The sequence below is a fragment of the Pseudophryne corroboree genome, chromosome 7 (genome assembly GCF_028390025.1).
Source record: "Pseudophryne corroboree isolate aPseCor3 chromosome 7, aPseCor3.hap2, whole genome shotgun sequence".
NCBI lineage: Eukaryota > Metazoa > Chordata > Amphibia > Anura > Myobatrachidae > Pseudophryne > Pseudophryne corroboree.
The window spans coordinates 370794091-370866179 of record NC_086450.1 but is presented as its reverse complement, the minus strand read 5'-3'; the positions used below and the strand labels follow the sequence as shown (position 1 = coordinate 370866179).

At 45.9% G+C, this 72089-nt stretch overlaps 1 protein-coding gene and 2 long non-coding RNA genes across 3 annotated transcripts; 1 reads left to right on the top strand and 2 right to left on the bottom strand.

The window, feature by feature from the left end:
* Positions 1 to 12933: 12933 nt before the first annotated feature.
* LOC134943724 (uncharacterized) lies at positions 12934 to 30517 on the bottom strand. The gene is made up of 3 exons (XR_010181708.1): positions 30348 to 30517; positions 23565 to 23612; positions 12934 to 13347 (listed from the first exon to the last, which is right to left on the bottom strand). It is a non-coding gene; the product is annotated as an uncharacterized LOC134943724 (long non-coding RNA).
* Positions 30518 to 44520: 14003 nt separating this feature from the next.
* Positions 44521 to 46939, bottom strand: LOC134943723 (uncharacterized). The gene is made up of 3 exons (XM_063932405.1): positions 46870 to 46939; positions 46584 to 46796; positions 44521 to 45982 (listed from the first exon to the last, which is right to left on the bottom strand). The coding sequence occupies exon 3, from the start codon at positions 45930 to 45932 to the stop codon at positions 45264 to 45266; it is 669 nt and encodes a 222-aa protein (XP_063788475.1). The 5' UTR covers positions 45933 to 45982; positions 46584 to 46796; positions 46870 to 46939; the 3' UTR covers positions 44521 to 45263.
* Positions 46940 to 57443: 10504 nt separating this feature from the next.
* LOC134943722 (uncharacterized) lies at positions 57444 to 71052 on the top strand. Its single transcript, XR_010181707.1, has 3 exons — positions 57444 to 57510; positions 68431 to 68514; positions 70863 to 71052. It is a non-coding gene; the product is annotated as an uncharacterized LOC134943722 (long non-coding RNA).
* The last annotated feature ends 1037 nt before the right edge of the window (positions 71053 to 72089 follow it).

Sequence of the window (72089 nt, the reverse complement as noted above, 5' to 3'; positions counted from 1 at the left end):
TTGCCTTTAATATTGCACTTTTTAATGTTTCCCACCTCTCCTGCACTGCTTCCAAGTTCCTCCACTCTGCCAAAGACTCGCTTACACATTGTCCCATTCCTACAAAATCGTCCTTCCTAAAATCCAACACCTTTTTTTTAATGGGATGAGACAGTCTCTGTCTTTATGCTGATCCATGCTGCTTTGATGATCAAGGTTTTCACCCACTTTTACGCCCAATATTCTGTCTCCATTTGTAAGTATTAAGTCAAATATTGCATCTTTCCGAGTGGGCTCCCTCACCAATTGGTGGAGGGATGCTCCCTGAAGGGAATTTAAAATGTCTTTACTGCTAGTGGAACTAGCAACAGACACCTCCCAGTTTACATCAGGAAGATTAAAGTCTCCCATGATTATTACCTCTCCTTTTAATGCCATTTTAGTTATGTCCTGCAATAGATTCTTGTCCAGTTCTTCTTTCTGTCCTGGTGGCCTATATATCACGCCAATACGAATAATAGACTTCTCCCAAGTTTCTATGGTCACCCAAAGGGCCTCAGTTTTTTCTTCAATACTTTGTATTACAGTAGTATTTATGCTTTTTATTACAAACATTGATACCCCTCCTCTGATTTTTCCCATTCTGTCCTTCCTAAATAAAGTATATCCCGGTATAGCTATTTCCCAGTCATGATTTTCATTGCACCATGACTCTATAATAGGAGCTGCTGCTGGAAAGTTTTAGCTGGCATATAGACAGTGTGCAGCAGCATCATACCCAGCAGCCCATACTGTACCTAGCACAGACACAGAGCATGGGGCACAGCACAACTTCTGTTTTCTACCTACTTCTCACTTTGCTCCCTGTACCTATGGCTACAGCAATACTGGCTGTGTGTACAGGGAGCTGTGTGTCAGTGTGTGTGTGGTGCTGGGTACATGGGGACTGTGTGTGAGGTGCTGTGTGTACATGGAGCTGTATGTCAGTGTGTGAGGGGCTGTGTGTACAGGGGACTGTGTGTCAGTGTGTGAGGTGCTGTGTGTACATGGAGCTGTATGTCAGTGTGTGAGGGGCTGGGTACAGGGGACTGTGTGTGTGTCTGTGTGTGTGTGTGTGTGTGTGTGTGTGTCAGTATGTATGGTGCTGAGTACAGGAGTCTATGTGTGTCAGTGTGAGGGACTGCGTACAGAGTACTGTGTGTCAGTGTGTGAGGAGCTGTGTGTACATGGAGCTGTAGGTCAGTGTGTGAGGTACTGTGTTTAAATGGAACTGTATGTCAGTGTGTGAGTGGCTGGGTACAGGGGACTGTGTGTGTGTCAGTATGGGTGATGCTGAGTACAGGGGTCTATGTGTGTCAGTGTGAGGGACTGCGTACAGAGGACTGTGTGTCAGTGTGTGAGGTGCTGTGTGTAAATGGAGCTTTATGTCAGTGTGTGTGGTGCTGGGTGCAGGGGTCTATGTGTGTCAGTGTGAGGGACTGCGTACAAAGGACTGTGTGTCAGTGTGTGAGGTGCTGTGTGTAAATGGAGCTGTATGTCAGTGTGTGTGGTGCTGGGTGCAGGGGTCTATGTGTGTCAGTGTGTGGGTGCTGTGTTTACAGGGCATTGTGTGTGAGTCAGTAGCGGATTTTGCCACAGGCAAGCAGGACTTTTGCCCGGGGCGCCGCCTTCCGGAGGGCGCCGGTGCCATCCGGATGGCGCCACACCATGGCAAGATCCGCTACTGCTGTGCTGCCCACTGCCGCTGCCCGCTGTGTCGGGAACTAGACACGTAGCGTCTAGTTTCCCTTCGTGGAGAGGACCTTTACTGTGCGGTGCGTGATGACGGCATCGCGACTGCACAGCAAAGGTCCTCTCCACGAAGGGAACTAGACGCTATGCATCTAGTTTCCCTTCGTGGAAAGGACCTTTGCTGTGCGGTGCGCAATGACATCATCGCGCACCGCACAGCATTTCAGCGGCGCTACTACTGTAAAGGGGGCGTAACTGACCACACCCCCTGTATGAAGCCACGCCCCTATTTCCCGCCCGGGGCGCAAAAAGCCCTAGAACCGGCCCTGGTGTGAGTGTAGGGTTGGAGAAAGCTCTTACATGTTGGCTGCAGCCAGGGAATAGAGCCAGTCACAGAGTATGCCTCCAAGCAACAAAGCTGGCCAGCCCCTCTCCCACTTACCTAGGCCTGCTGACTGTCGCTGCTGTCCAGGCTCAGCATCTGGGGAGCAGGTAGAGGAGCTGTTCCTTGGGCATCATGTCTGCACTCTGCAGCACCTCTACCAAACGCTGCACAGTGAGAGAGTGCCTATAAACTTACAGAAGCCAGGAAGCTAAGCTCGCACCTTGCAGAGCTGAACACAAGGAAGTGGAACTCCTCAGCCTCCAAGTATGCTGCTGTGGCTGCTATGAATCTCACTGCTAGTAGCAGGCTGCAGCAGCTGAAAGAGCTTCCCTGACAGCGGAGCAATTGCAATTAAAGTAAATAATGTCTGAAAATGACAAGACCCGAATCTGACAGTTAACAGACAAATCCAAGGCAGAGTGCAGCTCTCGTTCAGGTCCTGGTTTCAGTCTGACCTCCAGGGTAGATTGGGCTGGAGGGACCAGCCACTGTATGGCAATGTGTAAGAGACTGGCTCAGTAATACGTGATGCCCGGCCTGTCACTGTGCTGGATGCGGCTGGGTAATTTGCATAGAAGGCGGCTCAAGCCTGGGCTGCGGCAATATAGTTGAATCGGTTCGGTGTGGGGAGGGGGAGTACGACCACCATGGATAGGATGGAGCTGGCCCACCGGCTGTTGGAAGTAAACAGCACAGACTACTGAAGGCCAGTGGAACTTCATCTTAGTAACATGCTTATAACAGTCACTAGAATAACCAATCGAATTGACTTTGTAAAAGTTCCCTCCTCTGTCAGTTTTCTGAAGTGTCCCCATAGTAAAGTAGCTATTATTTTCTGCTGTAGGTCAGGTATGTGCTGAATACCACCAAGGAACTCACTGTGCATGTCCGGCTCAGAAACAGAGCATGCGCACTTACAGTAATTTAATTTTTTCGAAATGCGATAAAAAATGTGATATAACGACCAAAAAGTATAGCGATAATTATCACATTTTTGGGCTTTTATCGCAATCACATTTTCGATAAAAAAGAAATGAAGAAAAAAATCAAAAAAGTCACGAAAGACATACACAAGTACCACATTTCCCCCCCGAAATTTATCACATTTTTGATACATCAGCCCCATAGATAGTTAATGGTTGACACCAGATGGTTGGCAGTTAATAGGTCAACAAGGCCAAAATGTCAACAGTTAAATGGTCAATAGGGTTAAACCGTCGACATGCAAATGGTCAACACAGAAAAGGATGCCGCATTTATTGTTGTTGCTATTTTAACCCTAATCCTAATCCTCTCCCTAGTGACTAACCCTAACCGTCCCCTTCCACATCCTAACCTTAATCCCCCCCAGCAGTCTATCCCTAACCTCCCCAAGTGCTTAACCTAACTCCCCAAAAATCATGGAAAACCATGTGTCGAACTTTTGCATGCCAATATTTTGGCCCTGTTGACCTAAGTCTATGTTGACCAATTAACTATCAACTTTTTGACCAAGTTGATCTTTTGAACCTGTTGACTGTCTGGTATCGACCAATTGACTGTCTGTTAATCTATCTTCCATCCAAATACCTGTAATGAGCTGTGATTTGTTAAAATTGCAATTGTTGCAGTAATTATTTTTTCAAGACAAAATAGGCTGGTTTTACCTTTAATTAAAATGCCTCTTTAAATCCTGCTGCAAATATTGCAGAAAAGGAAATTTTGGCATATTACATTCTCTCATTGTTGGTTGTCCTGAAGGAGAATAGCATCTATTATTTTCCATACCTCCGAGATCCAGCCAAGTAGCTACTAAACTTAAAACACCAGCTGCAAGAACACATACTGTAGGAAAGAGCACCGCAGCCTGCCAACTGTCCCAAATTGGAGGACTTTCCTGTGCAGTCAGGAATCTATACTATTCATGCAGCACAATCCCCCAGTTTAACTCCAGAGTATCTTCATGGCTACAGTACACGGGCAGATGTATGAACCTGGAGAAGGCATAAGGAAGCGATAAACCAGTGATATGTGCAAGGTGATAAACCCTCCAGCCAATCCGCTCCAATATGCAAATTGACAGTTAGGAGCTGACTGGCTGGTGTGTTTATCACCTTGCACTTATCACTGGTTTATCACTTCCTTATGCCTTCTCCAGGCTTAATACATCTGCCCCAATGTATTGTTCTCAAAGTGCTGGAAACTATACTTGAATATTCTGTTGGTTTTGTGTAACTATATTATCCATTTACATAAAAGCAGTACCTGTAGCCAAGGCACCTTTTCATGGCTTGTAAAATGCTCGTGTTTTAGGGATTATTAAACCCTATGATTACAATATCTTATGGCTTAGTGCATAATAAATTCCAGAGCATATAAATTACTTCATAAAATGTTTCCAGCACATCAGATCTTAACACATGCTAAGTTGTTAACAGGCAATTGTGTTCTCACAGGCATCAATGATTGCGAAGACACCTGTATTTTTAATGCAGTTGAGAGGCGCTTCGGCAGTGCTTGAGGCACCTGTGGCCAGCTATTGAATGTACATATACAGGCTGAAACACAGGACGCTTTAGCTTGGGTATCATACTGCTTTATCACTATATAATATTTTTTTGTATTTTTAATATTTATTATTTTATTTGTGCTTCAAATAAACAGACAATGTGGCCAAACTACATAGTCATAAGCCATAGGTCTGCAGACTCGGTCCTCATTACCCCACACAGTGCATGTTTTACAGCTCTCCTCACAGAATCGCAAGTGAAATAATTAACTCCACCAGCGGACCTTTTAAAATGTGTCTGTGAGTAATTAATACACCTGTGCACCTGCTGGGTTACCTGCAAAACATGCACTGTGTGGGGTAATGAGGACCGAGTTTGCAGACCTATGTCATAAGCAGACTAACCATACTATCCCTTTAACCACTTGCCTGCATACTTGCCTACCTGACCCTCTCCATGAGGGAGAAAATGCTCTGTTCCTGGACTTTCCTGGTAATGTAAGATTGCCATCACCTGTGGTGAGCTAGTTAATTGATAAGAAAGGTGTTTCATTACAGGTGATGGCAATCATACATTACCAGGAAAGTCCAGGAGCAGAGCATTTTCTCCCTCATGGAGAGGGTCAGGTAGGCAAGTATGCTTGCCTGGCATGGTCGCATCAGATGCAACCATTCATGCAAGTGCTTTATCAGACCTGGTCGCACAGGATGCGACCAGTCAGATAAACTGTGTTAGCAGCAGCAGGCAAGCTTGGACTGGCCCACAGGGGTACATGGGAAACTACCGATGGGCCCCACTGCCTGGGGGGCCCACCTTCTGCTCTAAGGATTAGATTCCAGACTGTGCACTTGAATTATACACTCTACATATGTTACCTTATAATGGCTATGGTGTATTTTCTACAGTGCATTGCTAATATTAATCCATACCTCCCAACATGACCCTCTCCAGGAGGGACAGAATGCTCTGCTCCTGGACTTCCCTCCTAATGTATGATTGCCATCACCTGTGCTGAAACACCTTTCTTATCCAGTAACCTGTTCAACACAGGTGCCGACAATCATAGAGAAAGAGAAAAGTCCAGAAGCAGAGCATTTTGTCCCTCCTGGACAGGGTCATGTTGGGAGGTATGATTAATCTGTTATTAATCTGGTTCCTTATCATGCATGCAGCCTCTTAATTTTCTGTATATATTTATGAAAGGGCCCAGATGTTGCACTCTCTAATGGTTAGTCAAACCAATGAGGTGGCAGGCCACACCCCCTCCACGGACTTACCACACCCGTAAACATGGGCCCCTACCACTGCATTCCCTGTCGGGCCCTACATGCCCCAGTTCGACACTTGCTTCAGGGAAGGGAAACTTCCCTCCGCTGCTGCTGTCAGAGGGACCGTAAAGGTCCCTCTGCCTCCCTGCACTCTCCCCCACTGATTGCAGTGCTGCTGTTCACTGCTGATCTGTCAACACGGCACCCTCCCCCTCCAGCGGGCAGCGGCTGTAGACAATAGCAGCTGCTGGGGAGTGTAAATTAACCCCCCCAACCCCCCCCCCCCCCATGTACCTGGAGGCTATCCCGGCTTTCAAAATGAAAGTCGCGATGTTTCAGATGTTCCAATGGTCACAATGTTCTCGGTCAACGTTTCAATGTTTGAAAATATATATATATTTTTTAAATAAAATCAAATTTTTTTTAACTAAAATCATTTTGGATAGGGTTACATTCATGTTCTTCACCTAATTCACTCATAAAAAAACCCAACAATTTCGGAGCGTTTTTTGGGGGGGAAAATTGCCAGTTAGGTGGTTAAACTGAGACATTCATGAATTACACAGGTCCTGTGGCTGATTAAAACCAGGTGAAATGCAGGATTGAAGTTAGCCAGCCACAGAACCTGTGTAATCCATTAGTGTCCTGGTTTAAAGTTATAGTATGGTAAGCCTAGTCATATATAGTGTCTGCTATTGCCAATATCTCCAATATCAGCTGCGGTCCTGCATGCAAAACATACATGTGTTATGTATTATTTGAGGGGTGCCCCTAAATGCTCTTTTCAGATTTCTAGTAAGGGATAGATAGATAGATAGATAGATAGATAGATAGATAGAATATCTCCCAGCTTCTTGATTTCCCTAGGAGGGACATTCCCCCCCCCCCCCCTACCCAAAACATACTTGCCTACCTGACCCTCTCCATGAGGGAGAAAATGCTTTGTTCCTGGACTTTCCTGGTAATGTATGATTGCCATCACCTGTGGTAAAACACCTTTCTTATCAATTAACTAGCTCACCACAGGTGATGGCAATCATACATTACCAGGAAAGTCCAGGATCAGAGCATTTTCTCCCTCATGGAGAGGGTCAGATAGGCAAGTATGCCCCAAAATTAGGGGGCCTGGCCTCACGGCTAGAGGATTTCGAGACACTCCCTGTTTTCATCACTATGGATGCATGAACAGCAGAGGCATATCTAGGGTAGGGCGAGTGGGGCATGTGCCCTGGGTGCCTTGGCAGGCCCAGGAGAGGGGGGCGCCGACGGCGTCCAGGGCATCATACCCCACTCGCCCCCGTCAACCCTAAATGTGAGGGGAGGAGAGCGTAGCGTCTCTCCCTCCCCTCACCGCCGCTGCCAGCACTAGCAGTGCTGCCAGCAGCGCTGCTGTGTCCGGTCTCCGGCGCTAGCCAATCAGAGCTTGCGGACCGGCTCCTGATTGGCTGCCGGTCCGCGAGCTCTGATTGGCTAGCGAACCGGTGCCAGACTGCCGCCGGAGACCTGGAGTGTTGAGGAGAAGGAGAGGCGCTGCGCTGCGCTCTCCTCCCCTCACATAACAACAAGCCAGCGGCCGGTGAGTGACGGGGGGGTCCGGCGGCATGGTGGCGCAAGTATCTGGCACCAAGTAGGGCCTGGTACTGTGGGGCATGTATCTGGCTCTGTGGGGCAATGTAACTGGCACTGTGGGGCAATGTATCTGGCACTGTGGGGCAATGTAACTGGCACTGTGGGGCAATGTATCTGGCACTGTGGGGCAATGTAACTGGCACTGTGGGGCAATGTATCTGGCACTGTGGGGCAATGTAACTGGCACTGTGGGGCATTGTATCCGGCACTGTGGGGCAATGTAACTGGCACTGAGTGGGGCATGTATCTGGCACTGTGGGGCAATGTATCTGGCACTGTGGGGCATGTATCCGGCACTGTGGGGCATTGTTTCCGGCACTGTGGGGCAATGTAACTGGCACTGTGGGGCATGTATCTGACACTGTGGGGCATTGTATCCGGCACTGTGGGGCAATGTAACTGGCACTGAGTGGGGCATGTATCTGGCACTGTGGGGCAATGTATCTGGCACTGTGGGGCATGTATCCGGCACTGTGGGGCATTGTATCCGGCACTGTGGGGCAATGTAACTGGCACTGTGGGGCATGTATCTAGCACTGTGGGGCATTGTATCCAGCACTGTGGGGCAATGTAACTGGCACTGAGTGGGGCATGTATCTGGCACTGTGGGGCAATGTATCTGGCACTGTGGGGCATGTATCCGGCACTGTGGGGCTTTGTATCCGGCACTGTGGGGCAATGTAACTGGCACTGTGGGGCATGTATCTGGCACTGAGTGGGGCATGTATCTGGCACTGTGGGGCAATGTATCTGGCACTGTGGGGCATGTATCCGGCACTGTGGGGCAATGTATCTGGCACTGTGGGGCATGTATCCGGCACTGTGGGGCAATGTATCTGTCACTGTGGGGCATGTATCCGGCACTGTGGGGCAATGTAACTGGCACTGTGGGGCAATGTAACTGGCACTGTGGGGCAATGTAACTGGCACTGTGGGGCAATGTAACTGGCACTGAATGGGGCATGTATCTGGCACTGTAGGGCAATGTATCCGGCACTGTGGGGCAATGTATCCGGCACCGTGGGGCATGTATCCGGCACTGTGGGGCAATGTAACTGGCACTATGGGGCAATGTAACTGGCACTGTGGGCCATTTTCAGTGGCCACAACCCTTCTGGAGCGTAGCCACACCCCTTCTAGTGTGTGGTCACGCCCATTTTTTCGCCACGCGCGCCTTGCTTCTTTTTGTGTTTTTTTTTTTTTTTTTTGGGGGGGGGGGGTGCGCCATTTTCCATCTTGCCCTGGGCTCCGAACAGCACACAGTGTGTATTTACTGCTGCTTTGCTACGCAGAGCAACGTGAGATTGGGTGTCACAACTGCCCCCCACCACCACCACAGGACACTGCGACCCACCGGTGGGATAGTAGGACAGTCTGTGAAAAACGGGACTGTCCTGCGAAAATTCAAACAGTTGGGAGGTATGAAATAGATAGATAGATAGATAGATAGATAGATAGATAGATAGATAGATAGATAGATAGATAGATAATTACTCTAAATCCTAACATTAGCCTCAAACCTATATCTGAAACTATATAAAACTTTAATCATATCTCCCAACAGTCCTGATTGCAGTGGGACAGTACCGATTTTAGGGGGTCATTCCGAGTTGATCGCTCGCTAGCAGTTTTTAGCAGCCGTGCAAATGCTAAGCCGCCACCCACTGGGAGTGTATTTTAGCTTAGCAGAAGTGCGAACGGAAGGATCGCAGAGCGGCTACAAAAAAATATTGTGCAGTTTTGGTGTAGCTCCAGACCCACTCAGCGTTTGCGATCAGTTCAGACCATTCAGTTCTGGATTTGATGTCACAAACATGCCCTGTGTTCTCCCAGCCACGCCTGCATTTTTCCTGGACGCCTGCATTTTTTCCACCACTCCCTGAAAACGGTCAGTTGACACCCAGAAACGCCCCCTTCATGTCAATCACTCTGCGGCTGCCATTGCGACTGAAAAGCTTTGCTAGACCTTCTGTAAAAATACATCGGCAGTTGTGAAAGTACGTTGTGCGTGCGCACTGCGCTGAATACGCATGCGCAGAACTGCCGCTTTTCCACTTAATCGCAGCGCAGCAAACATTTTCAGCTAGCGATCAACTCGGAATGACCCCTTAGGGTAGAAAGGAAGGAAGAGGAGCAATCATGCCCTCCCGCCTGCTGCTCACCACCCACCACTTCTGACACCAGCACCCCCTCATGTAAGTTCTTATTTTACTATTTTTAGTACAGCAAGTTGGCCACACAGCCTCATTGTTTACGACCCTTCTAATTACCGGGGCCCAGCAAAGCAGTGTGGCAAGAAATGTGGGATTTAACAACGGCAATGACCCCAAATCGTCATACACTAGGTGGCATGACCTAGCTGACACCCCCCCCCCCCCCTTTTTGCTCAGTCCCTACCTTGTGTAACAGATTATTGAGAGTTATGCTTTAATCATAGACCAAACATTCCGAATCCAATTCTAAAGAATATACACTTGAAATAACCTGAAAAACTAGTTGTAGCTTGTAACAATACTTAACTCAATTGGCCCAGTTTACTTTCTTAAACTCAACAAAAGTTAGAAAATCTCACACAGCTTCATTATACCGTTGTTAAACAATAAAGAGAAAAGAAAGTCTGCCCTCTATTATTTGTCTTTTTCAATGGAGCAGTGAAGCCACTAATGTGATTCTTGCCTTATTCTCAACATGTCTAAAAGTGCTATATACTATTATAAAAATTAGCTATAGCTCACTGTTTCATATTAAACAATATACTAAACAACTAGTAACACACTTCCCCTTTTATAATAGAAACAGACAATCAGTTCAGTATTGGCGTTAATAATTTCATAACACTGATCCCTCTACGCTGAGCCTGACAAAACAAATGCTGGCATCCCTCATTCTGTGAGTGCAGATTGTCTTCTTTGCAACTGTTGTCATGTTCTGGGAGAAGTATAACTTGATCCCCCAGCTCTGCGTTTGATTTCAGAGAGCTCTCTGGAGGGCAGCCAGTTCCCTAAATCAGTATCATAGCAGCACTTCTGAATGAAGCTGTGAAGCACATCAGATGTACTGTGTCTGAGAGTGTTAGGAAAAAAGTTCATATTTGTAACAACACGCAAGGCTTCTGACTAAACAGAATGACTACATCCAACCTCAGACACTCAATGGCTGGTTCTGAATTGGCAGCAAGACAAAAAACGAACTTTGTACTTGGTCTGGACTGAACCATGCTGCAATGTAAAGTGTGTGCATACTTAGTGTTTGGCATGCAGGTAAATCAGTATGTCCACACTTAGTATTTTGCATGCAGGTACATAAGTATGTGTACAGTTATTATTTTGCATGCAGGTAAATACTGGATGCTTTTGCATGTAACTCACAAATACTGGACAGGTTTATTTTTAGCATGGAAAAATGCAAAAAAACTTACAGGTGGGACAAGCTTAAATACAATCAGTTAAAACTTAACACTTTATTGATAAATAATCTAACCGTGGATAAATATATATTTGGGATGCAGTCAATATACCGGCTGTTGGGATCTCAGTGTTCAGGAGACAGATGCCGGAATCCTGACGGCCGGTATTTTACCGACAGCCAAAATTCCTGCGCCCGCCGGGTATTCCCACTTGGTTGGGAATACCAGGAATAGAACCTGTGGCGATCGCAGTGAGTCACCGGGCCCAATGCGTGACGAGCACAGTGAACCCGCAAGGGGACTCGCTGCCTCAATTCCAGCAGATGGGATGCTGCTGTCGGTAGAGTGACAGCTGGTATCTCTTCTGCCAGGATAACATATGTTTCCCATACACAGAACAAAAATAAAAGCATAATGTATCTATGGATATACAGATGGAGCCGCACTCATCTAGTGAAGCTCCATCGATAGGCGATCCGGCGCATAACCCCGCTACAGGAGTGCAGAGAGATGATCCCATTAAAGTGAATGGGGCGTGTGCGCGTCTCGGATGCACACATGCCCCAGATGCGGCAAGGGGCCTAGGTGCGCCCAGGCACAGACGGAGCCACAATTAGCCTGGCTCCATTTGTATGAACTAAATAACCCTAAATCAACATATACAGTACATGTGGGTCAGGGAATCTTGTATCCCTTATGGATAAAGTAGAATATCACTAATATTGGATGATGCCCGATGGAGCAATTCAAGATGTCTGCCATCAGTGGCCTCCCATCAATAGTGAAAACCAATCATCATCAGACTATTGATGGTTTCCAGCCATTGGTGGCCTACCCTAATCAAGGCCAAATCATGCACAAGGTTGTGGGACAAATAGGTAAGTTTTACACCGCAACTGAGTCTGAATCTGTACCCAAAGTGATACTCATCAGCGCCCACAGCTTGTTTCCAACTAAAAAAATATTTTACCCGAAAATGCATTTGAGTCGCAGTGTGATGCAACTAGGGCACATCAAGAGACTGTGCTGAGTAATTTGATATGCAACACTTGTATATCTGTGTGCGACTGAGTCTGTATACAGTATGTAGCACAATGGAACTCGCCTCTGCACACAGCGCTCTATATGGAGACAAGATACCCACCCACACAGCTAACTGTATCCTAACATAACAGTGGGTCACCTAGCTGATAACTAAATAAAAAACACCAATCCCCAACTCACACCAGGTCTACAGTAAGGGCAGATGTAGCAAACATTGGAGAGTGGTACTGTAAAATGTAGAAGTTGCCTATAACAAATAATCACAATTATGTCAAAAATAGTAGCAAAGCACTGTCAATTACCTCTAACTTAGTTAAGTGGGTATTTCTGTATTTGTGTTCTTTTCCCCCTTGCCAGTGGATTGGACCCAAATATACAGCCTAAATGACAAGAAGAATGGTAGGCCTAATACCACCAGCGGAGGCTCCTACCTCGGTGGTCGGAGGGGCTGCCACTGGTCGTGCTCCTGGGGCCCTCCTCCCTTGTCCCCACCGCTGGGTCCCTTGTCCCTGCCACCGGCTGGGTCCCGGCATCTGTACAATGTAGTTTATAGATGCCGGGACTGTTGCATGTGCAGTAGCGGTGATGGTACATCGGCTGCAGTCCGTAGAAGCCAGCTAGGGCTGCCTAAAAGGCAGAAAGTGACTTCCTGCCTGGGTTCAGGTTTACCCTGTCATGCCTCCCCTTATTCCAGTGGACTCCTAATTTAAATAAGGCCTCGTTCTCTGGATGTCTGGGCAGGAACCTCCTTTATTATGAGGGCCATAATACCCTGAATTTAAGTGGGAAATCGGGCTTTTGGTGAGAAAATAGGCTTTTGTGGGAAGACATACAAGGCTGGGGCTTACACCTGTATTAGTTATAGGTACCAGTTTAGCATCTGAGGTTTAAACAGTGGGACTGGCCTAGTAATGGAAGTAAATATTAAGGCCACAACCCTACTGTCTGAAGTTGAACACTGAAGCCACATGCCAAATGTTTTATTTAAACTTACACACAGACCTAGCACCTGAAAATAAACATGACCATGAGCCTAGTTTATAACTTTGGCATACAACTTCAGGGTGGTCAAGTGGACCCACATACAAGAGCATGGGGTCCACTGCTGCTGTGGGCACATGCTGGATCCTCAACTTGCTCTCTTCTTCTTTGATCTGGGTGATTGGCTCCACAACTGATCTGCCATCTTCTATGCTGATTCTGGTGTTCTCCATCTCTACTTTCTTGACTGGAGATATGTTCTCTCTGCTGGTAATTCTTGACTGACTCACTTCCACTTACAGGAGCTGAAATACAGTAGGTTTTGCTGGGAGATTGCACCCACCCGGACCTGCAGCTCCATAATACCCTAAGGCTCTCACTTTGAATGGAACCTTTGGAAATATCTGTGGGTTTTCCAGTTTTGAGGAGGGAGATCTATTACAAAAACATACATATTTTGTTTGGTGTTTGTTTTTAAGGAGATAATTGAAGAATATGAAACTACTATTTGGCAATTTTTTTTTATTTAATCAAAACTACAGTGACATACAGTAGGCAGCTTATTGGCATGTATTGTGCTATATTAGAAAACTTCTGAAGAAACAGCCCTTCCCTGTGGATAAGAAACGCGTCAAGTATTGCCCGCTTCAGTGACGCCTGCATACATTGAATAGCCGCACATCACACTCCAGGCTCTGTTTGTCATATCCAGCAAGCGCCAAAGATCCCTTCCAGAGTCTGCGGCCGAGACCTGGGCAAATCAACGGGACCCATGGCGGCTGTGATAACAAGAAAGCTAAGCTCCAGGTATCCAGCTCCCTGCCTGGAAAAGACATTGATGTACTCCTGGTGACAGAGTTTGTTTAAGAGTTTCTATATTAATGGGATCTCCAGCGGTCCTCTGAATAATAAGCGGGTAAGCTACTTTTATACATTCCCCGCACACCGCACATGTGGAAAGATCCCACATTACACCGGATGACTGACAATAAGTTATATGGTACACTTATAACGCTCCCAACAGATTTAGGAGTGGAATCACTGTTCTGTGCCCAAAATATATTACCTGGAGTTAATTGTTTGAACAATATATGAGCTAGGATATCGTGAGAGGTGCTTTATGTGGAGAGAGCCTCTCTTTCCTCAGTTACATATAATTATCTTTACTTGCTGGTTGTGACTTTCTATTCATTTTCAAGAGACTTCTAAACTGTTACTAATTGTAACAACTGTGTCAATTGCTTACTTTGTAACAAGGATGGTTCCTGAAAAAGAAACAATATTGATTCTCTTGGAATCCAACAGTAACCAGTTAAGAGGAATTAGTTCTGTTAAAGTTGTGGCTGTATCAAACTTATTGTGGCTTAATTTGCAGATGTCATTATATGTCTATGTTTTAATGTAGTGATTTTCAACCTTTTTTTTACTCACGGCACACCAAACAATATTTTAAAATTGCCAAGGCACACCATCAATTCCCCGCAGAACCCCCCCCCCAAAAAAAAAAACACCACACATTGGCCCTCACAGTAAAAAAAACAACACACATACATTGGCCTACACAGAAAAAACAATCACATTGCTCCCTACATAAATCCTATTGCTCCCCACATGAATTATTCACATTATTCCCCCCATAAACCCTTATTCTCCCCACATAAATCCTATTGTTCACCACAGGAGAAATAAAATAACAAATATTAGCTCCTACCGGTCAACTGTCCTCCTCCCTGTCCCTCAGTGGCGGGGGTTGTCCATAGTGGAGTGCTGCGAATACTGAGCAGCAGGCAGTCGGGCAGGTGTGGATGTGGGTGGGCAAGGAAAGCTGTGTATGCAGGCAGAACTGGAAGATGTGTATGCAGGTGGGTGGGCTGTCTGGGTGGTGAGACGCAGCGTCCGTGACCTATGATATCACACCGCCACGTCTTCAAGGCATAGATCACAGTGGGTGCACGACTGATCCTCTAAGAAGAGTTCGGGCCAATGGTTCACTCTGAAGGTGCAGGAAGCTGCTCTGGCTCCGCGGCACACCTTGCAACTGGTCACGGCACACTAGTGTGCCACGGCACACTGGTTGAAAAAGCCTGTTTTAATGTATGTATGAAATGTCTGTTTTTATATTTTGTGTATTAAACTTTTTCTAAATTACCTAATATTGCGGACAGCACTCTTTCTGTTTTTAATTATAATATTTTTTGAGGTACAGCTCCTCAAAATTAGAGATGAGTGGGATCCGTTTTACTCAGAGTTACTCGGTTCTCAAAGCAGCATCTTATTGGCTCACAGATGTCACGTGTTTTGGATAGCCAATAGAAAAATCTGGATAAAACCGAACTGGCGTTAATTCTGGCGTTACATCCAAGCCTGTTCATCTCTACTCAAAATTAAGTAGCTGCAGCCTGTGATGATATTTTTGTAATTCACTTACCTGTCCAATACTATCCAGTCAGCACAGTAGTGCCCACACCCAACCCTTTTTGAATTTGTTCTATATTAGAAAAGCCTACACTGATTGAACTACAATTTCCATATGCAGATAAAAAATTTTATGTTTTATTTATTCGCTAGTTACCAGCCAATCAAAAGGACATAACAAAATAACAGTAATGTCAGCACCGGCGTCTGTGCGTACCCGAATGAAGCAACACTTGAATTGCTACATTAGGCGCCATCTAGTGTCTGCTGGTGTGTAAAACACTTGAATTCCCCCCATTGAGGTAGCAGCTTAGCCTTTTATTATTTAGGATAATAGTTTTTCCTAGCAATTTATAAGGAGAAAATCTGTATATTTAGTCAATTTGCAGCACAAATAGCATAATGAAAGACTACTGTCCCCTGGTTGTCTATCACTTGCTGGCTCCTGTCATAAACTTGATCAGAGGTTTATGGCTGTGATTGATGTCTGCCAAATCTCTCATGAACTCATGCATCCTGGCAGCTTCACAGACTTGGCATCACTGAAAGCTCGCTGTTAGGTTTAGATGTAACCCTGAGTGACTGCTGTGGTACAAAGCACATAGTAATTTAAACACATAAAATATAAACAGTAGCGTGTCAACACACACCAGGCATTCATAAGAGTGAGAACTGTGACTGCACCTAAAGTGTTCTCTTACTTAGAACTATTATTGCACCTCATTACTTGTCACTAGAGATGTGCACTGGGTTTTGTTTGGGTTTGGGTTTTGGTTTTGGATCTGGTTCTCCTTTGTGTTTTGGATCTGCATTGGTTTTGCCAAAACCATCCTTGCGAGTTTTGATTTTGGATCTGTATTTTTCTTTAAAAAAATCATAAAAATAGCTAAAAATCACAGAATTCTGGCCTGTTTTTTTTCCCCCTACAGTATTATTAACCTCAATAACATTAATTTCCACTCATGTCCAGTCAATTCTGACCACCTCACAGCTCATAATATTGTTTTAAAACAGTTTAGGCCAAAGGGTTGCACAGAGGCATGCTTTTTGCCGGCCCTGCTGGAAGTTGTTTGCTAACAACGGGTGGAGCGCCTGAAGTTGCCTCAGTCAGCTTTACACACAGTATGTATCATGTTGTAAATATGTATGTTTTTGACCAATATACAAAACTAATTTTTGTATTAATTAATTAACTAGATCAGGGGGCCAAGGAAGGTAGAGTATGTATGTAGTGGAAGTAAAGGATGATTAGTAAATTAATTTCATTTGTTTGGTTTTAAAAATTAAAATAAATCACCGGGGGCATTGGTGACAGTCTTTATTGCATAGACAACAATTTTTATTGGTTATTGCACTAATATGACTTTTACTAATGCGATTTTTACTTTTTCTTTTACATGCCCTGATTTAAGTCGTCTGTGCCCTTGGGCATCAGCCTTAGTAGATGACATTGACGGACTTGAATCATCATGACTGGTAGCAGCACTTGCACCTCCTCTCAATTGTTCATTCTCCATATCTATCAGCAAACACGAACCAAGTGGGGTACAGCACACAACACAATTTGTACAGAAAATGTACCACCTACAGTGTCAAAATATGTCTATGAGTCAGAGATAATAATGTAACGCTATGGTTTACTTTCACCAACAGTGTCACGCAATAAGTGTATGAGTCAGAAAAAGTAATTGAACACTGCGGTTTAATTTCACCAACAGTGTTGCACAATACGTGTATGAGTCAGAAATAGTGATCGAACACTGCAGATTAATTTTACCAACAGTGTCACACAATACGTGTATGAGTATGAAATAAAATACATTACTGTGGTACCACCTTCACCCACAGTGTTGCACAATCCGTGTATGAGTATGTAAATAAAATAAAAATTGTATAGTACACTGGGGTACAACTAGCACAAACAAACTATATATATATATATATATATATATTTTAATAATAATATTTTAGGCTATTTAGCTTTAATTATTTTAAAATTACACTAGGGCGGAGCCCCTGAATGTACAGACAGATCACCCCTTTCAGATACAGCAGTCAGAGCACCCCTTTCAGATACAGCAGAAAGAGCACCCCTTTCAGATACAGCAGATAGAGCACCCCTGGACTGATACAGCAGACAGAGCACCCCTTTCAGATACAGCAGACAGAGCACCCCTTTCAGATACAGCAGACAGAGAACCCCTTTCAGATACAGCAGACAGAGCACCCCTTTCAGATACAGCAGACAGAGCACCCCTTTCAGATACAGCAGATAGAGCACCCCTTTCAGATACAGCAGACAGCACTCCTGGACTGAAACTGATAATAGGACACACCAGCCCCTGTATGTATACTGGGTTAATTTAATTAAGACTGAGGCAGAGTCCCCTGGATGTATGGACAGAGCACCCCTTTCAGATACAGCAAACAGAGCACCTCTGGACTGATCCTGATAGGACACACCAGCCCCTGGATGTTACTGCGTTAGTTTAATTTTCACTGCGGAAGAGCCCCCTGGATGTATGGACAGAGCACCCCTCTCAGATACAGCAGACAAAGCACCCCTTTCAGGTACAGCAGACAGAGCACCCCTTTCAGGTACAGCAGACAGAGCACCCCTTCCAGATACAGCAGACAGAGCACCCCTTTCAGGTACAGCAGACAGAGAATCCCTTTCAGATACAGCAGACAGAGCACCCCTTTCAGGTACAGCAGACAGAGCACCCCTTTCAGGTACAGCAGACAGAGAACCCCTTTCAGATACAGCAGACAGAGAACCCCTTTCAGATACAGCAGACAGAGCACCCCTTTCAGGTACAGCAGACAGAGAACCCCTTTCAGGTACAGCAGACAAGAACCCCTTTCAGATACAGCAGACAGAGCACCCCTTTCAGGTACAGCAGACAGAGCACCCCTTTCAGGTACAGCAGACAGAGCACCCTTTTCAGGTACAGCAGACAGAGAACCCCTTTCAGGTACAGCAGATAGAGCACCCCTTTCAGGTACAGCAGACAGAGAACCCCTTTCAGATACAGCAGACCGAGCACCCCTTTCAGATACAGCAGACAGAGAACCCCTTCAGATACAGCAGACAGCACTCCTGGACTGAAACTGATAATAGGACACACCAGCCCCTGTATGTATACTGGGTTAATTTAATTAAGACTGAGGCAGAGTCCCCTGGATGTATAGACAGAGCACCCCTTTCAGATACAGCAAACAGAGCACCTCTGGACTGATCCTGATAGGACACACCAGCCCCTGGATGTTACTGCGTTAGTTTAATTTACACTGCAGAAGAGCCCCCTGGATGTATGGACAGAGCACCCCTCTCAGATACAGCAGACAAAGCACCCCTTTCAGGTACAGCAGACAGAGCACCCCTTTCAGGTACAGCAGACAGAGCACCCCTTTCAGGTACAGCAGACAAAGCACCCCTTTCAGGTACAGCAGACAGAGCACCCCTTTCAGGTACAGCAGACAAAGCACCCCTTTCAGGTACAGCAGACAGAGCACCCCTTTCAGGTACAGCAGACAGAGCACCCCTTTCAGGTACAGCAGACAGAGCACCCCTTTCAGATACAGCAGACAGAGCACCCCTTTCAGGTACAGCAGACAGAGAACCCCTTTCAGATACAGCAGACAGAGCACCCCTTTCAGGCACAGCAGACAGAGCACCCCTTTCAGGTACAGCAGACAGAGAACCCCTTTCAGATACAGCAGACAGAGAACCCCTTTCAGATACAGCAGACAGAGCACCCCTTTCAGGTACAGCAGACAGAGAACCCCTTTCAGGTACAGCAGACAGAGAACCCCTTTCAGGTACAGCAGACAGAGAACCCCTTTCAGATACAGCAGACAGAGCACCCCTTTCAGGTACAGCAGACAGAGCACCCCTTTCAGGTACAGCAGACAGAGCACCCCTTTCAGGTACAGCAGATAGAGCACCCCTTTCAGGTACAGCAGACAGAGAATCCCTTTCAGATACAGCAGACCGAGCACCCCTATCAGATACAGCAGACAGAGAACCCCTTCAGATACAGCAGATAGAGCACCCCTTTCAGATACAGCAGACAGAGCACCCCTTTCAGATACAGCAGACAGAGAACCCCTTCAGATACAGCAGACAGAGCACTCCTTTCAGATACAGCAGACAGAGCACCCCTTTCAGATACAGCAGACAGAGAACCCCTTCCGATACAGCAGACTGAGCACCCCTTTCAGATACAGCAGACAGAGAACCCCTTCAGATACAGCAGACTGAGCACCCCTTTCAGATACAGCAGACAGAGAACCCCTTCAGATACAGCAGACAGAGCACCCCTTTCAGATACAGCAGACAGAGAACCCATTCAGATACAGCAGACAGAGCACCCCTTTCAGATACAGCAGACAGAGAACCCCTTCAGATACAGCAGACAGAGCACCCCTTTCAGATACAGCAGACAGAGAACCCCTTCAGATACAGCAGACTGAGCACCCCTTTCAGATGCAGCAGACAGAGAACCCCTTCATATACAGCAGACAGAGCACCCCTTTCAGATACAGCAGACAGAGAACCCCTTCAGATACAGCAGACAGAGCACCCCTTTCAGATACAGCAGACAGAGAACCCCTTCAGACACAGCAGACAGAGCACCCCTTTCAGATACAGCAGACAGAGCACCCCTTTCAGATACAGCAGACAGAGCACCCCTTTCAGATACACCAGCCCCATGCCAGTCAGACAACACAGTACTGAGATGGACACGTCCGTACTGTACACTCTCCACAGCCGGAGTGAAAATGGTGCCATTTGGGACCTTTGTAGAATCCAAAACCTGCAAAAATCTGACAGCAGGATGACGACGTTCTGCCTCGATTTGGGATCCAAGTAAGGCGGGAAACCCCGAGCTGGACTAGGATCCCAAAGTTCGGGTGGGACATGCTGATTTCTACTTGTCACATATTGCTCCATTCTCCAGATTACTGAATGACTTAGGTGCATATCTATGATTGCTGTCCGGGAAGCATATTACTGATGAATATGGCTCTTCTGAAAATTAACAGGCCCTCAGGTTATTTCAAGGAGCAGAAACATGGAGTGTAGGCAATGGCGTATCTATGCACGCAGGCTCCTGGGTCCAGGAGGACTAACACTGCACACTCTGCAGCCATATAATTATACGTACCACTCTGGAGCTCCACGCTGGCCAGTACTGCAGACAGAAATCATTGTGGTAATAGCGCAGTGGCCATTTTCACAGTGATTTGTGCATGCGCAGCAGAGAAGTCCCCGGGAACAAGGAGGTGTGCTGCCACAGAGGAGGGTCCCACATAGAACCTGCACATGGGCTCTCTCCTCTCTTAAACCACCCCTGAATGCAGAACAATGGGGTGAGGGGGTATACTAGTGGTGTGGGCATTATCCACTCTGGTTTCCTCCTCCCACAATCCAAAAATATGCTTGCAGGTTCATTGGCTTCCCTTGCCCCCCCCCCCTCACCCCCCAAAAAATAAATAAAGAAAATAAAAAAATAGCCCTACTGTGTACTGGTGTGAATGGCCAAATATTCCCCTTAAAGTTCTGCAGAATATGTGTACGCTACATAAATAACTGGTAATAAATAAACAAAACATTTTTTTTAACATGACAGCAATTAAACTCTATGCCCCCCACAAAAAGTTATTAAAAAATAAAATGAAAAGGCTTTCTGAATCTACACAATTAAAGGCAATTCTCAGACTATTGAAATATTTTCAATTTTCAAAAATTCAAGCAAGTTCAAACAGGATCAGTGCTTGAGACAAATTGCTTACAGTGACATTTTATATTCCCATCCAATAGACTGTCTGAGTGATAGAGGATAGTGTAGCTGCATAAAGTGTATACTAACAGTGTAATGTAAGCTGGGTGGAGATTGCGAGGCGCAGCAGCCAGGCAGTCTCTCCAGGTTATTAATTACATTGGCCCATACTGCCCTGGCCCACAGGGGTACAGGGGAAACCACCGGTGGGTTGACATTATTTTCATTGAGGCATAAAGGGATTATCAGGTCTGAAATGGCAGTTCTAGGGAATTTTTTTCATTGAGGCATTGGCAGAATATCAAGTTGGGGGGGAGCAGTTTTGGTGCATTATATTCATTGAGAGTTTGGAGGGAGGGTTCAGGTCTGTGAGGAGGTCATTTGGGGCATTGTTTTCACTTAGGCATTAGAAGATTATCAGATCTGGAGGGGGGGGCAGTTTTGGGGCATTATTTTGAGTGAGAGATTGGGGGGTTTCAGATCTGTGGGAGGTCACATTTGGGGCATTGGCCCTCATTCCGAGTTGATCGCTCGCAAGGCGATTTTAGCAGAGTTACACACGCTAAGCCGCCGCCTACTGGGAGTGAATCTTAGCTTCTTAAAATTACGACCGATGTATTCGCAATATTGCGATTACAAACTACTTAGCAGTTTCAGAGTAGCTTCAGACTTACTCGGCATCTGCGATCAGTTCAGTGCTTGTCGTTCCTGGTTTGACGTCACAAACACACCCAGCGTTCGCTCAGACACTCCCCCGTTTCTCCGGCCACTCCTGCGTTTTTTCCGGAAACGGTAGCGTTTTTATCCACACGCCCATAAAACGCCGTGTTTCCGCCCAGTAACACCCATTTCCTGTCAATCACACTACGATCGCCGGAGCGAAGAAAAAGCCGTGAGTAAAAATACTATCTTCATTGTTAAATTACTTGGCGCAGTCGCAGTGCGATATTGCGCATGCGTACTAAGCGGAATTTCACTGCGATGCGATGAAAATTACCGAGCGAACGACTCGGAATGAGGGCCATTATTTTCATTAAGGGATTGGGGGGTTGTGAGGTCAGGCCAGTCGGGACATACATAGTGTTTTTAATTTATTTGAACTAAACAAGTAAACCATTAACTACAGCTACTTCCATAGCAGCTCTAGTGTGGTGTAACATGTATAAGGGGCTCTACAACGGTGTAACATGTATAAGAGGCTCTACTCTGGAGTAATGTGTTTAATCGGCTCCACTGTACTGTAATGTGTATAAGCGGCTCTACTGTGGTATAATATGAATAAGTTCAGCTACTATGGCGTTACGTGTATAAGCAGCTCTACTGTATGGTGTAATGTGAACATATATAAGAGGTATTACTGTGTGGGGTAATGTGAATAACGGACACTACTGTGCAGTGTAATGTGAATAGGTACACGCCCCTTCCCCATTAAGCCATACCCCTATATTTTAGTTGTGCAACCACGCCGTGCACTGTCCCTATTTTTCAACATGGGGGCACCAAAAGGAAACTTTCATCCTAACTCTACAAGGTCTAGAACTGGCACTGTCACCAATTTAGGATTTTTTATATTTTTCTTTTCAAAAGCAACATGCCACCACATGTTGGCCAAGCCCCTAATTCAGTACTGTGGGGGAAAGGGGGGGGGGGGGGGAGGGGGAATGCAAAAACATGCCCTTGCTCCAGGCACCATGGCACCTAGCTACACCTCTGGCCTTAGGGTCAGAGGGTTGTGTGAGTGTATAAAGAACATATATGTGGACTGTGTAATGGACAGGTAATTGGATAGAATAGGCGGTTATGTGTGTGATTCTGGAATTTGATGAGCTTGGATGAAGAGGTGAGTTTTCGGGGAACAATTTCAGGTTTGGACACTGGAAAAAAGTCTTGTTGCGTGTGAGTGGGAAATCCAAACAGTGGGTGCACTGCAAACCAACAGAAATCCTGTAACTGTGAATGGGAGGAAATGAGTGTGGATGAGAAATGCAGATCTTGCGCAGAGCCCAGGGGGCAAGCTAAGCGGTATTTGGAAATAACAGAAGAGATATGTGTTGGTATATGTTGGTATGGGGCCTGATTCAAAGCTGTAGGCTAATGGTGCCAGAGCTCGAATATGTAGACAGATACTGTGCAAAAATATTCAAATACTGCAGCTGCCTCGATTGATATTGAGACGCCTAACGGTGGCTTTGTGAGTCCCAGCGGCTGCATACATATCACATTCAGTAACAAGAGCCAACACATATGGTGAGCGATCTGGAGAGGATAGGTACGTTTGGGTATTATTCATATACAGATAATACTGAAATCCCAAAGAGCTGATTAGTTTCTGTAGATAGAGAAAAGCAGAGAACCTAGAACTAAGCCTTGTGGTACTTATAGAAGAACCAGAGAGGAGGTGAATCCAGAGAAGCAACAGTGAAACAGGGAAAAGATTAGTAGGAAGTGTACCTGGATTGGACTGCTTCCTCAGATTTGAATTGTATAGGATTGTAGTTCCTGTATAAGAAGAGAGGGGTCAACAGTGTCAAATGCAGCAGAGATATGCAAGACATTTAGAAGAGAGAAATGGACTTTACACTTGTCAATGATGAAATCATTCACTACCTTAGTCAGTGCTGTCTCTGTGAATTGTTGGGAACGAAAACTGGACTAAGGTGTGTCTAATAAATTGTGCAAAGCAAGAAAGTGTGTTAGCACCAAATCCAGCAGTCCTCTGCCACCTGATACTTACTCCAGTGTCATCTGCTGATGTAGCTATGTTTATTTACCCTGTACTTGTCCTATATTGTCATCAACTGTAAGTTGCTGTTTTCCTGTTTGATTATTTGTTTATGTACTCTGTAATTGGGCGCTGCGGAACCCTTGTGGTGCCATATAAATAAAGGATAATAAAAATAATGTGGTTGTAGGCACGTCTCTCAGGCGACATGGAGGGGCAAGGGAACTGAGAAATGGGAAAGTAATTTGAAAGAGTTTGGGTCAGAATTATATTTTTGCATACTTGAATAATGAATAGACAGATACCAGTAGACAGCGAAAGATTACAAATTTGGTTGGAATGAGCACAGTAGACAGATCTTAACTGGAAGTATATAGGATCAAGAGGAGAGGAGGATGATGAGGATAAATACTTAATCTTCATTTATGGGAGTGAATAAAAAGAAGACGCAGTGGGTTCAGGGAAAGAACTGAGCAGGTTGCTGACCAAGGAAGAGCATACGATTTCAGGTTGCAGCTTTGATAGAAGGTGGCAGTATCTGCTTCAGACTTACAATATCACTGCCGGGGATAGTGTTACCTCTTTCAACAACATAACATGATATTGATGTGGAGACTAATCATTGAGTGAATAACTGAGAAAAGGAGCTCCAATTTAACTCTTTGGCATGGGATATAATGATTAAGTGTTTTTAACATTAAGCACTGGGTGATACTGTCTGTCCTTCATGTCCACTTGGATAGACTTTGCAGTAGAAGGCTTTAATGAATTTTGAAGGAGCCTGGTGATCAGTGGCAGCGCAGTGCTGACTACCTAGTAAAGGGGAGGGGGGGACGCTAAGCATCAGAGCAGGATTATCCTAGGGGCGACAAGGGCAGCCGTCCCGGGGCCCCCACACATTAGGGGCCCCCACACATTACATTATAAATCGGAGCAGATTCCCTCAGCAGCCGCCGAGGAGCTCCGTGTACAGAGTGTACACGGAGCTCTGTACACTGAGCTCCTCGGCGGCTGCTGACAGAGATTGCTCCAATTTAAAACGCTGCCTGTGGGGCCCCTAATGTGTGACTCCGTAACTCAGTCAGTGTCTCGCGGGATTTCACTTCACTACCCTGCGAGACACTGACAGAGCCGCCGGCGTGCGCTGCTGTGAAACTGCTGCTCTGTATGTGGTTGAGGTGTGAGTCATTGTGTGTGTGAGTGAGTGTGTGTGTATGTGTGTGAGTGTGCGAGTGCCCACCGGCCTGCCCGTGCACGGAGGAGGGGGTTCTTTGGCCGCAATTCCCCCACACGTTCGTTGCCCGGGGCCCCCACCAGCCTTAATCCGGCCCTGCTAAGCACATGTAAACACACATGTGAAAATACAATATAAAAATACCTTTATCTTGCACCTATTTGAACAAGCTGCACATCTATTCGACTGTCCCTTGTTAGCAAAACCAAAAAATAACGAATAGAGAGAGTGTAGTGTCTGAGGGTGCTAATGGATAAATGAAGTCCCTAAAATGGACATATAACTCACACTAGAGATTTTAACATTAATATGAAAGATGTTCAGAATTACATTTGTTACAGGGATAATACCCTTTAAATGTAAAGCAATTTCCTCACCCAACAACAGATACTCCAATACACATATACAGATTTTTTTCTTTTATTTTTCATAAACGCATTACATATATGCTGTTATTTATCAATGAGTGATACATTTCACTGTGAGTGATAAATTGCACCAATCAGCTCCTACTTGCCATGTTACAGATTGTGTTTAAAAAATGACAGTTAGGAGCGGATCGGCTGGTACAATTTCAGAATCAGAATCACTTTTATTGCCAAGTATATCAGTACCGAATGCAAAGTACACAAGGAATTTGTTTCCGATAACCACAGCTCTCTCTCTCTTTATCACTCACAGTGAAATGTATCACTCATTGATAAATAAGGGCATTAGTCTTACAGTACAATTAACAGCAAAGTTCCAAAAAAACAGAGAAATGGATGTTATGATCACACCTGTACCCTCAGGGTATGAGCTTACTAGGTGGATGACACTCTGCTGGTTTTATGGATGTGGCGTATCACAACCCTGCACGTTTCATCCAAACGGACTTCCTCAGGGTTAGTGTATACTGGCAAAAATAAGTATGTAATATCACAGCACTTAAGAAATTTACGTGATTTGAAGCAGACAAATTCAGCTGTGTGAAAAGATACAGTCAAAATAGATGAAACAACATGGTGAAGACTTAACTGATATTTCCTCTGAGTGTATAATCAGACTCCACAAAAGTCTATAGAACTATGCTTAGGACCAAAGCGTAGTACTTTCTTTCTAGATGAATGATGTAAAATATAGTTATCACCAACTTCTGCGTAAGAATTGCTAAAAAAACAAAGATAAAATTATCTCCCAGCACAGGAAGAGGATCTATTCCAGTTCTAGCAATGTACAGATATAGCCACGCTCATCTAGCATGGCTACATCACAAACATGCACTGCTGGTGTGTCTAGGCGATCTGGCACCTAGCCGCACTGAGGCAGCGCACAAAGACACTCCCATTCATGCAAATGGGGCGCGTGCGCATCTATGACACACGTGCACCCGGGACGTACCAGCGCCCTGCGATTGCAAGGGCGTGGACAGGTGCAGATGTACATCCCACCCCCAGACTCCTGTGAAACTAGCCAATGAGAGTCTGGGGACGGGTTTAGGAGAGTGAGGCCTGATGCAGGGTCAGGTTCTGCATGACAGCTGTGGTATACAGCACTACTGCCGATCCCAGATACACTACCAACACATATATTACATACATTTTCACATGTATGTTTGTATCCCACCCGCTGGCCCTGCCCCCTAAACCCATGCAATAAAGATGTCAAGCCTTGGAAGTGGGACCACCGACTCTGGGAAGTAGAGCTCCGCAGATTGCAGGGTGGCTAACCAGATCGTTCCTTGGATGCTCTGCAGTAGCACAACTGGCTGCAGGGTGCTGGTCCAGGAACACTGCAAGACACATGCAGGTCAGGTGCAATTGGGTAGTGATGGTGCTGTCCCCAGGGTCCTGTGCACTTTGCAGAGCCCTACCTAAGGCATTGATTGGCACTCAGAGAGCAAGGTAGAGGATGGCACCATTGATGCCCCAATGCCACATGCATATTTTTTTTGCAGGGTGCCTGAAAACAAAATCTGCACTGCTGCCTGCGTTCTGACGATCTGATCAGACAGCACCCTCAAGTTACAAATATTTGTACTCAACAGTACTGATGACCAGAACTCTGGGGCTAATTCAGGTGACGTTGGAGTAGCTATCACTTACTTGGAAGCAGCAGTGATAGCGCTGTATGGCAATACAGCAGGAGGCATCTATTACAAGCAGATGCCTCCGGCTACAGTAGTGATCCGACCTGCATTCTAGGACGGGGTATCGTATCTCTCACTTAACATCGGGCTTGTGGTACCCACGAGGACGTGCAAGCCGCCTGTCACAGAGGCCAGGAAATCTCTGTGCAACCACAGAGATCCTTGGTCTCTTCCCTCCAATAAATCGGCAGTGGCACATCTCCGTTTTGAGAAACAGAGGTTTCGCTGCCCCCTACCTGCCCCCAAACATCCTACATCACAGAAAGGGTCCTGCGCATGTGCAAGGTACAGAACATCTGTACTTTGCGCATTATGTTGCAGATCCTTTGGGATCTGATTGACCCTCTCTCTGGGTTTCAGTATGATTTCCTGATGTACGGGACGCCGGCGGTCAGAATACCGACAGCAGCATCCCGTCCATCAGAATCCTGACAGCCCCCTCTAAAGTACCCAATCCCTCCCCTGCCCCCTACCCTAACCCTCCCTTGTGGGTGCCTAAACCTAACCCTCCCCAGTGGTGCCTAACGCTAATCCTCCCCGTTCCCTAAGAATAACCTTCCCGACCCTGCACCCTAACCTTAACCCTCTTCTCCTGCCTAAACCTGACCCCCCCCCCCCACCCCCGCAGCAGGACGCTGGATGGACGTTCGGCATTTCGGCTGTTGGTATTGTGATGCCAGTATCCCGAGCGTATTTAGACGCCAGGCTTGGGGCATCCTTCGCGATCTCTGAGTCAGTATATTGACCGCCTGCATCCCATCCATCGGAAACCTAACAGCTTCCATTATCTGTGTTCCCTAAAAGATATGTGTAAAATGTTCAATATAAGAAAGGGAGAGCTGAAGCCTTTATAACGGGGATAGTCCGTGATATATAGGGTATCAGTACAGGCGAGGAAACTGTAATTCTGGCGATTTGCCCTAGGTAACTTAAAATGAATACAACATCTTCACATCTTCCTACAATGTGTCAAACACCCACGCACCAAAGCTAGCTTTTAAACAAAAACTGTACACAGTTCAACAACACCAGACCTTTCTGTACAGATACATCACATGATCACACATTACCGTAGAAATGCGATTTTAGCAACACAAACTGGCATATCTTTCAAAATTCATGCCCCTTAAACTAAATGCTAATTTAATTGTCATTCGCTTGCAGTTTTGTCCTCACTAATGTTAAATATTAAAATGAGTGATTGGGAGGGAACCCGATGTACGTGCTCATTCAACCATTTCATTAAATTCATCTTTTCCAAAGAGAATTGTATAACAGTTATGCTTCTGGCATTGAATGATGGAAATATTTTCTTTTAGTTCGTTTTTTTTTAGGACCTGTGCAATCTAACTTCATGCAGAAAAGCCTAAGCCAATTAAAAAAAATCTATATATTTATATACCCATAAATATTGGCATGGCTTTAAACAATGCTGATGACACCTCGTATTAAATAGTTTCCCATTACTCACTGTCTGTGGACAAGGGTTGCATAAAGTTCTAGATGTGATGGTGAAGAATGTGAGTGGGTGAGTTTTAGCATCACAGCATTAAACTTCCTGAGAAAAGGATTAAACTAAAATGAGTTCATGTAAGTACTGTACCTGATAGCCACTTTGTCAGGTTTTAAAAACATTTTAACAAAAAACAAAAATCATGCTATTGTAAAATCTATACTATAATAATAAACAGATATGTATTCTCTATTAACAAAACCGTGAAAGTATTGAACAAAGGGAATGAAATTCTGTGCAAAGTATGTTTTACAATGAAGTATCTCTAAAAGGAGTTGGGACTGCTTTTATAGCTGGTTGAGTAAAACATAAGCAATGCAATGTGATAATAATAGTCAAGTAGATGCTTGGTTGTTCTCAATAGCAGATTGGGTACTACAAATTTCTTCTCAAAAGATTCTTAGGGGGTATTTCAATTGTTTGTGATGTTACATCACCTCCACTTCACCTTGTATTCACCCTGACTTCACCTTGACTTCACATATTTTCCTGCGCAACTCTATGGGGCTGCAAGTTGATGTTGAGGTGAAGATGAGGTGAAGTTGGGCTGAAGTCGAGGTAAAGAAGTAGTGATGTGAAATCAAGGTAACATTGCGGTCTATTCATGAAAAGCAGTGAAAAATGCAGAGAAGTGAGCCAGTGGATAAGTTGTCCATGGCAACCAATGTGTTGAGGTAACATTTATAAAATGCATTCTATCAAATTATACGTAGCAGCTGATTGGTTGCCATGGGCAACTTCTCCACTAGCTTACTTGTCCACACTTTTCACTACTTCATGAATAGACCCCATTGTCACCTGGTACTGAATTGCTCCATAAGTTAATATAGTGAGTGGAACTGGTGGAGATAGCAGAAGAGCAGGCAAGTTGGTACACAGTTACTCCTATCTACATGGGTGGTAGGCATGACTAATGTTATATACTGTACAATAGCTGGTCGAGTCACAACAACGCAATGAGGAACACTGGGGCAGATGTATTAACCTGGAGAAGGCATAAGGAAGTGATAAACCAGTGATATGTGCAAGGTGATAAAGGCACCAGCCAATCAGCTCCAATATGTAAATTAATAGTTAGGATCTGATTGGCTGGTGCCTTTATCACCTTGCACTTAACAATGCTTTATTTCTTCCTTATGCCTTCACCAGGTTAATACATCTGCCCCACTGTCACAGTAGAAAGAGCTAAGGCACAAACTGACAAAGCAATACACTGGTAGGCGGGGCAAACACCTGCATGCAGACGCAGCGCTGTACAATCTAAAAGTGTCAGTGAAAAAATAACAGTAACACCATAGACTTGCTGTTCTCTCTTTTTCTTGCAGCTTTGTTACCACTTACCTGGCTCCTGGAAATATGGGTTCTGTTTTACAAATTAACAAAAATTATTTTACAGTACATGGCTTTGATCATGAATACCCTACATATAATATTCATGTAATTGTGTTTTTATAACAGTATGGTGATGCGGGCACCTTGTGATTCCCTATAAATAATAATAATACAAAATGTTAAAAACTGTTGAAAAATTAGTCTCTTTAGGTGAAATGCAGCAATGTGGACAGCTGAAACTACAGTACCTTCTAGCATAGACATGTAGCACATGTGACTCGTGGGGTGAGAGACAGATTACTCACCTGCTTTGCGCTTCAGTAATCTATAGAAATTGGAGTTCTGGTCTCCCCTTCCTGCATAGGGTGACATAATAGGAGAAACAAATCTCTACTTGCCACCCCAGCCAGCCTCTACTTGTCAGCCCATGCGGGTGGCCTCTACTTGTCAGCCCATGTGGCCTCTATTTGGCAACCCATGTGACCTCTACTGGTCAGCCCATGCGGCCTCTACTTGTCAGCCCATGCGGCCTCTACTTGTCAGCTCATTCGGCCTGTACTTGTCAGTCCAGACGGCCTCTACTTGTCAGCCCATGCGACTGCATACAAAGGCCAAGAGCAGTGTCCATTCTCTGCACACCCTATTCCTTCTCCAATCACAGCAAATGTTGGAAGGGGGTAAAGGTACAGCAGCTATGGAATCATCAGCACGATACCCCACAACTTTAGAACTGAGAAGCCGCACAACCTTGCCTATTCTAAGGTTAGACTGGAAAAACTTTTGTCCTATTGTGGTCCTAAATGAACAAATGATTCCCCTGCTCACAGCACCAACCATGAAGAGAGCAGGGGAATGAACACGTTCCACACCTAAGCAGCTGAACAGGGTCACCTACCACAATGACATTTTGTCTCTGACTGGCCCTTTAGCAGCTGCTTATGCGGTGCAGTTCTGAATCGGTGCAGTGGAGGGCTGTGGTGGCGGTGAAGTTCTTGCAGGACTTGTTGAGTGTAGACAGGCTGCAGCGGAGGGACCGCTGGACCATGGACTGGTGGAGTGATTCGAGTGTGCTTGTGAGTGACATGACAACCTGAGCTGGTGGAGGCTCCAGAAAGAGTAGACTATGATTGTGAACCAAGGAGGGGGAACCTAAGGACGTTAATGCAGTGCTGATGGTGAGGTCACCCAATACTTTACAAAAAATGTCTCACGGCGCTAGTGTTAAATTCCTTATTTGTTAATATATGTAGAAAACCTTAATAAGGAATAAATATATTCAGCTGCTGAGTGTCAATTAAGCTTGTGTGAGCATAAACTGAAAGGGTCTCCTATTCCAATAGGAGAACCAACTAAAACATTACTAGAAAGCACTCTGCGCTAATTAAATCTATCAGGCTTTAGAATAAAGTGAAATCACATTCTATAAAATTTTTATATTCTGGTGAATGCATTTATAATATATATTATTTGAAGATCATTGTGATCACTCTGTTGAATAAAACATTATATATACATGTGATTTCACTTTACTCTAAAGCCTGGTAGATTTAATTAGCGCAGAGTGCTTTCTAGTAATGTTCTGATGATGAGGTCAACCAGGAAGTGCATGGTGGTGCAACTGTCATCTGGCGTGGAGTGTGATGATTTATAGTCAATTAAATCCTCTCCCATCATACAGATACAGCATTCCCTTTAACGCCACTATCCTTGTTACAAGAACCCACACTTTTAGTGAAACCACAATCACCTTTACTAGAGCACACATGCAAATAATACCCCACCACAGACACATATTCTTGCACAGCCAAGGGAGAGAAGATAAGATGGGAGAACTGGGGGCATGTAGCGAGGTGCTGGGGGCACATAGCGCACATCAGTATTGTAATGGAGACATCATACCACATGCTGGCTCTGGGCAGCATGTTACTCATTGGGGAAGATGGAGGAGGTAAGGGGCCCTGCCCATACTTACCTTCTCTTCTCCTGAAAGTTGCTGGAAATTGACGGTTTTTCAGGTAGTGCGCCACACCCAAGCAAGAGTAGGCAGATCTCCCGCATCCCACCAACTTCCTTGTGAAGCAGACCCGATGGGGAGAAAATCACCAGAATTGTGGTTCGGTATGGAAGAGGTCGGCCCTGGGGAACCAGAGGTATCCGACATCAAAGCAGTGGTCCCCATCTTAGCCTGTTAATTGCTATTCCCAAATTTTGTGGAGAGGGGTTCCTGGACTGCACATCCTAGCTTCTTATAATGGGATGTGCTACCTTGCTGGGACTTGGTACTACAAAATAGGAAAGAGGGTGCAGGTGCACCATACACCATTAAAATTATAATTATAAACCCTCATATCCGAGGTTCTTGGCATATATTGACAATATATGAGCCTTCCCCCCTGCTTCACGGTGACCTCGTCTGACAGGTCCCTAACATTATAGGGGTTCACCTACCATACCACCCCAGGGCATCACACAAATGAGAGATAGAAGTAAAAAATCAGTGTTAAGCAAGTGAGGGAAGCTGCTGAGTGTTAGAAAGAGGACAGCAGTAAGGTGTCAGAGTGTTAAAAAGTGAGGTTAGCTGATCAGTGTTACACCTGTAAAAGATATGAGAAAAATGCTACATAAATAAAAACAAACACAGATTGATATACAGTCGTGTTAGAAATAAGTATAAGGTGGTGATGCCCCAAAGTGGCCCAGCCAGAGCAATCCAATGAGCTCCACGCCCCAAAAGTCCACCCCCAAAAGGCAAACCCCTATAAAGTTAGGGACCTGTCCGACGAGGTCACCATGAAGCAGGTGGGCAGGCTCATAACCTTGGATATGTTGGTTTATAATTATAATTTTAATGGTGTATGGTGCACCTGCACCCTTGTACCTAAATTGATATTCCCAGCAAGATATCTTGGGTTCTGTCTAACTTAGAATTCTTCTGAGGGTATGGACCAAAAGCTGGGACTCTTCCCTTTCGTTAGTCACTGTCCGTTTGTCTCTACTATGCCCAGAACCAGAGATATCAGCCTTCAAGCAGCTGGTCCCTGCTCCAGCTCCACACGCCTCGTATGCAGTTTTATTTTTTTGTTGGTGGATTGCTCTGGTTCCTGAACTCTGATCCCCAAGTCCCCAGATTTCCCTGAAAGGTGGGACTCTCTAGTTTTTTTTTTTTATTCCATTGAAAGCAAAGAAATCTATTTCCAGGAACTGGAGATATATGCAGTCAAGCAAGCTGCCCTCTCACCAGAAAATGATTAATATTAAGCCCACTCCACTACCCACCCTTCCTTTGCATATTAAACACCCCCTAGCACCCTGGAATTCATGTACCGGGACCCCTCATTCAGCCCAATGCCTCTTTCTACAATTTAGTGTTCTCCTTCCCGCCCTATCTCCCACCATCTGTGCAGTAAAAAGGAGTAATTAGCAGAAATTACTGCTCCAGTTCCCACATGCTGAGTGGAAGATAGAACACCCCCTACCACCCATGGGACATTAAAGCTGCCACTGATAGCACCGCACCCCCACCCCTGCCACTGGAGGATGGGAAGGGCCCACAGTACATTGCTTTGCCCACGGGCCTACACTGCTGTTAAGACAGCCATGTGCAGAGCCTAATGTCATGACAGCCTGTCTCCACTCCCGAAGTAGCCAGCAGTGTCCCCTCCTCAAGCTTCTAGGTAATTATGGCCCTGTCTGTATAATATGTACTGTGCCCGACCAGTTCTTATAGCAGCCCTGTATACAAAATAATGCTGCTTTCTATCTCATGGCAAGACTATGGCATGACATTGCTAGACTGATTCTAATGACCAATTTAGGCTGTGATTGAGTAGTTTATGGTACTGTACCTCCAACTCACCTTAAGGAATTAGGTATATTCTACAACACAATCAGCTGTTTTGCTTTGTAATGAAACTGCAGAATCCACTATTGGAATATGCTAGCAGACCTTGGCTGTGTGTCCTTGTAGCCAAGGCAAAGTGTTATCCTTTTTCTGTTCAACCTTCAAACACTTTCTAGACAAGATGTCCTTTTATCTGTCCAGCTTATCCCCCCCCCCCCCCCCCCCCATTCCCCGCAGCATACAGTATTTATCACCTGATATCCATGTCCGGAAGCCTGCTAATAATTCCTATTTCAATAAAACAAAATCTTCTCAATCTACGGCTGCCCACAGTTTCCCATTGGTATGCAACAATCTACAAGAGTCTTTTCAATTTTTCTCCAGACCAAGATGTTATTAACATCTGTTATTTCAAATTATAAATATGCATGCAATTGTAATGTATAATTGTTTTTTTCAATACAGTATATAGCAAAAGTAGGGATGTGCACTGTTTTGGTCTTGGTTCTAAATCATTGTCATGTTTTGGTTTTGGTTTTGTAAAAACAACCTCATTTTGGGTTTGTATCTGGGTTCCTTTAACAATTGATAAAAATCAAGAAAAAAAGCAGATAATCATGCAACTTAGACTCTTTTTGTTCCTATAGTATTATTCATGTCAATACCATTAATTTCCAGTCATTTTCAGTCAATTATGCCCACCTCACCATGCACTCTCCTGAGTGAAATCGCACATGAAATCATGAGCAATCCAAAGAGATTCATTTTTTAAACCCTCTGGGACTCGAGTGGTGCGGTGCCATTGCATAGATGCATACAGCTCTGAATGTGCGTACAGTTGGAATAGCATTCCATCCTCAGTCCGCTCACATTCAGTTTGCTGCCAGCGTCTGGAATTGCGTTTGCATTAGGAGTGGACCAGGGGCGGAACTGTGGGAGGCAGTGGAGTCGGCTGCCGCCGGGCTCCTGACCTCAAGGGGGCACTTCTCCTCCACTGTCTCCCGATGACGATTGCTCGATGCTACTTTTTTTTTTTTAGTGATTCTTACAGACGGAGGAGCTGTGTCCGTGACACGGAAGCTGCCTCCTGTATATACAGAGAGCTGGCACTGGCTGCAGCTAGGGGGAGCTCCAGAGCGCAGCTCCTCCCGGGCCCTTCCAGTTAAGCAAGCCAGCCGAGGGAAGCTCTCTGCTCCTCCGTCAGGCTGATGATAACCAAAGGTAGGCAATGGCCTCAAGCTGCACCGTGGTGGGAAAGGTGTAGTTGGGTGTGCTGGGGGGCTTTGATAAATGTTGGAAGCACTGTGTTTTGTGTGTGTATGTTTTAAGCGAGGTGTGTGTGTGTGTGTGTGTGTGTTTAAGGCAAGTTGTGTGTTCAAGTAAAAGAGGCATGTGTGTGTGTGTGTGTGTGTGTGTGTGTGTGTGTGTGTGTAAGTGAGAGGCATGTGTGAGAGGCGTGTGTGTGTGTGTGTGTGTGTGTGTAAGTGAGAGGCATGTGTGAGAGGCATGTGTTTGTGTGAGAGGCATGTGTGTGAGAGGCATGTTTGTGTGTGTAAGTGAGAGGCATGTGTATGTAAGTGAGAGGCATGTGTGTGTGTGTGTAAGTGAAAGGCATGTGTGTATGTGTGTGTAAGTGAAAGGCATGTGTGTATGTGTGTGTAAGTGAGAGGCATGTGTGTATGTGTGTGTAAGTGAGAGGCGTGTGTGTGTAAGTGAGAGGCATGTGTGTATGTGTGTGTAAGTGAGAGGCGTGTGTGTGTAAGTGAGGTGCGTGTATAAGTGAGAGGCATGTGTGTGAGAGGCATGCGTGTGTGTAAGTGAGAGACATGTGTGTGTAAGCGAGAGGCATGTGTGTGTAAGTGAGAGGCATGTGTGTGTGTAAGTGAGAGGCACGTGTGTGAGAGGCAAGGATTAAAAGGAGGCATTTGAGCATTTCTACAGGACTATGGGGGTCATTCCGACCCGTTCGCACGCAGTGGTTTCTCGCTGTGGTGCAAACGGATGCGGAATGCGCGGCGGACGGTGTGCACGTGAGCGACGTTGCCCAGCGACAGAGGTCACCGGGTTACGTTGCGCCTACCGACGGAAGCTGTTGCAGAGGCGATTGTTAAGAAGATTAACAGGAAGGAGGCGTGGCAGGGCGGATCCGGACCATTGGAGACCGTTTTCGGGGAGTGGTGAGTAAAACGCAGGCATGTCCAGGACAACGGAGGGCGGAGGTGTGACGTCAAAGCCGGGCTCATCATCGCTGGATCCATCGCACAGGGTAAGTATGTCCAGGGCTGGTCTATTTATGCTTGAATTTTTTTTTAGCTTAGCAGGGCTGCACAAGCGATCGCAGCCCTGCTAAGCTAAAATACACTCCCCCATAGGCGTGGACTATTGATCGCAGCAGCAGCAAAAAGTTGCTGGCTGCGATCAACTCGGAATGACCACCTATGTACAGAGCACACACCTGGGCCAGTATTTACTAAAAAGCCGAGTTTGGCCGATTTGTGTTTTTTTTTCTAAGTCCCAAATTCGGGAATTCACTAAGCACCAATCTCGGCAGTGTCTGGTCTATTCGTAATGGTTTGAATGACAACGTTCTGAAATACGAATGAATAGACCATCGGTCAAACGCGGCTGTTATTTCATAGAATACGGGAATTCACTATTCATTCGTATTTGGGTGTTAGTCTCTGAGTGCTCAAATGCGGTCGTTTTTTTTTGCGATTCGTTAAAAAAAGCGGCAAAAAAATAGACCTGCTTTTTTCAGTCGTGTTTACATGTGTTGCAAATAAAAAATCACTCACACCTGAAGTAGGATACCTATAAAAGGATGTTAGGCCCATTTCAATACACCTACACTCAGAAATGGCAGCAGGACTGTGGGCCAGTGATCTTTTGTGTGCTGTGGGATTCCTCAGACTCAGACATCAGCCTGTAAGTACCCAGGGTCAAGAAACTGAACATGGTCAGCAGGTTGTACAGGTTCCGCGGAGGCTGCGCAGGCCTTGTTTTTTTAGGGGGCGTTTACACTTGAACGCATTGTCCGATGATAAGGTCATACAGATGTTCCGTCTAAATCGTAACAACATTTTCCGTCTGTATGACCTTGTCAAACTGGGCCTAGACCCTGAGACAGTACGCTCTCGCCCTGTCTCAGGCCTGCACAAACTCCTGGCTGTGTTGCACTTTCTGGCCACTGGCAGCTTTCAGGCTGTGTCTGGGGATGTCATAGGAATCTCACAGCCCTCATTTTCAAGAATCTTAACACAGGTGATGTATACCTAACGACCTCTTCTGTTTTGTGTTTGTTTTAATTTCTCGGTGGCCAGTTCTGTCCTAAAATCTCATGTTTATTGTTCTTTAAAATGTTCACACAGGTGTTGGCTGTTTTGCAGCCCCACATCGAGGCCTCAATCTGCTTCCCTACCCAGGAGTCTCAGTGGCATGCCGTCAGGGTAGATTTCTATGAGCTGGCTGGCATGCCCAATGTGCTTGGAGCCATAGATTGCACACACATTCAGTTGAGACCACCTAGGGGCAGGCAGCACATACATACAAACCGCCATTTCGAACACTCCACAAATGTGCAGGTGGTTTATGATGCAAATCTCAAAATAATGAGTGTTGTTGCTGGTTACCCTGGGGGCTGCCATGACTCCTTCATCCTCAGTCAGTCATCCCTCTTTGATAAGTTTGAGGATGGACAAATTGCAGATGGATGGCTGCTGGGTATGTAATTTGATATGTGTAGGCCTGCGTATACTTTGTCCAAATACAGGTGCAGATGTATTAACCTGTAGAAGGCATAAGGAAGTGAGAAACCAGTGATCTGTGCAAGGTGATAAAGGCACCAGCCAATCTGCTCCAATATGTAAATTAACATTTAGGAACAGATTGTCTGCTGCTTTTATTACCTTGCACATATCACTGGTTTTTCACTTCCTTATGCCTTCTACAGGTTAATACATCTGCCCCACAGTGTGTTACTTATGTGTTGCTGTATCTTAACATGAATCACGTTACTATATCTGTCTTTTAGGTGATGGAGGATATGGCTGTTTCTCTGGGCTTCTAACTCCATTGTCCCGACCTGATACCCCTGCTGAACACAATTACAATAATGCACATAAGTCCAAGCGGAATGTGATAGAAAGATGTTTTGGTGTGCTGAAATCTAGGTTTCGGTGTTTGGATAAGTCTGGTGGCCTTTTGTTGTATAGTCCCTCCAAGGTAACTCAAATTGTGTTCTGCTGCTGCTTTCTTCATAACATGTGTTTGCAACAACATCTGCCACATGTTGAGGAGGAGGAGGAAGAAAGCAGCCAGCAAGCAGAGGAATTAGAGACATCTGGTGATACTTGGAGTACTGATGTAGGGAGGCAGGTTAGGCAACAGATCATCAATCGCTATTTCTAAGGTAAGCTTGGTTTGCTTATTTCATTTGTTGTGTATTCATAAATAGATGTTTTGCCTTTTTTTTACCAAAATCCATTACTCAGAATGTGTCTGTCTCCTTGACACATACAAACATACCCTCGCTATATGAAAAAATAAGAATTTACTTACCGATAATTCTATTTCTCGGAGTCCGTAGTGGATGCTGGGGTTCCTGAAAGGACCATGGGGAATAGCGGCTCCGCAGGAGACAGGGCACAAAAAAGTAAAGCTTTTACCAGATCAGGTGGTGTGCACTGGCTCCTCCCCCTATGACCCTCCTCCAGACTCCAGTTAGGTACTGTGCCCGGACGAGCGTACACAATAAGGGAGGCAATTTGAATCCCGGGTAAGACTCATACCAGCCACACCAATCACACCGTACAACTTGTGATCTAAACCCAGTTAACAGTATGATAACAGAAAGAGCCTCTTAAAGATGGCTCCTTAACAATATAACCCGAATTTGTTAACAATAACTATGTACAGTATTGCAGATAATCCGCACTTGGGATGGGCGCCCAGCATCCACTACGGACTCCGAGAAATAGAATTATCGGTAAGTAAATTCTTATTTTCTCTATCGTCCTAAGTGGATGCTGGGGTTCCTGAAAGGACCATGGGGATTATACCAAAGCTCCCAAACGGGCGGGAGAGTGCGGATGACTCTGCAGCACCGAATGAGAGAATTCCAAGTCCTCTTTTGCCAGGGTATCAAATTTGTAGAATTTTACAAACGTGTTTTCCCCCGACCACGTAGCTGCTCGACAGAATTGTAATGCCGAGACCCCTCGGGCAGCCGCCCAAGATGAGCCCACCTTCCTTGTGGAATGGGCCTTAACAGATTTAGGCTGTGGCAGGCCTGCCACAGAATGAGCAAGTTGAATTGTGTTACAAATCCAACGAGCAATCGTCTGCTTAGAAGCAGGGGCACCCAACTTGTTGGGTGCATATAGTATCAACAGCGAGTCAGATTTTCTGACTTCAGCCGTCCTTGAAATGTATATTTTTAAGGCTCTGACAACGTCCAACAACTTGGAGTCCTCCAAGTCGCCAGTGGCCGCAGGCACCACAATAGGTTGGTTCAGGTGAAACGCTGATACCACCTTAGGGAGAAAATGCGGACGAGTCCTCAGTTCTGCCCTATCCGAATGGAAGATTAGATAAGGGCTTTTATAAGATAAAGCCGCCAATTTAGATACTCTCCTGGCGGAAGCCAGGGCCAGTAACATAGTCACTTTCCATGTGAGATATTTAAAATCCACCTTTTTCAATGGTTCAAACCAATGGGATTTGAGGAAATCTAAAACTACATTTAGATCCCACGGTGCCACCGGAGGCACCACAGGAGGCTGTATATGCAGTACTCCTTTAACAAAAGTCTGTACCTCAGGAACTGAGGCCAATTCTTTTTGGAAGAATATTGACAGGGCCGAAATTTGAACCTTAATAGATCTCAATTTGAGACCCATAGACAATCCTGATTGTAGGAAATGTAGGAAACGACCCAGTTGAAATTCCTCCGTCGGAACACTCCGATCCTCGCACCACGCGACATATTTTCGCCAAATGCGGTGATAATGTTTCGCGGTGACTTCCTTCCTTGCCTTAATCAAGGTAGGAATGACTTCTTCTGGAATGCCTTTCCCTTTTAGGATCTGGCGTTCAACCGCCATGCCGTCAAACGCAGCCGCGGTAAGTCTTGAAAGAGACAGGGACCCTGTTGTAGCAGGTCCCTTCTCAGAAGTAGAGGGCACGGGTCGTCCGTGACCAACTCTTGAAGTTCCGGGTACCAAGTCCTTCTTGGCCAATCCGGAGCCACTAGTATTGTTCTTACTCCTCCTCACCGTATAATCTTCAATACCTTTGGTATGAGAGGCAGAGGAGGAAACACATATACTGATTTGTACACCCAAGGTGTTACCAGTGCGTCCACAGCTATTGCCTGTGGATCTCTTGACCTGGCGCAATACTTGTCCAGTTTCTTGTTGAGGCGAGACGCCATCATGTCTACCATTGGTCTTTCCCAACAGTTTATTAGCATGTGGAAGACTTCTGGATGAAGACCCCCCTCTCCCGGGTGAATATCGTGTCTGCTGAGGAAGTCTGCTTCCCAGTTGTCCACGCCCGGGAAGAACACTGCTGACAGTGCTATTACGTGATTCTCCGCCCAGCGAAGAATCTTGGCAGCTTCTGCCATTGCACTCCTGCTTCTTGTGCCGCCCTGTCTGTTTACATGGGCGACCGCCGTGATGTTGTCCGACTGAATCAACACCGGTTTTCCTTGCAGGAGTGGTTCCGCCTGGCTTAGAGCATTTTAGATTGCTCTTAGTACCAGAATGTTTACGTGAAGAGACTTTTCCAGGTTCGTCCATACCCCCTGGAAGTTTCTTCCTTGTGTGACTGCTCCCCAACCTCTCAGGCTGGCGTCCGAGGTCACCAGGATCAAATCCTGTATGCCGAATCTGCGGCCCTCCAATAGATGAGCCTTTTGCAACCACCACAGAAGATATACCCTTGTCCTTGGCGACAGGGTTATTCGCAGGTGCATCTGAGGATGCGACCCTGACCATTTGTCCAACAGATCCCTTTGGAAAATTCTTGCATGGAATCTGCCGAATGGAATTGCTTCGTAAAAAGCCACCATTTTTCCCAGGACTCTTGTGCATTGATGTACAGACACCTTTCCTGGTTTTAGGAGGTTCCTGACAGGTCGGATAACTCCTTGGCTTTTTCCTCGGGAAGAAAAACCTTTTTCTGAACCGTGTCCAGAATCATCCCTAGGAACAGCAGACGTATCGTCGGAAAACAGCTGCGATTCTTGGAATATTTAGAATCCAGTCGTGCCGTCGAAGAACTACTTTAGATAGTGCTCTTCCGACCTCCAACTGTTCTCTGGAACTTGCCCTTTTTAGGTCGTGCAAGTAAGGGATAATTTAGATGCCTTTTTTCTTTGAAGAAACATCTTTTCGGCCATTACCTTGGTAAAAAGGCCCGGGGTGCCGTGGATAATTCAAACGGCATCGTCTGAAACTGATATTGACAGTTCTGTACCACGAACCAGAGGTACCCTTGATGAGAAGGACAAAATTTGGACATGGAGGTAATCCTTGATGTCCAGGGACACCATATAGTCCCCTTTTTTTTCCGGTTCGCTATCACTGCTCTGAGTGACTTTATCTCGATTTGAACCTTTTATGTAAGTGTTCAAAACATTTTAGATTTAGACTATGTGTCACCAAGCCGTCTGGCTTCAGTACCACAATATAGTGTGGAAAAATAATACCCTTTTCCTTGTCGTAGGAGGGGTACTTTGATTATCACCTGCTGGATATACAGCTTGTGAATTGTTTCCAATGCTGCCTCCCTGTCGGAGGGAGCCGTTGGTAAAGCAGACTTCAGGAACCTGCGAGGAGAAGATGTCTCGACTCTCCAATCTTTACCCCTGGGATAATACTCGTACGATCTAGGGGTCAACTTGCGAGTGATCCCACTGCGCCCTGAGACTCTTGAGACTACCCCCCCACCTTGAGTCCGCTTGCACGGCCCCAGCGTCATGCTGAGGACTTGGCAGACGCGGTGGAGGGCTTCTTTTCCTGGGAAAGGGCTGCCTGCTGCAGTCTACTTCCCTTACCTCTATGTCTGGGCAGATATGACTGGCCTTTTGCCTGCATGCCCTCATGGGAAAGGAAAGATTGAGGCTGAAAAGACGGTGTCTTTTTTAGCTGAGATGTAACTTGGGGTAAAAAAGGTTGGATTTCCCAGCTGTTGCTGTGGTCCCCAGGTCCGATGGACCGACCCCCAAATAACTCCTTCCCTTTATACAGCAATACTTCCATCTGCCGTATGGGATCTGTATCACCTGACCACTGTCGTGTCCCTGACATCTTCTGGGAGATATGGACAACGCACTTATCTTGATGCCAGAGAGCAAATATCCCTCTGTGCATCTCACATACATATATATAGAATGCATCCTATTAAATGCTCTACATGAATAAAATATTTTCAGTCAGGGAATCCGACCAAGCCAACCCAGCACTGCATCTCCAGGCTGATGGCGATCGCTGGTCGCAGTATAACCACCGTATGTGTGTATATACTTTTTAGGATATTTTTCCAGCTTCCTATCAGCTGGCTCCTTGAGGGCGGCCGTATCTGGAGACGGTAACGCCACTTGATAAGCGTGTGAGCGCCTTATCACCCTAAGGGGTGTTTCCCAACGTACCCTAATTTCTGGCGGGAAAGGGTATAACGCCAATATTTGCTATCGGGGTAACCCTACGCATCATCACACACTTCATTTTATTTTATCTGATTCAGGAAAAACTACAGGTAGTTTTTTCCACTCCCACATAATACCCTTTCTTGTGGTACTTGTAGTATCAGAAACACGTAACACCTCCTTCATTGCCCTTAACGTGTGGCCCTAATGAGAAATACGTTTGTTTATTCACCGTCGACACTGTATTCAGTGTCCGTGTCTGTGTCTGTGTCGACCGACTGAGGTAAATGGGCGTTTTTAAAACCCCTGACGGTGTTTCTGAGACGCCTGGACCGGTCCTAATAGATTGTCGGCCGTCTCATGTCGTCAACCGACCTTGCAGCGTGTTGACATTCTCACGTAATTCTCTAAATAAGCCATCCATTCCGGTGTCGACTCCCTAGAGAGTGACATCACCATTACAGGCAATTTCTCCGCCTCCTCACCAACATCGTCCTCATACATGTCGACACACACGTGCCGACACACAGCACACACACCGGGAATGCTCTGACAGAGGACAGGACCCACTAGCCCTTTGGGGAGACAGAGGGAGAGTCTGCCAGCACACACCAAAAACGCTATAATTATATAGGGACAACCTTATATAAGTGTTTCTCCCTTATAGCATCTTTTATATATATACAATATCGCCAAAATCAGTGCCCCCCCTCTCTGTTTTAACCCTGTTTCTGTAGTGCAGTGCAGGGGAGAGCCTGGGAGCCTTCTCTCCAGCTTTTCTGTGAGAGAAAATGGCGCTGTGTGCTGAGGAGATAGGCCCCGCCCCTTTTACGGCGGGCTCGTCTCCCGCTATTTTTGAAGTTAGGCAGGGGTTAAATATCTCCATATAGCCTCTGTGGGCTATATGTGAGGTATTTTTTGCCTCTAATAAGGTTTTTATTTGCCTCTCAGAGCGCCCCCCCCAGCGCTCTGCACCCTCAGTGACTGTTGTGTGAAGTGTGCTGAGAGGAAAATGGCGCACAGCTGCAGTGCTGTGCGCTACCTTTATGAAGACTCAGGAGTCTTCAGCCGCCGATTTTGGACCTCTTCTCTCTTCAGCGTCTGCAAGGGGGCCGGCGGCGCGGCTCCGGTGACCATCCAGGCTGTACCTGTGATCGTCCCTCTGGAGCTAGTGTCCAGTAGCCAAGCAGCAAATCCACTCTGCACGCAGGTGAGTTCACTACTTCTCCCCTAAGTCCCTCGTTGCAGTGATCCTGTTGCCAGCAGGACTCACTGTAAAGTAAAAAACCTAAGCTAAACTTTCTCTAAGCAGCTCTTTAGGAGAGCCACCTAGATTGCACCCTTCTCGTTCGGGCACAAAATCTAACTGGAGTCTGGAGGAGGGTCATAGGGGGAGGAGCCAGTGCACACCACCTGATCTGGTAAAAGCTTTACTTTTTTGTGCCCTGTCTCCTGCGGAGCCGCTATTCCCCATGGTCCTTTCAGGAACCCCAGCATCCACTTAGGACGATAGAGAAACAAGTGTTGCATGTGTATTGTGTGTATTTTTAATCTCAAAACAACAGATTATGAGTGGCATGCATTAAGTTTGGATAAGTGATCGAAAACTTGCAGTGCTAATTTCTTACAAGCCCACATCATCCATTTAGTATTTCACTTTTTCATTGTGTGTAACGTCCTAATGCACAGGTTCACAAACTCGGCCCTCAGGACCACACACAGTGCATGTTTTTCTCTTAACCCAGTAGAAGCACTGGTGTATAAATTACTCACAGACAGATGTTAAAAGGTTCACAGGTGGAGCTAATTATGTCACTTGTGATTCTGTGAGTAGACCTGCAAAACATGCACTGTGTGGGTTCCTGAGGGCCGAGTTTGAGAACCCGTGTTCCCAAAAAACACTCCTCAACATATAATATGTTAGCCTTGAGGAATACATGTGTCCCTATGTGTGATGCACCATCATATTTAAGACTCACAAACTTACTGTAATCAGGAAAAATGTATTTCCTAATGTTTGATGCTGTAAACTTGATGATGTGTAAGTAAATACACAGTTTGCCACACATATACATTATTATACACAGTTTTTGTTTTTTGTTGTAAAAGTACATATTTGTTTGTTTGTTTCAGCATCATGTGTAAAAACATGCTTAGTAATTTTTAACACACACAAACATGTCCCAACAATACTGACATTCATTTGGACAATGTTTTTCAAACAAAACAAAGGCAACATATTACAAGCTTTTTACGCAACTCAATTGTGTTCTTCTTGTAATGTTGTATAGATAAGATAGCTAAGATATGTATCACTAACATTGTAATTTGGATTGTCTGCAGGCAAAGAGAATGATTGGAATCTAGAAAGAGTAATGATTAGAAAAAAATCAAGTGGTCAGTTCACTTCCTGTTAAAGACATTCTGCCTGGCTGGCAATTATTGTATCTGCAGGCAAAGAGAATGATTGGAATCTAGACAGAGTAATGATTACAAAAAAATCAAGTGGTCAGTTTACTTCCTGCTAACATGTATGTGTGGCTCCATCAACATTTCCTTCCTCCAATACAAAAAAAAAAATGTTAATGAATAAATGTGCGTACTAAATTTGTTTTTTTTTTGGCCCACTTATAATTAATGATGTTGAAAAAAGGGTCAAGGAGCTAAGTGTTATATTTTTTAAGCAACAAAAACTCTTGCTAACTATTTTGAGTTACTTATCACAAATGTCTAACTTGTTTTTTTTTCATGTCTTTTGGGTGGCTGCTTGTCCTGCCCTTTGCCTTTAGCACTGTCATGTTGTCGTGCTCTGGTGGACCGTCTTGGTGGTGATGAGACTGGCATGATATTTGGAGTAGTTGTACCAGAACTGCAGCTTGTTTGCTGTTGGTGCATGCATCTGAGTGTTTCATTCAGGTTAGTGAGGGTGGCATTGAGTTCACGTGTAGCAGCATTTTGATTGTCTACTATTCGGAATAAACTTTCATTAATCTTTTGATTGTTTTGAAAAATGCTCATATAACTTTGCTGTTGTCTGTGCTGTTCTTCCATTATGCGCTGTAAGTTTCCCATGACCTGTGTAATATCTGTACGCATGAGTTCCATGGTATTGCCTATTCTGTTTGTTTGCTCATTTTGTCTACTCAGATTTCTTGATATTCTTCTGAGGTGAGATGGTAGTCTTGCAAACATTTGTGTCTGCTTACGCATGCAATCTTCATTAGTGGCCTGCTGTCTAGCCCAAATAGTCCAAAACACCTGATCAGGGCCTTGTGTTCCTGGTGTTGTTGGGCTGTGTTGTGGTGGTGGTGATCTTTGCTGTAGTGGTGTACTCACAGGTGCTGGGGGGCTCATTCCTTGCATTAATGGCTGCATATCTAAGATGTTTGTCTCCTCCATGTCACTGTGTTGGTGTTGTTGCGGAGGGATGCTGTTCCCAGGACTCGAAGCTGAAATGTTAAACAAATCTCCGTTAGCTATCCATATGTTTGTGAAATATTAAAAAATCACTACACATGGAACACATGTCATTCACTGTTGCTTTCAACTATTCTTGCTAGCAACATCATCACTCATAGCTAAAATACATACATATGCCTGTTTGATTCAAATGTGTCTGGTTACTTAATTGTGAAAGAAAACACTTTAGTTTTATTGTAGCTCACACATACTCCACCATAAAAACACATTGGAATACATAATGTGTTACCTTATAGCTTTGTTCAAACAAACATAGTAATGTTTTTATATGTATTTTGCAATGTTACCTCAAGCACACATGTGATTTTTGGAAAAACAACCTTACTTTTTGCAAACAAACCAACATGCTTTTTTGTTGCAGCATCTTATACCCAATGTCATACAGTATGGCTCAAGTGGACATACATATCTTTACTGGATGTGGACAAGGCCATTTAGTTTGGATTCCATTTCAGCTTTTACTTACTGCTGTAAGTATTTTAGTTTTGGATGTGTTTTGACTTAATGCGGTTATGACTGATTTTGATTATGTTCTGACATTTTTACACATTTTTTCAGTTTGATACTCACAATCAAGATGAGGGGAGTGTGGATGACGTCTTGGAGGTGTGTCCAAAATTTGGAGTGGGGGTACAGAACATACGGACGATAATCTTCGTGGCGGGGTAGCCTGCTGTGTTTTTGCCAGGACATACGACCTTGCTTTCTTTTCGGCCACAGGTTTTTTGTGGTGATGTCTTACAGAAGTGCCACTTCTGCTGCTCCATACTTCTTTTGATGGACCTTTTAATGAAAGTGCAATTTTGTTATGCCCATTCCTTTACAAGCATACCCTATACTACAATGGACACTTTACCTGCTTCCGCAGCGTCATCATCATCAGATGTGATAGGAGTTACTGGCCGACGAGTAGTACTGCTTTTTTCAGACACTGTATAAAATGAATTATATTAAAAAATCATTCTATTGTGTATACATCCACCCATTATGCTTATAAACATTTTTTCTTTTAGAAATGCTTGGTTTTTATTTAAAACAAACATAAGGACCAGAAATAAAAAAAATAAACAAAAACAATGACCAAAACACATATGCACTATGGCAACATCAACACAGGAAAACATGTACAGGACACTGACATAGGCCACAAGTTCAAGGAAAGGTTTAAAAAAAAACCCACACAACTTCATTTTGTATTGGAAGGAAAAATATTACAGATGCAATATCTAATTTGCTCTGTGATGTGGCACTCCAAAGACACATTACCACTATATGAGCAAAAACAAATGCAGCAATTTATAAAAAAATTACACTGCAGTGGGATGTCACGGTACAAATACAAGCAAAAAAAATAATAATTGTTTTTTAAATTAAATAATTAACATTATCTAAAGATGACATTACACATGTAAGTGGTTTCCAAACCACTTTCCAGTACTCCAGCCTCTAACATGACAACCACTTTTTTTTTTAAATTCCACATGGATCACTTAAATATAAAACATAGTCACAAATTTTTTTTTTTAAACGCCCAAAAGGAAAACATTATTGCAGGATAATTCACTAACCTCACTAACACTCACCTCCTCCACCTGACCAACCTCCTCCCCCTCACTCACTCCCTCCACCTCTGAGTCACACATAATTGTGTGTCTAAACAGTTAACACTGGGGAAAAAAACAACAACACACTCCTCCACTACCACTACACAACACACACACACACACACACACACACACACACACACACACACACACACACTGACAAGGGACTATAAAGAAAAATAACTTGGACTAAAAATGAGACAAAACCACAAAATACAAGACAAAAAGAATGACAAGACGACTTTCAAACACAATACCACACTCAGAAATTGCTACCACCACTCCTCTTCAAACCACAAATTCACCTACCTCCACAACACAACCTCCCTCCTCCTCACCACTAACTAAACCCACGAGGTGCGGACGGTTTGAGGCGTATTTATATGGTTGCGCACAGACACTCCTACCATCTGAAACACAACCAATCACGAACGGGGATGAAAATCGAAAGTGAAAATGCGGCCGCAGGAAAAAAAAAACCCTGCCGCGTTTAACTTAGGAAAAAAAACAGCAAATACAACAAAAACACGTACGCAAACAACAATGACGGCCGTAAATGTGCCAAAAAAATCCGACTGGCATCGACATCGGAAAACACGAAAACAATAAAGTCGACTGCTTCGTAACTTTGCGTATATGGATTCAAAAAGTTGCATGAAAATGCACCCGATACAAAACGAGTTTAAACACTGCACAAACCGACTCAAACACGAATATTAGTAAATATTGCCCCTGGTCTGGGTACACGCTACCTTATATATATATATTGGTAGATGCTCAATTAGCTTAGTGATATCATTCAGGTGCTCGAAAGGGAGGGGTGTTTCTAAGCAAGAAAAAAAGCCATTTTATTTCCCCCAGCACCCTGAATGATAACCGTAACCAGATATAAATTCCACATAATAATAGAATTCAGAGATCTTCGTTACACATATTTGCGCAAATGTGTGAATAAGCCCCAAAGCCGCATCAATGCGTCTCTGTATATTTGGGGTCCCTAGCGCTATATCTAGGTGCAGGGTGTGGCACCCCAAAACACCAGCATAAGCCAGAAAGCCCAGCGTAGCATACCAGTGAAAAAACTATAGTGTTAATAAATTAGTATTTAGGAAGCCGAAGCTATAGAGAAAGTGATACAAAAATGAAATGCAATTAAAAATAAGAATTTACTCACCGGTAATTCTATTTCTCGTAGTCCGTAGTGGATGCTGGGTACTCCGTAAGGACCATGGGGAATAGACGGGCTCCGCAGGAGACTGGGCACTCTTAAAAGAAAGATTAGGTACTATATCTGGTGTGCACTAGCTCCTCCGCTATACCCCTCCTCCAGACCTCAGTTAGGGAAACTGTGCCCGGAAGAGCTGACATTACTAGGAAAGGATTTGGAATCCAGGGTAAGACTCATACCAGCCACACCAATCACACCGTACAACTTGTGATAACTATACCCAGTTACCCAGTGGCGTAAGTTCGTCCCAGTCGCCCGGAGGCATGATACATTTTGGTGCCCCCCTACACATACACACACATACCATATGTAGCTATCCCGCACCCAGGGTGAACAGTAGAAGGGTGCTCAGGTACCTTTCCCAATAGTAATATAGATACACATAGAAAGTGGACGCACTCCAAGTCAGTCATTACAATAAAATAGACACCAGCATACCATTATAGTACACCTACAGTGCTCCCTCACCCACCAGGTCTCCATGGAGATGCTTTGGCGCAGCGGTGTGCCAATATAATTAGTGTTCACTGTAGTATTTTTTTTTAGGGCAGGGTGCTGATCACGGGGAGGGCACATTTTTCATTCGTGAGGGTAAATTTTTAAGTTAAATGGGCAAACTTAGGTACATACTATAATGCTTGGTGCTCCCATTCCTATGGGCAAAACATCTAGGGGCGTTGTTTCGTGGGGAAGGGGCGTGGCCACATAATAGTGTCAATTCACATTACACCACACGGTAGTGCCCCTAATACACATTGCACCAGTTAGAACCTCCTATACACACTGCGCCAGGTAGAGGCTAGAGCACGTTATACATATTGCGCCAGATAGAGCACATTATACACATTGCGCCAGATAGAGCACATTATACACATTGCGCCAGATAGAGCACATTATACACATTGCGCCAGATAGAGCACATTATACACATTGCGTCAGGTAGAGAGCACTGAGGAACACTGCACCAGGTAGAGAGCACTGAGGCACACTGCACCAGGTAGAGAGCACTGAGGCACACTGCACCAGGTAGAGAGCACTGAGGCACACTGCACCAGGTAGAGAGCACTGAGGCACACTGCACCAGGTAGAGAGCACTGAGGCACACTGCACCAGGTAGAGAGCACTGAGGCACACTGCACCAGGTAGAGAGCACTGAGGCACACTGCACCAGGTAGGGAGCACTCAGGCACACTGCACCAGGTAGGGAGCACTCAGGCACACTGCACCAGGTAGGGAGCACTCAGGCACACTGCACCAGGTAGGGAGCACTCAGGCACACTGCACCAGGTAGGGAGCACTAATGGCACACTGCACCAGGTAGGGAGCACTAATGGCACACTGCACCAGGTAGGGAGCACTGAGGCACACTGCACCAGGTAGAGCACTGAGGCACACTGCACCAGGTAGAGAGCACTGAGGCACACTGCACCAGGTAGAAAGCACTGAGATTAATGTTTACAGCTGCAAAATACTTACAAGGTTAATTTAGCCCAGGGGGACTCTCATGTACGTACCGGGTCCGGCGGCGCACGGCTGGATCCGGCGACGTGGCGGGGTCCGGCAGGCAGCAAACGGCGGGGCGGCAGGGCGCACAAAAACGGGCAGGGCGGGATTCAGCTGTCTAAAAAAGGGGCAGACACCTAGCGTGAACACTAGATATATATTAAAAAAAAGACAAACGCCTCATTCACTTAAACACACGTCTCACTTAAACACACACGCCTCTCACTTACATACACCTCTCACTTACACACACCTCTCACACACGTGCCTCTCACTTACACACACCTCTCACATACACGTGCCTCTCATATACACATGCCTCTCACTTACATACACATGCCTCTCACTTATAGGCCCTACACACATAGCGATTTCACTGCACGATATGAACGATCTTGTTCATTAATGAACGAGATATCGTTCATATCGTGCAGTGTGGAGTCCCCAGCGATGAACGATGCGCGACCCCGCGCTCGTTCATCGCTGGGGCCATGTCGGCTGTGCATGCCGGCCAATATGGACGAGATCGTCCATATTTGCCTGCAAGTCTACGGAGCCGGGTGACGGGGGGAGTGAAGAAACTTCACTCCCCCCGTCACTGCCCCCCCGCCGCTGGGTCGCTCGTCGGGCACCTCGGCGGCGCATCGCCGAGTGTGTAGGGCCCCTTACATACACATGCCTCTCACACACACACACATGCCTCTCACTTACATACACATGCCTCCCACTTACATACACATGCCTCTCACACACACACACATGCCTCTCACTTACATACACATGCCTCCCACTTACATACACATGCCTCTCACACACATACACACACACATGCCTCTCACTTACATACACATGCCTCCCACTTACATACACATACATGCCTCTCACACACATCACACACACACATGCCTCTTTTACTTGAATGTACAACTTTCCTTAAAAACACACACACCTCACTTAAAAACAAGCACACACAAAACACAGTACTTCCCCTCAAATACACCTCTCCCCCACCCCCCACACAGTGCCTACCTTTGGCTATCATCCAGAGCATGGAGGAGCAGAGAGTTCTGAGCTTCCCTCGGCTGGCTTACTAAGGGCCCGGGAGGAGCTGTGCTCTGGAGCTCCCCCTAGCTGCAGCCAGTGCCATCTCTCTCTACAAGAGGCAGCTTCCGTGTCATTGACACAGCTCCTCCATCTGCAATAGCAGCGCAGTCCTCAGGCTGCAGGAGACAGTGGAGGAGATGCGCCCCCTTGTGGCCAGGAGCCCGGCGGCAGCCGACTCCACTGCCTCCCACAGTTCCGCCCCTGCAGTTACCAGTATGAACAACAACTGAGCCTCATTCAACAGATGGCTCATAACAATAACCCTATAGTTAAGCAATAACTATATACATGTATTGCAGAAAGTCCGCACTTGGGACGGGCTCCCAGCATCCACTACGGACTACGAGAAATAGAATTACCGGTGAGTAAATTCTTATTTTATCTGACGTCCTAGTGGATGCTGGGTACTCCGTAAGGACCATGGGGATTATCCCAAAGCTCCCAAACGGGCGGGAGAGTGCGGATGACTCTGCAGCACCGAATGAGCAAACTCAAGGTCCTCCTCAGCCAGGGTATCAAACTTGTAGAATTTTGCAAAAGTGTTTGAACCCGACCAAGTAGCAGCTCGGCAAAGTTGTAAAGCCGAGACCCCTCGGGCAGCCGCCCAAGAAGAGCCCACCTTCCTCGTGGAATGGGCTTTTACTGATTTAGGATGCAGCAGTCCAGCCCCAGAATGTGCAAGTTTCCAGAATGTGCTACAGATCCAGCGAGCAATAGTCTGCTTTGAAGCAGGAGCACCCAGCTTGTTGGGTGCATGCAGAATAAACAGCGAGTCAGTTTTTCTGACTCTAGCCGTCCTGGAAACATAGATTTTCAGGGCCCGGACTACGTCCAGCAACTTGGAATCCTCCAAGTCCCGAGTAGCCGCAGGCACCACAATAGGTTGGTTCAAATGAAACGCTGATACCACCTTTGGGAGAAATTGGGGACGAGTCCTCAATTCTGCCCTGTCCATATGGAAAATCAGATATGGGCTTTTACAGGACAAAGCCGCCAATTCTGACACACGCCTAGCTGAGGCCAAGGCCAACAGCATGACTACCTTCCACGTGAGATACTTCAACTCCACGGTCTGAAGTGGCTCAAACCAATGTGATTTTAGGAAATCCAACACTACGTTGAGATTCCAAGGTGCCACTGGAGGCACAAAAGGGGGCTGAATATGCAGCACTCCCTTAACAAACTTCTGAACTTCAGGCAGTGAAGCCAGTTCTTTTTGAAAGAAAATAGACAGGGCCGAAATCTGGACTTTAATGGATCCCAATTTTAGGCCCATAGTCACTCCTGACTGTAGGAAGTGCAGAAATCAACCCAGCTGAAATTCCTCTGTTGGGGCCTTCCTGGCCTCACACCAAGTAACATATTTTCGCCATATGCGGTGATAATGTTTTGCTGTCACATCCTTCCTAGCTTTTATCAGCGTAGGAATGACTTCAATTGGAATGCCCTTTTCCATTAGGATCCGGCGTTCAACCGCCATGCCGTCAAACGCAGCCGCGGTAAGTCTTGGAACAGACAGGGCCCCTGCTCTAGCAGGTCCTGTCGGAGCGGCAGAGGCCAAGGGTCCTCTGAGATCATTTCTTGTAGTTCCGGGTACCAAGTTCTTCTTGGCCAATCCGGAATGATTAGTATAGTTCTTACTCCTCTCTTTCTTATTATCCTCAGTACCTTTGGTATGAGAGGAAGAGGAGGGAACACATAAACCGACTGGTACACCCACGGTGTCACTAGAGCGTCCACAGCTATCGCCTGAGGGTCCCTTGACCAGGCACAATATCTTTTTAGCTTTTTGTTGAGGCGGGACGCCATCATGTCCACCTGTGGCCTTTCCCAACGATTTACAATCAGCTGGAAGACTTCTGGATGAAGTCCCCACTCTCCCGGGTGGAGGTCGTGCCTGCTGAGGACGTCTGCTTTCCAGTTGTCCACTCCCGGAATGAACACCGCTGACAGTGCTAGCACGTGATTCTCCGCCCATCGGAGAATCCTTGTGGCTTCTGCCATCGCCATCCTGCTTCTTGTGCCGCCCTGTCGGTTTACATGGGCGACCGCCGTGATGTTGTCTGACTGACTTAGGGCATTGTAAATGGCCCTTAGTTCCAGAATATTTATGTGTAGGGAAGTCTCCTGACTCGACCACTGTCCTTGGAAGTTTCTTCCCTGAGTGACTGCCCCCCAACCTCGGAGGCTTGCATCCGTGGTCACCAGGACCCAGTCCTGAATGCCGAATCTGCGGCCCTCAAGAAGATGAGCACTCTGCAGCCACCACAGCAGAGACACCCTGGCCCTCGGGGACAGGGTGATCAACCGATGCATCTGAAGATGCGATCCGGACCACTTGTCTAACAGATCCCACTGAAAGATCCTTGCATGGAACCTGCCGAAGGGAATTGCTACGTAAGAAGCTACCATCTTTCCCAGGACTCGCGTGCAGTGATGCACCGACACCTGTTTTGGTTTCAGGAGGTCTCTGACCAGAGATGACAATTCCTGGGCCTTCTCCACCTGGACAAACACCTTCTTCTGTTCTGTGTCCAGAATCATGCCCAAGAACAGCAGACGCGTCGTAGGAATCAGCTGCGACTTTGGGATATTCAGGATCCAGCCGTGCTGTTGTAGCACTTCCCGAGATAGTGCTACTCCGACTAACAACTGCTCCTTGGACCTTGCCTTTATAAGGAGATCGTCCAAGTACGGGATAATTATAACTCCCTTCTTTCGAAGGAGTATCATCATTTCGGCCATTACCTTGGTAAATACCCTCGGTGCCGTGGACAGACCAAACGGCAACGTCTGGAATTGGTAATGACAGTCCTGTACCACAAACCTGAGGTACTCCTGGTGAGGTGGGTAAATGGGGACATGTAGGTAAGCATCCTTGATGTCCAGTGACACCATAAAATCCCCCTCTTCCAGGCTTGCAATAACCGCCCTGAGCGATTCCATTTTGAACTTGAACTTCCTTATATAAGTGTTCAAGGATTTCAAATTTAGAATGGGTCTCACCGAACCGTCTGGTTTCGGTACCACAAACATTGTGGAATAGTAACCCCGTCCCTGTTGAAGGAGGGGAACTTTGATTATCACCTGCTGAAGGTACAGCTTGTGAATTGCCGCCAGTACTACCTCCCTTTCCTTGGGAGCAGCTGGCAAGGCTGATTTGAGGTAACGGCGAGGGGGAGAATCCTCGAACTCCAGCTTGTATCCCTGAGATACCACTTGTAGAACCCATAGATCCACCTGTGAGCGAACCCACTGGTCGCTGAAGTTCCGGAGACGCGCCCCCACCGCACCTGGCTCCACATGTGGAGCCCCTGCGTCATGCGGTGGACTTAGTGGAAGCAGGGGAGGATTTTTGTTCCTGGGAACTGGCTGTCTGGTGCAGCTTTTTCCCTCTACCCCTGCCTCTCGGCAGAAAGGACGCGCCTCTGACCCGCTTGCCTTTCTGAGGCCGAAAGGACTGTACTTGATAATACGGTGCTTTCTTAGGCTGTGAGGGAACCTGAGGTTGCTGCTGCAGCACTACACATCCATGTTGAAGCAATAGCAGGTCTCAGTATAGTACCTGAGTGTGTATACACAGACTTCAGGATAGCCTCCTGCTTTCTATCTGCAGGCTCCTTTAAGGCGGCCGTATCCTGAGACGGCAGTGCCACCTTTTTTGATAAGCGTGTGAGCGCCTTGTCCACCCTAGGGGATGTTTCCCAACGCAACCTGTCCGTTGGCGGGAAAGGGTACGCCATTAGTTACCTCTTAGAAATCACTAATTTTTTATCTGGGGAACACCACGCTTCTTCTCACAATTCATTTAGCTCATCAGATGGGGGAAAAGTCACAGGCTGCTTTTTCTCCCCAAACATAATACCCTTTTTAGTGGTAACCGGGTTAATGTCAGAAATGTGCAACACATTTTTCATTGCCGTAATCATGCATCGGATGGCCCTTGTGGACTGTACATTTGTCTCATCCTCGTCTACACTGGAGTCAGACTCTGTGTCGACATCTGTGTCTGCCATCTGAGGTAGTGGGCGTTTTTGAGCCCCTGATGGCCTCTGAGACGCCTGGGCAGGCGCGGGCTGAGATACCGGCTGTCCCAAAGCTGTTACGTCATCGAACCTTTTATGCAAGGAGTTGACACTGTCGGTTAATACCTTCCACATTAGGCACATATACAGTTTATAACTGTATTATGTGCACTTTGCCAAAAAGGTATACATATTGCAGCCCAGGGCGCCCCCCCCCCCCCCCCCCCAGCGCCCTGCACCCACCAGTGACCGGAGCGTGTGGTGTGCTGTGGGAGCAATGGCACACAGCTGCAGTGCTGTGCGCTACCTTATTGAAGACCGGAGTCTTCAGCCGCCGATTTTCTCCTGGTTCTTCTGGCTTCTGGCTCTGCAAGTGGGACGGCGGCGCGGCTTCGGGAACGGACGATCGAGGTCGGGCCCTGTGTTCGATCCCTCTGGAGCTAATGGTTTCCAGTAGCCTTAGAAGCACAAGCTAGCTGCAAGCAGGTAGGTTTGCTTCTCTCCCCTCAGTCCCTCGTAGCAGTGAGTCTGTTGCCAGCAGATCTCACTGAAAATAAAAAACCTAACAAATACTTTCTTTTCTAGTACGCTCAGGAGAGCCCCTAGGGTGCATCTAGCTCTGGCCGGGCACATATTCTAACTGAGGTCTGGAGGAGGGGCATAGAGGGAGGAGCCAGTGCACACCAGATATAGTACCTAATCTTTCTTTTAAGAGTGCCCAGTCTCCTGCGGAGCCCGTCTATTCCCCATGGTCCTTACGGAGTACCCAGCATCCACTAGGACGTCAGAGAAATAGAGAAATAGTGTTAAAAAATTAATAAGTGAAAAGTGTTAATAGAATGTAAGGGTATGCCACACTAAGGCCATCCAGCTCAGTCAGTCCAGAGGCACCACACCTCACACCTCCATTACCCCAATCTGGGTCTAAGATTAACCAGCAAGGAGCCACATGATAATGGCTCCTTACTACAATATGTCTAAGCTAAGAGCTACCTACCTTGGAGCACCCCGATAATGCTCCATGTGGCATGTCAGGGCCTGCACCTCCTCCTAATGCAGGAACCTCTCTGCCTCTCACAACAAACATATATATTGGTAAATGCTCAATTAGCTTAGTGATATCATTCAGGTGCTCGAAAGGGAGGGGTATTTCTAAGCAAGAAATAAACCATTTGTTTACCCCAGCACCCTGAATGATAACCGTCAGGGCCGTAACTAGGTGTGTGCGAGAGGGGCCTCGCACACAGCGCAGAGCCCTGGGGAGCGCACAGTCACGGCCCTGTTAAACGCAGTACAGAGCATCAGAGCTCCTTACAGCTCCATTGGCCAGCCTCAGCCTGCCCCAGCACAGCAAGCCACCTGTGGAGCTGAGGCGGCTTGCGGCTGAGCATGTTGGCGGGTCCTCCCCGCTCCCATACTCCGTACTACGGAGCATGGGAGCGGGGAGGACCCGCCAACATGCCCCAGCCGCAAGCCGCCACAGCTTTGCGCAGGATTAAGGGGGAGGCCTGGGGGTATGTACCCCGGACCCCCCTGCAGCCCCTCCACCTACCACAGATCGGATCTTTGATCCGATCTGCGGTGCTGTGCTCCCGGCAGCGGCTCCCCACTGCACTTCAAGACAATTTTGCGGCCGCGCCACAAGCAAGGCAGGCCCCCCTGCCAGACCTGCTGTACAGCGATGATTCTACCCCTCTTCTTGCTTCACGTCCAGCAGCAGCAGTTGCTGGGAGAACTGCTTCTGGTGGCTGAATGTGTGGAGAAGTAGCATCGTCCGGCACCTGTCTCTACTCACCCACATTGCTTTTTGCTCCTCTGCCCTCCGTAGCCTACAGGGATGGGGGAGTGGTTTAGAATCTCCCTACCCTCCAATGGACCAAATGTTAGTTTGTTTTCTGATTGCAGGCTGGAATTGTAGCCCCGCCTACTCACGGCATTAGGCCCCGCCCCCGCTGCATTTTGCCGCGATTCGTGGGCCTTTGAGAAGGTGGGCACTGGGCAGACCGACAGAGACAAGATTCAGCCAAGCAAGGGTGAGGTTTGAGACCTGTCTGTCTCAAGGTTGCTAATGGCTGATGACTGTTTATAACAGTGATACAGTAGCTGGTAATGCATATGAATCTGTAGAGCAGTAGCTATGATTATGCTCATAGTAAGCTCTACTGAATTATACAAAGCTGTCATACAGTAGTAGTGATAATTTTGTAGCTGCTTAGCCCAAGTAAATGTAATGCATCTGGGAAATTATGGCAATGATTTGTTTGGTGAACTGTAGTGAGGGATATTGACCTATTAATTTGTGGTATCAACTATGTACTGTAGCTGCGCCCCTTTTCTATTCCTAGTAGAAAAAAAAGTGTATAATGTATATATACAGTAGCTATAAATAAATATATATAAGCAGTAGCCTCCCCTAACAAATCATGCTTTTGCCCCTGGGCGGTACCGGTGACTAGAAGAATGATAAGGTGACTAGAAGAATGATAATTCTGTTGCTGCATTGTTTGTTTCAAGCCTGACTGTGTGACGATTCTCCAGTACCAGATGCCATTTTACCACAGAACACCACAGCATTTGTGATTTTACTGTCAGAGACCTATCCCCACTAGGCTTATATTTGTAGATAGACTTATTTAGAATTAATTTACACACACACACACACACACACACACACACACACACACACACACACACACACACACACACACACACACACACACACACACACACACAATGTTAAACAAATACTTATATGAGGACCTGCACAGGGAGAGAAGACACAGCGGGCAGAGCCAGTGATCTGGTGCTGACATGAGGGTGAGGGCCCCCATTTCTTAAGTGCCCCGGGCCCACCATAGACTTAATCCGGCCCTGGGTGCAGCGCCGCACGCCAGTGATGCCACGAGGGAGCTGAGCTACAGGCAGGGCAGCTGAGCGACGGCTCAGCTGCCCAATCATCTGTGAAGGCTGCAGGGAACAAGGAGGAGTCGGTCGGCCTCTGGAGTGAGGGGCACCCGGTGGAGTGTGCTGCTTGAAGTTACTGTGCGGTGTAATTTGAATAATGGAGACTACTGTGCACCGTAGTATGAATTGATATTATTTTGTGGCCACTCCCTTTCCCCATGAAGCCACGCCCCTAATGTGGTTTTTTTGCGCGCGCCTACGGCGCGCACTGTCCATGTTTTACATAAGGTGGGGTGGGGCGCCAATGCCGTTTCTTGCACACAGCGCAAAAATGCCTAGTTACAGCACTGATAACCGTAACCAGATATAAATTCCACATAATAATAGAATTCAGAGATCTTCGTTACACATATTTGCGCAAATGTGTGAATAAGCCCCAAAGCGTCTCTGTATATTTGGGGTCCCTAGCGCTATATCTAGGTGCAGGGTGTGGCACCCCAAAACACCAGCATAAGCCAGAAAGCCCAGCATAGCATACCAGTGAAAAAACTATAGTGTTAATAAATTAGTATTTAGGAAGCCGAAGCTATAGAGAAAGTGATACAAAAATGAAATGCAATTAAAATAGAGAAATAGTGTTAAAAAATTAATTAATGGAGGGGTGTCCATTTCTGAATGTGTGTGTGTGTGAGAGGCGTGTGTGTGAGGCGTGTGTGTAAGCGAGAGGCATGTGTGTGTTTAAGTGAAAGCGGCGTGTGTGTGTTTTTAAGTGAAGGAGGCATGTGTGTGTTTGAGTGAAAGGCGTTTGTGTGTTTAAGTGAAAGCGGCGTGTGTGTATGTTTAAGTGAAAGAGGCGTGTGTGTGCTTTTAAGTGAATGAGGTGTTTGTGTGTTTTTTATATATATCGGCACACCGCTGCGCCAAAGCATCTCCATCGAGACCTGCTGGCGGGTGAGGGAGCACCGTAGGTGTACTATAAAAGTATGCTGGTATCTGTTTTTATTGTAATGACTGACTTGGAGTGCGTCCACTTTTTATGTGTATCTATATTACTATTGGGAAAGGTACCTGAGCACACTACTACTGTTCACCCTGAGTGCCAGATAGTTACATATGGTATGTGTGTGTATATGTAGGGGGGCACCAACATTTATCATGCCTCCGGGCGACTGGGACGAACTTACGCCACTGATTAGGACAAAAGTAATTTACACAATTTTTACAATATTATGTTTGAATAAATATCAACAGTAGCACAATACTGACATTTATTGTCCCACCCCTCCCTACGACTGGTTTATAATACAGCTACACAGTCAGGGAAAACAACCCTGGCCGATATAACAAATTATATATTGGTTTACAGAAGTAGATTATCACAGTAAACCCACATGATGGACCAAAAATTTGTGCAGCCCTGTAATTCAAGATCTGTCCCCTCATGGTGGTATGCCAATATGACACAATTCTCATTAAATCATATATTGGCTCCTCCCCCTCCACACAAATCTGCAAATCGCAGCATTATGCAGTGGAGGCGAGGACTAATGATATGAAGTGAAGCTGTGCTTAGTTCACCATCAATGACCTCCTACTCCTGCAGCATCTTCTCCCCACAGTCTCAGTAATTTTAAGTGTGTGTGCTTGTCAGTGTCTATATGCAATGGCACAAAGAGTTCCTCTCTCCCGTGATCACAGCAGCCCCACCGCCTGCAGTCTCGGGCCACAGGATCCTTCACTGGCAGCCCGCCCTAGTCAGCGCTCATGGCCACTAGCGGCTGCACATGACTTTTAATTTAGCAGTTTTTCTGAGGAGGGGGGTATGGCCACACCTTCCTGCATTGGCCACCCCGCCCCATTACTGGGGCCCGGCAGAGCTGTCGGCGCCCTCTTCTATGTGTGTGTGTGTGTGTGTATTTATATTAGAGATCAGCGGATCCGGTTCACCCACCTGAACATAGGGAAGCTGGGGCAATCTGAGCCACTGCTCGGATCTCCCTGCATGCATCAAATCCCAAATCGAGGCAAAACCTCTGGATCTCGCTGTCGGATCTTGAGGTTTTGCCTTGGGTGTCAATCCCATTGATTTCAATGGTCTGACTGCTGATTGGCTGAGAGAGCCATCTGTCACAACTTTCAGCCAATCAGTACCCCTGCACTTCCGACACCCCCACACTGCTGACAGCATTGGCACCCCCGCACAGAGGACTCACACGGCAACCTCGCACAGAGGACACCAATGGAACCCCCACATTGCCGATACCGCTGGCACCCATGCACAGAGGGCACCACTGGCACCCCCATACTACCGACATCATTGGCACACCCGCACAGAGGACACAGCTGGCACCCCCACACAGAGGACACCGCCGCACCTCCCCCCCCCCCCCCACACACACACACAGACTGCCGACACCACTAGCACTGTGTCCAACCAGCAATGTATCTCAATGCACTGTGACCTGCAATGTATCTGATATGCACTGTTAGGGAGATTTTGATGAACTGCCCAATAAAAAGGCTGATTGATTGGGGCTTTACGTGGGCACAGTGTGCTAGTCATCGGTGACCCTGGGCCCCCAGGAGGGAGGTACCGATAGGGCACTGTATATGGACATGTGCTGGGGGCATGTGCATTTGTGCAGGGGGCATCCGTGTTTGATTTTGCTATTTTACCCATGGTTTAGGGTTTTTCTTTACTGTTTGGTAACTACTACTACTTTAGAGCAATGATATTCTACATACGATTCTTAATACATTTCTGTGTTGTCATGTTTTCTATTGAAAGTACTTGCAAGTTGATTTGATTGGTTATTGCTAATGCATTACTAATTTGCAAAACCTTTTTAAACAAAAATAACTGCCGTGGGTTTGTGCTGCTGCTCTGTTGCTTAGTTCAGCCAGCCAGCCTCTGGCCTATGCTGATGAACACTATTGTGAGCTGTGAGGTTTGTTAAAATTGACTGGAAAGAACTGAAAATTATCTTTATTGAGGTTAATAATACTGTTGGGGAAAAAAAACAGGTCAAAATTCTATGATTTTATTTGTTTTTAAGATTTTTATAAAAAAATACAGATCCAGAACCCACAATGACAAATTTGGCAAAATCAAATACAGATCCAAAACCAAAATCTATGACAGGGGCCGGCTCACATCCCTAATTTATATATCTCTATCTACAGTATCTGTCCGTCTGTCTGTCTGTCTATCTATCTATCTATCTATCTAGATCAGAGGTTCTCAAACTTGGTCCTCGTGGGCCCACACAGTGCATGTTTTGCAGGTCTCCTCACAGAATCGCAAGTGAAATAATTAGCTCCACCTGTGGACCTTTTAAAATGTGTCAGTGAGTAATTAATACAAATGTGCACCTGCTGGGTTACCTGCAAAACATGCACTCTGTGGGCCCACGAGGACCGAGTTTGAGAACCTCTGATCTAGATAGACACATTGACCCCCTCCCCCCCGCCCCCCCACACACACACCTATGACTGTTTGTTTGCCCCTACGATGGGCATAGAACTCAAGACTTTGGTGCTGTGAGGCAATAATGCTAATCATTACACCATCCATGCTGCCAACTTCAATTAAAATTTCATATTACTCATACGTCCTAGAGAATGCTGGGGTCCACTTCAGTACCATGGGGTATAGACGGTTCCGCAGGAGCCATGGGCACTTTAAGACTTTTCAAGGGTGTGAACTGGCTCCTCCCTCTATGCCCCTTTTCCAGGCCTCAGTTTAGAAAATGTGCCCAGGCAGACTGGATGCACTCCAGGGGAGCTTTACTGAGTTTCTCTGAAAAGACTTATGTTAGGTTTTTTATTTTCAGGGAGAACTGCTGGCAACAGTCTCCCTGCTTCATGGGACTTCGGGGGCAGAAGTAGGAACCAACTTCCTGAATAGTTTCATGGCTCTGCTTCTGGCTGACAGGACACCATTAGCTCCTGAAGGGAACTGAATGCTAGCTGCTGCTATGTGCTCACTCCCACAGCACGCCGTCACCCCCCTTGAAGAGCCAGAAGTCAGAAGACAGGTGAGTGTTAGAAGAAAGGATCTTCAATCAAAGTGACGGCTAAAGGTACCACGCGGCTGGCGGGAGCGCAGCACGCCATGTTGCCCACACATACACAGGCACTGCAGGGCGCGGGGGAGGGGGGGGCGCCCTGGGCAGCATGAAACCCATTGAAAATGGCATAAGGGGCATAAGTTGCTGAGGCACAGTCCTACCCCCTGCCAGTATAAAAAATTACTTCATAAATGCTAAGTTGAAATGCGCCATTGAGGGGCTTCCTCCTCAGTCAGCCAGCACACTGCTCAGCGCCATTTTCTCTCCTTCCAGGCTGCAGAGAAGATCGCTGGTCCTCCTCCACTGCTGAACAAGTATCAGGGTGCAAAACAGGGGGGGCCACAATGAAACTGGTGCTATATAATTGTGTGATTAACATTATAAAAGTGCTGCATGTCAGTGGGCATATGTGTTCACAGACATTGTGTTACTGGCGCTAGGTTGTGAACTGGCAAATCCTATCTGTGTCCTTCTGACAGATTTTACTGGGGGTCTATCCCCTATAAGTCCCGGAGTATCTGTGGTGTGGTTGTGCACATGTGTGACATGTCTGAGGCAGGGAGCTCTTCCCCTGAGGGAACCATTTTAGGGACACAGAGTTGTAATGTGGTGGTGCTGCCGGCACACCACAAGCCTGAATGGGTGAAAGAATTACGTGATAGTGTGAATCATATCAGTAAGAGATTGGATAAGTCTGAGTCTCATGCAGAAAGCTGGAGAAAATCAGTGGAAGATGTGATTTTTCATAGTCCTGCTTTTTCATCCATAGGCAACCCCTCTGGGTCACATAAGAGACCATTTGCACAAATAGTACATACTGATACCGACACGGACTCTGATTCCTGTGTCGACAATAGTGATGCCAGGGGGATAGATCCTAAATTGGCAAAAAGCATTCAATACATGATTGTTGCTATAAAGGAAGTTTTGGAAGTTACGGAAGCTCCTCCTGTACCTCAGGAGAAGGCTTATTTTTATAAATAAAGGAAAATGAATGTAACTTTCCCTCCTTCTCATGAGCTAAATACCTTATTTGAGGGAGTTTGGGTAAATCCTGAAAATAAATTTCAGGTTCCCAAAAGGATTCAGGTTGCTTATCCTTTCCCGGCAGAGGACAGGAAAAGGTGGGAGTCACCCCCCGTATCAGACAGTGCCCTGTCAAGGTTAACTAAAAAGGTGATTCTCCCGGCACCTGGGGCGGCTTCACTGAAGGAGCCGGCAGACCGCAAGTTGGAGACTACGTTAAAATCTATTTATGTGGCCAATGTTACATTGCTCAGGCCCACCATTGCTTGCGCATGGGTGAGTAGGGCTATCGAAAAATGGTCAGATAACCTGTCATCGGAAATTGACACTATAGATAGAGACGAGATACTCCTAACGTTAGATCATATCAAAGACGCTGCTGCATACATGCTAGAAGGCATGAAAGATATTGGACTTTTGGGTTCAAAAGCCACTACCATGGCAATATCAGCTCGGAGGGCGTTGTGGAATGCTGATGCAGATTGCAAAAGAAATATGGAGGCTTTCCCGTATAAAGGTGAGGCCTTGTTTGGAGATGGGCTGCAATGCATTAGTCTCTGTGGCTACCGCAGGTAAGTCGACAATCTTGCCTTATGCTTCTGCACCGGCGAAAAAGACACATCACTCTCAGATGCAGTCCTTTCGGCCCAACAAATACAAATAGGCCAAAGGTTCCCCCTTCTTTGCAGGTAGAGGAAGGGGAAAAGGAAAAAAATCTGCAGCGTCTCCAGGATCGCAGGAGCAGAAATCAACCCCTGCTTCTGTCAAATCGACAGCATGACGCTGGGGCTCCCTTGCAGGAGTCCGCTCAGGTGGGAGCACGTCTGAAACTTTTCAGTCAGATCTGGCTTCAATCTGGCCTGGACCCATGGGTCTTACAAATAGTGTCCCATGGATACAAACTGGAGTTTCAAGACGTCCCCCCATCCCGATTTTTCAAATCAACCTTGCCAGCTTCTCCTCCAGGCAGAGAAGTACTAACAGCTGCAATTCAAAAATTATGTCAAGATCAAGTCATTGTCCTGGTACCCTTGTCACAGCAAGGAGAAGGCTTTTATTCAAGCCTCTTCGTAGTTCCGAAGCCGGACGGCTTGGTCAGACCATTTTTAATCCTGAAAAATCTGAATCTCTACCTCAAAAGGTTCAAGTTCAAGATGGAATCTCTGAGGGCAGTGATTTCCAGTCTGGAGGAAGGGTACTACATGGTGTCAGTAGACATAAAAGATGCTTACTTGCATGTTCCCATTTATCCTCCTCACCAAGCTTATCTGAGATTCGCAGTACAGGATTGCCATTACCAGTTCCAGATGTTGCCGTTCGGGCTCTCCACGGCACCGAGAGTATTCACCAAGGTGATGGCAGAGATGATGGTCCTCCTTCGACAACAAGGAGTCAATATAATTCCTTACCTGGACGATCTCCTGATAAAAGCGAGATCCAGGGAACGGTTGGTGCAGAATATTGCACTCTCCCTGTCAGTACTCCAACAACACGGTTGGATTATGAATTTTCCGAAGTCACAATTGGAACCGACGACAAGATTGTCCTTTCTGGGGATGATACTGGACACAGAAGTACAGAGAGTATTTCTTCCAGTAGAAAAGGCTCTGGAAATCCAGAGAATGGTCAAACAGATTTTGAAACCAACAAGAGTGTCAATACATCAATGCATTCGGTTGTTGGGGAAAATGGTGGCAGACTACAAGGCCATACAGTTTGGCCGATTCCATGCCAGAGTATTCCAGTGGGACCTGTTGGACAAGTGGTCCGGATCCCACCTACACATGCACCAGAAGATAATCCTGTCCTCCAAAGCCAGGATTTCGCTCCTGTGGTGGCTACACAGTTCTCACCAACTAGAGGGACGCAGGTTCGGGATTCAGGACTGGGTCCTAGTAACCACGGATGCAAGTCTCCGAGGCTGGGGAGCAGTCACATAGGGGGAAAGCTTCCAAGGAAAATGGTCAAGTCAGGAAACCTGCCTTCACATAAACGTTCTGGAATTGAGAGCCATTTACAACGGCCTTCTACAAGCGGTACATCTTCTTCAAGATCAACCCGTGCAGATCCAGTATGACAATGTAACAGCAGTCACGTACATAGACCATCAAGGTGGAACAAAATGCAGAGCGGCAATGGCAGAGGTGACAAAGATCCTCCTCTGGGCAGAAAGACATGCAAGAGCTCTGTCAGCAATTTTCATTCCGGGAGTGGACAACTGGGAAGCAGACTTCCTCAGCAGACATAATCTCCATCCAGGAGAATGGGGCCTCCACCAAGAAGTCTTCACAGAGGTGACAAGTCTTTGGGGGGTTCCTCAAGTAGACATGATGGCATCTCGTCTCAACAAGAAGCTTCAGAGATATTGTTCCAGGTCACGAGACCCTCAAGCAATAGCAGTGGATGCACTGGTGACCCAGTGGGTGTTTTGGTCGGTATATGTCTTCCCTCCACTTCCAATGATAGCAAAAGTTCTCAAAATAATAAGAAGAACAAGGGTTCCAGCAATCCTCATTGCCCCAAACTGGCCAAGGAGGGCTTGGTATCAAGATCTTCAGGAGTTGCTTATAGAATATCCTCGGCCTCTTCGTCCTCGCAAAAACCTGCTGCAGCAGGGGCCGTGTGTGTATCAAGACTTACCGCGGCTACGTTTGATGGCATGGCTGTTGAGCGCCAGATCCTAGCCCGAAAGGGTATTCCCAAAGAAGTCATCCCCACTCTTATTCAGGCCAGGAAAGGAGTAACTTCTAAACATTACCACCGTATTTGGAGAAAATATGTGTCTTGGTGTGAATCCAAGAAGGCTCCTACGGAGGAGTTTCAGTTAGGACGTTTTCTCCATTTTCTGCAGGCTGGTGTTGATGCGGGCCTAAGATTGGGTTCAATCAAGGTTCTGATTTTGGCCTTGTCAGTTTTCTTTCAAAAACAATTGGCCTCCCTTCCAGAAGTTCAGACGTTCGTGAAAGGGGTTCTGCACATCCAGCCTCCATTTGTGCCTCCAGTAGCCTCATGGGACCTTAATGTGGTGTTGCAGTTCCTTCAATCAGATTGGTTTGAACCTCTGCAGGAGATAGAATTGAAGTTTCTCACTTGGAAAGTGGAGATGCTTTTGGCCTTGGCATCCGCTAGGCGGGTGTCTGAGTTGGGGGCCTTGTCTCACAAGAGCCCTTACCTGATCTTCCATGAAAATAGGGCAGAGTTGAGAAGTCGCCAACAATTTCTTCCAAAGGTGGTTTCATCTTTCCATATGAACCAACCTATTGTGGTGCCAGTGGCTACTGACACTTTCACTGAGTCAAAGTCTCTTGATGTGGTCAGAGCTTTGAAAATGTATGTCGCAAGAACAGCTCGGATAAGGAAAACAGAGGCTCTGTTTGTCCTGTATGTTCTCAACAAGATTGGGTATCCTGCTTCTAAGCAGACTATTGCGCGCTGGATCAGAGGAACGATTCAGCACGCTCATTCCACGGCAGGATTGCCGATACCGAAGTCGGTAAATGCCCAGTCTACTAGAAAGGTGGGCTCATCCTGGGCGGCTGCCCGGGGGGGTCTCAGCATTACAACTTTGCCGAGCAGCTACTTGGTCAGGGGCAAACACGTTTGCAAAGTTTTACAAGTTTAACACCTTGGCCGATGAGGACCTCAAGTTTGGTCAATCGGTGCTGCAGGGTCATCCGCACTCTCCCGCCCATACTGGAGCTTTGGTATAACCCCATGGTACTGAAGTGGACCCCAGCATCCTCTAGGACGTATGAGAAAATAGGATTTTAATACCTACCGGTAAATCCTTTTCTCCTACTCCGTAGAGGATGATGGGCACTCGACCCAGTGCGTACTTTACCTGCAGTAGTTACTTTGTTATAGTTACACAAGTGTTGTGTTACGATTTTTTTCAGCATGTTGCTGCAATTGTTCATGCCCGTTGGCATGTGTTGAGTTGAATGCCATATTGTGCGGCATGGTTGAGGTGTGAGCTGGTATGAATCTCACCTTTAGTTTAAAAGTAAATCCTCTCCTCGAAATGTCCGTCTCCCTGGGCACAGTTCCTATACTGAGGTCTGTAGGAGGGGCATAGAGGGAGGAGCCAGTTCACACCCTTGAAAAGTCTTAAAGTGTCCATGGCTCCTGCGGAACCGTCTATACCCCATGGTACTGAAGTGGACCCCAGCATCCTCTACGGACTAGGAGAAAAGGATTTACCGGTATGTATTAAAATCCTATTTTTTTACCTTGTGAAATGAATAGTAATACCTCCTTACTCTGTTACTCTGCAAAGATAGATAGAGTTAACTGTAAAGCAATAAAACATTTGTTTGTATTTTAGTTCCATGTTTCTTAGTAGAAAAATGTAATAATTTACTGGTGCTTCCACTTCCTGTTTAGTGTGTTATTCACATTCTTACGGTCAGTGTAACAAGACTGTGGGTCAGTAGGTGCACACTGCTTGGACCGGTAATGCTGTAGAAACCAATATTACACGGCTGAGGCTTTCTCTACCCTCTTGCCAAAACTTCTCTTTAGCAATGCACAGTAGTACACAAACTTGACTCATACATTTTTCATCGTAATTACCGTGCTATGCAAATAGTAGTCTACAGCTTTTCCTGTCTCTACCCCTTCCTTCATATTCCTCCAGCCTCTGCTGATGTGTGCCTATTCTGTTTACCACTTTGTGTCACAGTCTAAAATTGCAGCATCCAGTGGGCAGACATACGGAAGCACTTAATTCTATGTGATTAAGTGTAATATTTCCACGTAGTCAGCACAGTTTACTGTACTTTTTTTCTTATGCATCATTATTACTTACCTCTATGTTATATTTAATGATGTGTTTTGTTTTTTGACCAGTCACTCTTCATAAAACGACATTACTGTATTTCTCTAGGAAATTAAAAGAATTTGTTTCACTTTTCCTATCCTTTTACCGAAGAACAATTTATTTTACACCAATAGAATGCCTGTTGAATCTGTCTCCTCACCAGCTAATTTGCATACGAGATGTACTAATCCTTGGAGAGTGATAAAGTGGAGAGAGAGGTAAAGTACCAGCCAATCCATTCCTTTTTGTGAAGTCAGTTTTTCGTGAAGTGATAATTTTCCCCTCTGGATGCCCGGCTGCAGAAGGGAGCACTGCAGTTTGCCCCCCGCCTTCACCTATTGCTGGGACTGCTCGGCACCAGAGGTCGCACTGCAGCCGTGGCTTTCCCTGCCATTACCTTATTACTGGGGCTGCCCGGCACCAGAGGTTGCGCTGCAGCAGCTCCTAACACCCGCAGTCATCTTATTGCCTTGGCTGCCTGTAAATGGTAGCTTGTGAATAGATTAGGGGACTGTTTCACTTTCAAACACTGAAAATAAAGCATTTTTGGAGTTTGATGAATGTCACAATTTCTGCCATTCCATACTGTCACTGCCCCCAGTAGTACAGGGCTAGATACTGTACATCTGACACTATGCTGGGGACATTAAGTGTAAGGAACACTGTGGGCATAATGTGTAAGGCTGCTAACTGTGTGTGTAGGGATGGTGAATATATATATATATATATATATATTTATAGTTTGATATCATGTGCAGCAGCTGCTATTTAAAGAGTTTTACATACATACTGTACTACAAAAATCATTAAATCTAATATGTGAGGCGAAAAGAAAAGAACATACAAAACAGTGTTTACAAAGTATCAAGCATAAGTGGTTGTTAAATAACATACAAGTAAACGGAGTTAAGAGATCACTCCTCACGTTAATTACACAGCAGCTGCTAAGGATCACACTAAATATTTATCGATCTTAGTAGACAATTAAAAGGACTAAACCACAGGATATATTTAGTAGAGTGCAGAGTATTTTTGAAAAAACAAACAAAAAAACCAACAACTAATAAATCAATTCAATATTTGTTGTAATTATTATACTACTGTACTAATTCTATAATTCTATGATGCTGTACAGATTTAAAAAGTCAGCATTTTTAGTGACAGTCACATTAATCCACAGTTACTTATACAGTATATATTATATATCTAATAATATGATATGACTGATCATTTGAAAATTTGTATAACAGAATTAGTAGGTACAGAAAAGAAAAATGTCAAACCTGCAGAAACATTAAATAATATTTAAAACAAATATCAAACTGACTTAGGGCCTAATTCAGACCCTATCACTGCGATCGCAGCCTGGGCGTGTGCACTGCACGTGTGCACTATGGGGCAGATGTATTAACCTGGAGAAGGCATAAGGACGTGATATGTGCAAGGTGATAAAGGCACCAGCCAATCAGCTCCAATATGTAAATTAACAGTTAGGATCTGATTGGCTGTTGCCTTTATCACCTTGCACATATAACTGGTTTATCACTTCCTTATACCTTCTCCAGGTTAATACATCTGCCTCTCAGTGAGATGCAAAAGCATCTCACTGCTGCGATCGCCTCTGCCGGATTGACAGGCAGAGGCGGTTGCAGGGCAGGAGGGGACATGTCAACAGCACTAGAACGCCGTTGGGCGGGGGGCGCAGTCCGGAAAATGCAGGCGTGTCTGGACCGTTGCTGGGGTGGGCCGCGGTGGCTGTGTGTCGCAGCCGCTGCGACCCAAAACATGGCTTGCCAGCACAATCTCGGCTGCTCAGGCAGGGAGCTACTCGGCGGATGCGAAAGCATTACTGCCGTGCAATGCTTTTACACCTGTGCGGGAAGGTTAGGGCTTGACACACGGGGCGGACTAGCCCTGTACTGGGCGTCCACCGCATGTCAGAGAATCTGATCATAGATGTGGTAATATTAGCACATCTACGATCAGTTCTGCATCACCCCTTTAATTCCTTTGCTTTAAATACTTGCAAATTAGCATTTTACATTTTAAATCATTATCAACCCCATAAAAAGTCAACAGATTGGTCTGTATTCCAAATGACACTTACATACTGTATATTGTTCCAGACAGTACTTTTATTGGAAATTAGTAGGCTCTTAAAAGCTGAAGAAAAAAGACAAAAAAAGCTGCTTACATATGTTTCAACCCCTGCAGACTAGTATTTGGTACAACTACCTTTGATGCAATAACAGCTTAACCACTAAACTGGCTACTAGTGTTTCAAAACATGTCCTGAAATTTGTCTATTTATTTTTATTATCATATTATGCTAAATAATAGCTATTTAAACATGATTCAGTATATTTTTCTTTTGCAAATTTACAGATTTGGTAATAAACTTATATTGCACCAGGGTTATACAGCTATTACTTACACAATTTTGTGATTAAAAAAAAAAAAAATCAGCAGTTTTGGGAATATATTTAAAAAAACATTTTTTTATACAGGTAAAAAAAAATATATATATATATAATTACTGTATTAATAAATATACTTGTTTTTCCAGCACATGAAGGGGTGTACTTGGTCTGCAACAATATGTAAGTAGGTGGTATGTGTCAAGTAACATCCACATGAATGTCAAGACCCAAGGTTTTCCAGCAGAACATTGCCCAGGGGATCGCACTGCCAGCTTGCCTTCTTCTCATAGTGCACCCTGGTGCCATCTCTTTCCCAGGTAAATGACACACATGCACCCAGCCATCTACATGATTTAAAAAAGAACGATTCATCAGAACAGGCCACCATTTTCCATTGCTCCATGGTCTACTTCTAATGCTCATGTGCCCATTACAATCACTTTCGGCAGTGGCAAGGGTTCACATTGGCACTGAGACTGGTCTTTGATGCACTGTGTTCTATTCTATCATAGCCAGCATTAACTTTTTTTTAGCAATTTGTTCTACAGTAGCTGTTCATTGGGATAAGAACAGATGTCTAGCCTTTGCTCCACTTTTGGTAATTGACCAGTTGTCCTTCCTTGGACTACTTTTGGTAGGTACTAACCACTGCATACTAGGGTTCGCAATACCTGGCATTTGGAGATACTCTGACCCATTTTGACTGCCCTGAGCCCTGTGAGGTCAGACTGCCTTCCGTTAGCTGCGCCTGGGCAATACTGTGAGGATCACGCATTGCTGTGGCCGGGGAGGGAAGAGAAGACTGGAGCCAAGGGGCCAGCACTGCCTTCTGAGCCCTGCGGCTGCTGGAAGCTCACCTTCCAGCAGCTGCCGGTGGAGAGTTCGGACATGGTCACCTCTGGCAAGGTGTTAAGTATATCAGAGTGATTTTGCCCATTCTTCCTTGCAGATTTATTCCGGATTGTTGAGGTTGGTTTGGATTACCCTTGTGGACAGGAGTATTCAGTGGTCACAGATTCTCAATTGGATTGAGATCTGGACTTTGCCTTGACCACTGTAGATCATGGTACTGATGATTTGGCCTTGTGCTTGGGTTCATTGTTCTACTGAAGGTGAACTTTTCATAAAACTTTTGTTTTCTACTAGACTGAGGCATATCTCGTTGTATTTTGCACCATCCATCTTTTCAGTTTTAACAAGATGTCCAGTCACCACTGAGGAAAACTATCCCCACAACGTCATACTGCTACCCCCTGTCAAAGTCGAAAAATATTGTAATACACACAGCACGTACTAACCACACACACATGCCTGCTGCGCGTGCACTTGTTCCGCCGTGCGTGCACATATCCACAATTTGCGTATGATCGCTC

Coding starts and splice junctions, on each gene's coding strand:
- LOC134943723 (XM_063932405.1), bottom strand. CDS start 45,932: ATGGAGGAGACAAACATCTTAGATATGCAGCCATTAATGCAAGGAATG.